The 71,589-nt window shown below is 45.8% G+C and overlaps 1 protein-coding gene across 2 annotated transcripts; it reads left to right on the top strand.

Moving 5' to 3' along the window:
• The first annotated feature begins 31,620 nt into the window (after positions 1-31,620).
• On the top strand, positions 31,621-67,852 carry LRFN2 (leucine rich repeat and fibronectin type III domain containing 2). Of its 2 annotated transcripts, XR_013176106.1 has the most exons (3): positions 31,621-33,050; positions 57,208-57,314; positions 64,869-64,977. XR_013176106.1 is itself a non-coding variant. In XM_077161719.1 (2 exons), the coding sequence occupies exons 1-2, from the start codon at positions 31,639-31,641 to the stop codon at positions 65,842-65,844; spliced, it is 2,388 nt and encodes a 795-aa protein (XP_077017834.1). In that variant the 5' UTR covers positions 31,621-31,638; the 3' UTR covers positions 65,845-67,852. The 2 variants fall into 2 exon arrangements, 1 of the variants encoding a protein (XP_077017834.1); XM_077161719.1 differs by lacking the exon at positions 57,208-57,314 and having other exon boundaries at positions 64,869-67,852.
• Positions 67,853-71,589: the final 3,737 nt, after the last annotated feature.

Here is a 71,589-nt window from a genome sequence, read left to right as displayed (position 1 = left end):
GGAGAGCAGAGGGCCTGAGACTCTGTGTGAGGCCCTTTCTGAGTCTGTGGTTCATGTTATAGCACCCCAACATCTTGCAGGCTAATTAATGCCCACATTTACACAGGGAAAACTGAGGCATAGGGTGGGAATATGCCTTGCTTGAGATTAATCAGAAGGTCAGTGTGGTCTTTTTCTCTTGCACAGAAGAAATAGAAGTATAGTAGAAATAAAGAGATACCAGTCTGACAGGAGACACAGCCCCTGCCTCAGGGACCCCCAGTCCGAGGGAGTTAGCAGGTCACATTTTGCTTCCATCATCTGTACCCCATCCTGCCCACCTATCTCTCCCTCAGGAAAAGGATAATTGTGTCTTCCCTCTGTGCAGGCTCTCTCTGTCTTGTCTTTAATAGATTGCAGTCTTCCAGAGGACAGACTCTGTATGAAACCCAGGGCAGCAGGCACTCAATAAATATTTATAGCCGCTAACGATTTAGCACAATTAATACACATAACCTAAATGACAGAAGCTAATGTGCACAATGCATAGCAGCTATGCCAGCTGGACCCTTGCGGGTAAGGTAGGTGCTGGGATACCTGTCATGATCGGAGGGGAGGGTGTCCCACGTCAGGTGGCCAGAGAGCACCCCAGCAGGGCCCCATTATGACTTTAACTGGCTCAAGGCACTTCTGTCTTTGTGGGCCCCTCCCTTCATGAAAACAATAATATTAATAATAATTATTATTATGTTTTCAATTGCATTGATATAAAGACAACTATAACCCAGGCTGCATTTTATTCATGTTTTTTCTTCTAATTTACCATGCCTCCAGTGGCTAGGGGGCAAGTTAGCTGTGCCAGAGGAAGGAGCTCCTATCTCCACCTCCAGCCACCTGTCCCCTGGGCTGGAGGTAGCCCCAGCAAACCCCACCCAAAACCACCCTGGAAGCTGGAGCTGCCAGGTTGGAGGAAGTTTCAGTTATTGCTCCCCACCCTAGCTTTGCCTGTAGTAACTGCTACCCATAAAACCTACAATAACATAATTTATTTTAACTAGTGGCTGAGGTCCCGTGGGGGACCTGAGTTCTACGAATGTGTTTTACATTTTAGCTTTTTATTTCAGTGGCAATCTAAAATCTCCTCTTTACCAGAGTTTCTCTTTGAGAACAGCCATTTGCAATTTTATGACAGTCCCTAGAATAAGAATCACAATGGGTAGCATAGTTTTGGGATTATGCCCTGCCCTGCTTAAGTGTTTTATACATGTTGATTCAATTAATCCTCACAAATCTATGAGTTTGTTCAATTTTACTGATAAGAAAAGAACTTATTGAGAGGCCAAGAACTTGCCCAAGGTCACACAGCTAGTAAGAGGCCAGGCAGTATTCACGTTTCAAATCGGCGCATTCTGAAGGGTCCATGAAAGGTGTTTTCCTTTAAAAGGTTTCCGCAGTCGCACAGCTCGATTACATTACTTGCAAGTTTCCCCTTCTATCCAACTACAATATCTGGAATCTTTTTCTTCCTTCTAGAAATCTTCTATCATTTCAAAGCCACAATCAGCACAATTTCCTCCTTTAAGTGTTCAATTGTCCAGTTGTGAGCGAGGGAAGGGGTCTTCTGCAGAATTCCCATAGCATTTTGTCACTTTCTTATATCTTACCTCAAGAATGGTGTCATCTGTGATGAAGCAGGACATACCTAGGCTGGGATTCCAGGTTTGCCTTTTGCCACAAGCCCTTGAGTAGGTGTTATAATTTTCCTGAGCCTCAGTTTTTCCACCAGTGAAATGGGCAAATGGTATTACATTATCCAATGGTTTAAATTAAGATAATATGTGTAACATGCCAGGCCCAGCATAGACAGTTCCCTCCTCTGCTGTAATCCAGTTCTCCTAGCGGATGTTTGTGAGTGTCCCTGAGAAGAGCGGTGTCACATCCAGCTCTGTCTCTCAGCCACCACATCCTGTATCATGGCCATTTGGGGCAGGTACTCGTGGGAACCTGTGTGAATGACTCATGGCTGGCTGAGTAAAGCATGTCCATGTGTTTGTGTGGGTGAGGTGAAGGGGGCCCAGGAAGGGAGGGATTGGCTGCAATGTTCTAGATATTGGCTCCAGACAAAGTCCCCAAGGAGGAGGCCAAAGGAGAAACAGAGAAAAGGATGAAAGAGGCAGAGATAAATGGACAAGGACGAAAGATTATGGAAAGGAAGAGGGACTGCAGGGGTGGGAGGGTATATGGAGATGAACATAAAGGGAAGAGAGAGATGAGGCAGCAAACTGAGATAAAGGGAGAAAAGAAGCCCTGTGAGGTTCAGACTTGGGGGTCCAGGTTTTCCAGGCTTGGGTGATGGGTCAGGGTGGATCAGAGAGCTAGGGTGGTCTGAATCTTCATTGTTCCCCACCCAAATCACATCAAACCAAAGCTGGGAATGGACTTGAATTGATGATATGCCCCCGTCCACCTGAACTGCCCAGATGAGGAAACCGAGGCAGCAAGAGGAGAAGTAGCTTGCTGAGGTCCAAGGCAGGGCCAGGATGGGGACCCGGGACTCAGAACCCCTGTACTATCCTCTTCCTGCTGGCTCAGGCTGTAGCAGGAGCTCAGGATGTTCACGCTTCAATATGAAGAAAGACAATTTCAGGAATGCAGAGAACAAATCCCAGGGTAATGGAGCCTGGTGTTTGCAATAAAAATTTAAATGCGCTATCCTGGTGGCAACAGCAGCTTTTATCTGTTCAGCCTGTCAGTGTATAAGAAAGCTGGGTTCTGTAAATGGCAAAACCAAATTGAATTCATATTTATTGCCCTTGAATCTGTGAGGTTCATTGTTTCCAAAGGATTCATCTTCCTTCTCCTTCTCCTCTTCCTCCGTTTCCCTTCTCCTTCTCCTTTTCCTCCTTTTTCTTATACTTCCAAGTGGTTTTTTTTCCCAACAACTCACTGGGAGAGTTGATAAGCGGGAAGGGCTCTCTGGCCTGGTTCATTTTCTGTTCCTTCCTCCAAATAAGCTCTCATTGTTATCTGCCAATGTTATCCGCTGTATGGACAGTGTCAGGCGAGCGCCCTTGACTTCTGGCTTGGTGTTGGACTTGGCCACCTGGGCAGGAGGCGAGAGGGTGGGGTGAAAGAAAGGCACTTATTCCGAGGCTGAAGTCTGTCAAGGGGTTGTATTCTATTGCTGGCCACTGCTCCTATGAGGCAACTCCTCCTATGGCTGTCATCTGGATTCCTGAAACTGCTCTCTGCCTCTGTCCTTCAGGCCTAAGCGTGAAAGTCTGCCATGCCATCCCTTTTAGTCCCCCTACCCCACCCGTGACCACAGCGCAGTAAATGGCCCCATCATTAAACTTCCTTCAGGCACTCCTTTGCGTCTATCATCTGCTTCCTTCCAGAACGGATAGCCTGTCGCACTGCCCCTTCTCCCAGAATTGGGAAGACACAGGAGAGCAGCAAAGGAGCAGCAAGGGGCATCCTGCTCTATTTGCTCTTTGGGGAGTGAGAGGAAGCAGTGGAGGCTCAGGTTATCCCTGGTCTTTGGGCAGGTTTTTGAAGTATGTGTAGAGAGGACAGGCTTGGGGTGCTGGCCTAGCACCCCCATTCCCCGAAGGACTTGGAATACCTGCCTCATGTCCCCACCTCCCCTTTAACAGCATCTAAAGCTGGCAGGCATGTGAGATAGGGCAGCCTTTGCAAGGTCCACTATTTTGTTTTTTCTGGGCCACTATTGTGTTTTTTTCCCCCATGACTAGGTCTGCCTGAGGAATTTGTGGGGGCTATAAAATGATAAGGGTCACCTGTCATGGTCAGGTTCATGTGTCAACTTGGTCAAGTAGGTGGTACCTGTTTGGTTGGGCAAGTGCTGGCCTCTCTGTTGCTATGAGGACATGTCATAGAATTAAATCATCCACAGCTGTTTCCATTTGTAATCAGCCAAGGGGCGTGTCTTCTGCAATGGGTGATGCTCAATCTAATCACTGGAAGTCTTTTAAGGAAGATTCAGAAGGACAGGCTCTCTTTCTGCTTCAGCTGGCGAGCCTCTCCTGTGGAGTTCGTTCAGACCCTCCATCAGAATCGTCGGCTTCACAGCCTGCCCTGTGGATTTGGTACCAGAGAAGTGGGGTCCTGCTGCTGTTTGTAAATACCAGTCATGTCAGATCAGTTTTTTGGATGGTATGCTTGAATGGTCCTTTTGGATGGTCCTGGAATGCTTGAAGAGACTGTTGGTGTAAACAAAACCACTGCCAATGTGGACACAAAAGGGACAAATTGGAGTTTGCAGAGTGAGAATCCGAGGAAGCTTGGGTCTGAAGCCAAGAAAGCTCAGGCCAGGAGAGTGGACCCACCTATATATATGAAGACGGTGAATTTGCCCTGAAGGCAGAGGATGAGTCTCCCACCTTGTTGCAGTGGAAGATTTGTGCCACCTCAGACCTTGGAAGAGGTACAGCACACTCCTAGGGGACTGGGGAGAGCCTGGCTGCCACCACATGGAGGGGTTGAGCATGTGCCCCAGAAATGGCAGAGAGCCCAGGTGTGGCCCCGATGCTTGGAAAGGGTACAGCTGAGAAACAGGTGGTCTCCTCAATGTCTCCCAAGGGTGACTCAAAAAGAGGTGACCCACTCCATAGACCCTGGAAAGGGTGGGACTGCCACTTTCTCAAGCTGAAGGATAAGTGACTTTCAGACGTTGAAATCCAATGGTATTTGCCCTGCAGGTTTTCAGAACTGTTTGGGTCTTGTGACTTCTGGTTTCCTTCCAGTTTCTCCCTATGGAAATAACCTATATCCTGTGAATGTCCTCCTTTGCATATTTTCACCAGATAACTTGTTTTGCGATTCATAGGTCCACAGCCAAAAGAGAATTTTTGTCACTTTAATATTGTTTAAGGTGATATGTATAGCTGCCAAGTTGACAAGGGGTGGACATGTGGTAGTTAGATTCAGGTGTCAACTTGGCCAGGTGAAGGTGCCTAGTTCCATTGCTGTGGACATGAGCCAATGGCATGTGAACCTCATCAGTTGCTGATTACATCTGCAGTTGGCTAGGAGGCATGACTGCTGCGATGAATGATGTTTGATTTAATTAGCTAGATGCTTAAATGAGAGAGCTCAACGTAGCACAGCCCAAGCAGCTCAGCATACCTCATCACAGCACTTGCAGCCTTTGGAGATGCAGAAGAGAATCACCCTGGGGAAAGTTGTTGGAACCCAGAGGCCTAGAGAGAAGGCCAGCAGGGATTGCCCTACCTTCCCGTGTAAGAAAGAACCTCAGTTGAAAGTTAGCTGCCTTTCCTCTGAAGAACTATATGTTAACTAAATAAATCCCCTTTTACTGAAAGCCAATCCATCTCTGGTGTGTTGCATTCCGGTAGCTAGCAAACTAGAATATCACCCCACTGAATAGTCCTTCTTGCTTTTATGTGTCTTGGTTTCCTTTAAGCTCAGCTGGCCAACAGGTGCAGGTTATGTTCCAAGAAAGCAGCCACATGGAATCCCTTTGCCCACAAATAGTGTTTCCCTTGTAGCAGGCCCTCTCTGCTGCCTGCAAACAGGCAAAATGAAATGAGCAAATAAACTCCCATCAAGAAGCAAATTTGATTTTCTAAATTCTTATGGTTTTAATAATGAGAGGTGTTATTAGAGGCCCAAGATTAAAAATGCTAGGCTTGGTAACATACCAAATGTACAATAATAGGGCCAGGTAATAACCACAGGTAATGAGACTGTGTCCTCAGTGCAGCCTGTGAGCTGTAATAAAACTCAGCCTGGGGCTGCTGGCCCTGCTGAGGCCTGGCTGCAGACTCAAAGAGAAAGCTATTTCAAGGAGTTCCTGGAGCTCCAGGGTCCCCCAGGAGTGGGGCAGGGAAGGGCTACGAGAAGACACTCTTACTAGCAGAACTTTGTAGGTGATGCTTCAGATATAGAGTAGACATAGCCTTTGGCCTCAGGGAGCCCTGGTCTGAGGGGAGACACAGCCCTGACCTCTAGTGACCTTCAAATGTGATATTGCTTTTATGTCAACCCATAAGCATATGCCTTAGTCATAGTGAACTTTTACACTATGCCAGCCTTTTGCCTACTCTCTAGCCTGGGTGGCTTGAAAAAAGAAAAGCCAATGTTAATTTTAGCCTGAACCAAACATAACAAGGAGAGTAAATTATAGTGTGACCATTCCCCAGCCTAATGAAATGAGTTTAGGATCATCGGCAGCTTTGACTTGCCCACCCCACTGCTCCCTCCATGAGCCCCGCCCGAGGGAGGACGGGCGCCAGGGTGCCTCACTGGAGTCTGGGCACCAGCCAAGGCTATGGGCAGAGTGTGCCCGCATGTCGGTGACCCGGCAGGGTGCTGGGAATAAGAGGTGGGGGAGGAGCTAAGGGGTGGAGATGGCAAGTTCCTCCTGAATGTGAATCTGCTAGCAAAGACCTGGGTGCAGGAGAAAGGACTGGAAAGGCCCAAGTGAGCCGGGGATGCATCCTGGGGTGTCAGAGGTAAGAAGGAAATATTCCATCACCCAGGATCCCATGAGCTGGGTTCCTGCTTGAGGCTCCAGGTGGCCGAATCCTAACAATGCTTGAAATAGGGGCTGGTAGATTGTAGAGACTCTTACACATCATAACTGAATTAAAGCAGACATCTCGCTGTATGACACGAGAGTACCCACACAATCATACCCCAGGGCTGGGTGGAGGCTGACAGGGGACAAGCAGGAAGGCTGAGAGCTGCCAGCCTGTGGGCTGCCTGTGTCCCCAAAGCAGGGGCAGGTTGCACGCAGCCATGGAGACGAACGCCTCTCAAATCGGAAACACGGCAGCAAAATAGCATTTGTTTCCATCGAAGCTGAGCCAACACAAAACGCTCGCCCTGCCCTCCCCACACACACCCACTGCAAGCACAGCCTCGCTCACTCCTGGCCCTCCTTCACCTGCACAGCCCTCCATTCACAGCCGCGCCCCACGCACTCACGCACGCACCTCCATTCATGCGACACCCCCTCATTCCCACACAGAGGCATCTGCGGTCATGCCTGCAGCCCACACGCCCGTGTTCGCTCATCTACACACAGACACACGCCCCCCTCCATTCACCTTCCAGCTTCCCTGTTCACACCACAAACACCCGCATACATGGGCCTCCCTCCATTTGTGCACAGTCATTCACACACGGGCTCACACGTGTCCAGGGTAAAAGGCGGCTAGTGTTCCACGGCCCCAGTCGTACATACATTGGATGGAAGATATTTCCATTAGACTGTCACTACCAATCGTTCGTAGGTAAACCAAGGACTCCTCCCTCCAGTAAGTTACTAGTGTCCATTAGTCATCGATTGTAATGTGCATTGTTTTCATACCATTTTGTCCCACCCGTCGTACATTTCCACAGAGGTCCAGGCTCACTTGGCCCCTTATGTAATGTCATATAATTCAGATGTTTGCTTTGGCCTGGCTGCCCCAGAAGTGGATCCTGAAGCAAGGGTTTGAAGGCAGGTAGTTTATCTGGGCAGTGATTGCAGGAAAAGAAAGAGGAGTAGGGAAGGGGAGAGAGGTGGGGAGAGGAAGCTAACAGTGTGTTAAAGAACAGGTGACTTGACAAAACTGGCTCCATTTCCCACTCTATGCTTTTCTTAAAATAGTTCAGTGTTTTATAGTATCCTGGTAGTAAAGCAGGATTGCTTCCTAACCTAAAACGGTTGACTTCATTCTACTTTGAAAAAAATCGTGACTTGAGTGTATATATAATACATGTGAAGGGAGACTTAATGGATTTGTTTTCATAATTTAGTATTTTTTTGTGTTTGCTCACGTAGAATTATTTTTAACAGAAAGTATTATAGAACTGAGGGTGGAATTCTTAGAGCAAAAGTTATTCTTAATAAAAATCACTGCATGCTTGGAAAAAAAAAAGGTCAGGTGACTGCCAAGGGCAAACTGGGGCTCAGGCCCCCTGGAGACCCCTCGGAGACTGTGCAGACCATGTCCGGGAGTTGTCCCACTCAAGGGATGAGGAAGTCGAGGCATTTATCCTCCATCTCCCTCCCCGGCACTGAATGGGGGCTGCTCTCTGGGGACAGTAATTCCCCAGCAGGTCTGGCCACCCCACACAGAATGAGCATGTGCCTGCAGCGAGTGAGAATGCGCACTGTGCCAAGGGTGCCAGAGGGTCTGACTGCTCATGCCAGAGCACTGATTCCTTCCTTCTTTCCTTCCTTCCTTCACTCATTCATTCTCTCACCAAACATGTTCCAGGTACAGAGCCTGCTACTGGAGATTCAGAGCTGAACAAAATACAGTCTCTGCTAAGAAGGGGTTCCCAGGTGAATGGGCTAGAAGGCAGGCAGACACATAAAAATTGCATTGCAACACAATAAAATCATAATAATGCATATCATGAATGCGTTAACACCAAGGCCTAATGCTGTTACTGAGAACACAGAAGAAACAGTTCTGAGCTTCATAAATTACTTATGATAACAACTGCTTATCTTGTACAATACAAATTTAAACCGAGCCTTAAATGCAGTCCTTCCACTCTTACCGTCTTTTAGGTATCATTTCCCCTTTTCTTGCCTGTGGCCTGTGCTTCCAAGGGCGGCTCTTTTAGCCTAGTTTATGAAGTTTGGGGATTGGTGATGCAGCCCGTCTCCATGGTTTTGTTTGGGTCAGCACAGGAAATGTTCTTGCCCATTGCGTGGAGGCATCTTTCTGCAGTTACGAAGCTAGAACCTTCCTTAGGGGCAGGGGGCTCCCTTGAGGATTCTATTCTCACTCTCTTTCCCTTTAAATGGAAGCTGTGGCTGCAGCATCAGAATAGGAGCTCCCTGAGGTCACAGCCTTTCCTTCCCCTGTTAGGCTGGGAGATTTCTGAGGTCAGGGGTGGCTCCTGCAATACACACACCTGGAGCTTGCCCACGCCTCCCCCGCCTCGTCACCCCCATGCAAGGTTCTGTACAGAGCAGCTTGGCCACCGGGGAGGGAGCTTTGGGAAATCAGCTCCCTGCTGCTAAGTCATTTTTCTTACCTTTTAAAGAAATCGGAGCTTCTCGCTTTTTGAGGGTCTGTGGGAACCATTTAAGGAGGTGGATGAACTGGGATAGGGCAGAGATGGGGTGTCACGCTCGAGCCCACACATGGCACCAGCTGCAGTTTCATCTCTTGACCCTTCCTAGACCAGAGAAGCAGCCCCCCCAGCCAGCCTGGGTGCTGCGCTCCCCCCACTCAAGTGCAGGGCCTCATCCCTTTGGCCCAGAGCCAAGCCCTCTGAGGGTGGCCTGGAGTGGTGTGATTTATGGGGAGCAGCATGCAGTCTGGGAGGGAAAGGCTGGAAAGAGGTGAAGGCAGCTCCTCTCCACGGCAGATTGAACCCCTCCCACTCTTATTAATTCACACTTTCCTGGCTGGGAGCACCCTGGAGGGGCCATTTCTTTTTACCTGATGCTGAGACAGGCATCTCACTTGATTTACAGGCTTGAGGGGCGGGAAGCCCTTGGCTGGTTGCTATGGTATCTTTTAAATGGAAATCAGGGTGGAGAGCTCTAACACACAACGTGCCAGCGATCTGCTAAATGTTGCCTCTTCTGCCTAGAACAGCTCAAGGTAGTTCTGCCAGGGTGGCAGGGCCCGGTAGCCAGGGGAAGGGAGGATGGGCTGGAGCGGGAGGCGTGTTTGGGTGTCCTGGATTCAAGGCAAGGAACAGGAACTTTCCCTTTCTGCCGCCATGTTCTTCATTTTTCCGCTGTCTGTCCTCATCCTCCTTTTTCTTTCTGTTTTAAATATAAAATCCCATCTGGAGACTCTGATTACAAACCAGCAGCCTAGTTCCCACAACTCTATCTTCATTGCCAGTATTCACCATGTATGTGTGCGCGTGTGTGCGTGCGTGTGTTGTCACCATCAGGGGTTGACAGGTGAGTCTTTCTGAGCCAAGTGGGGCTCTGCTTCTGAGAACACCGGAGCTCCTTTCAAGCTCGTCCCCAAGCAGGAAGCACAAGTGCTCACATTTTGTTGAACAGCTGGGCTCCACCAGTTACTAAGCAGTCAATAATGGAAGCAGCCATTTCCTCTGTGTACAGCAGGCACAGAGAAAATGGCACCACCCAGAGCAAGACAATCTTTAGTTCAAGTTTTGATCCTTCCCAGGGTAGCTGGGAGGGTTTGGACAAGCCCAAATCTCTTTGGACCTCCCTTCCTAGAATAAAATGGGGACAGCAATAACCAGGGCTGCAAGGTATGGCAGAGCAGGTTGCACACTGAACAAGGTTGCTCAGTTAAGGGATACCGCTTCCTAATTGCACCAGGACACCTTATGGGCTAGTGAGAGGGCTGACATTGCAAAGCTGTTGTGAAGACTTCATGAAAAAAATGCAATCAAGGGAGAGGTTCCTACCCTGGGTAAGCTCCCAGAAACCGGGCAGATTCTCTTGGGCACCTGCAGTTCTAAGGGGTGAGCATTTTTCCTCCTCTTCCTGCTTCTCTGTTTCTGACTCTCCTGGCAACACCCCTATGCCCACCAGGCGTCTGCTCCCTCCGTCCTAGCTCATAGACATTCTGAGCAGACAAGCTCCTGGCTCCCCTGCAGATGGATTCCTCCTGTGGAGGCTGATTCTGACATTTGATACCAGCATCCAGTTCACAGCCTTGCTCCCTATCCTCTTGTCCCTCCCCCAGCTTTGCCCATGAATAATCCTGCAGACCCACTCTCCTACTTGCATTTTTACTTTATTCCTGATACCAGCCCTCTCCTCCTAATCTCCAGCTCTTCTTGCTTTCCTTCACCACCCACACCATCCCCAGATACTTAGAGAGACTTAGACCTGGGATTCCTCTTTGTCCAACATTTCTTCAAATTCCTGCTCAAAACAGAGCGCTTCCCCCCTCCTCCCTGCCACTGTGGATTTGCACTAATTACATGTATCCATGGAGTCTCCACATTGCCCTCCCAACTTGTGGTTTAAGCTGCCTTTTGTTTGGCTGTTAGGGAAATATATTAAGTGACAGTGCTCAGAATATAATTTTAATTAAGATTCAATAGTCACTCTTCTGTCAGTAATCTTCCACGCTGATTACTTAAAATATATTTACCCAGCTCTATTATGTCACAGATTTGAATTCATTAGATGTTTGTTAATCCTTAAGAAACTTTTTTTTTTAATGTGGGTTGTTTAGCATAATTTACAAGGACAAAACTGTCAGAGACATTGGGCCCTATGCCTCTGAGACTCCAGGATGTGCACCCCAAAGTGTCCAGGACTTCCTTGCTGGCTGCCACCCCCCCTCTCCATCAGAAGGCAGGTGACAGGGCTGTGACTGGAAAGGCCCTAAAGGAGACCAAGGACAAGCAGTCCATGGCGCACTGAGGCAGACCACGCGGGCCAGCCTCCCAGGGCACAGAGCCAACTGGGAGAGTCTGTAGACAGGGTCTCAGGGGACAAATGGAAGATATCCAGTGCAGGCCACCTATGCCTTGTCCATAGACACAGGTGTGCCTGACATATTTCCATTTCCTGTGTTTGCCATGATACGAAAATGCTGGGAGTGCTGCCTAGCTTAGGATGTTGAAGCATTTACTGATAAGAGCTCATAAGGAGGACAGCCTTCTCATGGGTTTTTAGAACACACACACACACACACACACACACACACACACACACACAGCCACCTCCAGCTTACCCAGAGAGGGATGCCAGTGGGTGTGGCCATCCCTGTGCCCTTGATGAGGGTGGAAGCATTACTTAACTCTACTTGTTAAGCAGTGGCCAAGTGGCCTTCACTCTCTGACCATGGTGAGTCATAGGCTGATGCAGTGGGAAGTAGAGCCAGATGGCTGGCAGAAGACAGTGCTGATGCTTCTGCTATTACCAAGCCTCTTGGTAAAGATGGTTTGCTCAGCTGAGCAGTCTAATGGACCCTGGGCTGTGTGTGATGCAGAACTCATGACCCCACTACAATGCCAGAAACTCACTCTGCTCCAGCACCACATTTCATTTACTCATTCCTCTATTCATTCATTCAATCATTCCTCAGATATTTAGTGGGCCCTTACTATGAGCCAGGCATACAATTGGATGCTGGAATGCAGCATCTGGACAAGACAGATAAGGCCCCTTTCTTGGAGTTTACAGTCTAGGAAGGCAGACAGGTAAGTAAATAATATTTAAGTGTGATGAGTGATATGGAGAGCAAGTACAGGATAATAAGGGGCAACTAGCAGGGAGGCTTAATCTGAGCTAGGTTTTGGAGGTTTCTTGGGGTAGGTGTTGTTGTAGTTGAGACCTGGAGGCAGAACAGGAGCTTAGGCAGGGAGAGTGGAGGTGGGGAGAAGCCAGGAAGAAGCCCTGAAGGAAGAGTCAGCATGGTATTTAAGGAGGAGAGAGAGGTTTAGTGTGGCTAGATATAACGAGCAAAGGGAGTCAATGTGGGAAAAGATAAGCTGGAGTAGTGGGCAAGACCAGCTCTCGCAAAGATTTGTTCTTGTACTAAAAATAATAGGAAAACGGTCAGTGCAGATGGAGGGGATTCTTTTTTTTTATCAGATCTCAGCTGAGTATGGACTAGATATCCAGAACACGTTTGAACATGGAGAAAGTTGTAGGTGGAAAGTTTCCACATATGGCCACCTCTGGGGTGGATACATCTGGGGGAAACCTGAATCGGGGTGGGCTGGTCCATTTCAGGTAGGAGCTTGGTGACACGGGACTAGACTAAGTGGGGGGCTGCTCTGGAGAGCCCAGAGCAGTGCTATGGGTAATGAGGCACTTTGATAGAAGCTTTCAATAGGTGATGATGATAATGAGAAGATGAAGAGAAAAATATGGATATCCACTAGAACAGAGGTCAGCAAACTTTTTCTATAAAGGGATATAGTTTCTAAGTATTTTAGGCTTTGAGGACCAAGTGGTCTCTGTTGCAACTATTCACCTCTACCCAAGAAGCCATAGACAATACATAAGTGAATGAACATGGCTGTGTTCTAATAAAACTTTATTGACAAAAAAGACAGTGGGCTGGATTTGGTTCATGGATTGTATTTAGCCAATTCCTGTTCCAACAGCACAGTCCAGTGTGGTAGCTGCCAGCCACAAGTGACAAAGAGAGCACCTGACATGTGCTAAAAGTGTGGATTTTTGAACACTTAGTATGAATTAAAGAATATAAAAATCTTAATAATTTTATATTGATTACATTTTAAATAATAATATTTTGGCTATAGTCAATTAAATAAAATATGTTATCAAAATTAATTCCCCTGTTTCTTTTTCCTTTTTAAAATTATTGACCACTAAAAAATTTAAAATGATACACGTGGCTCACATTTGTGGCTTTCATTGTATTTATATTGGGCAGTACTGCTCTCAAACAGTACTCACTCCAGGTGAATGGGGAGTAAGTCTGTGGCTCAGACCAAAGTAAGTCTTTGGTCCCAGAGGGGGCTTACCTTTGAAGAAAACACAATAATGCAATTCAAATCTGCACAATCAAGTCATACCTTATTTAAAAGTTAACATTAGTGTTCTTAGAGCTGAAATCTGTGGAACTCTACTTTTTCATGAAATTCATATGTTACTCAAAAAGGGGGTGTTTTCAGTGAAAGTTAACACAGAATTAAACATTAATCCAATTTCTTTATTGCAGCAGAATTTCTCAACCCTCTAAAATTGCTTATGTGTATGGAGCTTTGGCAACAGTCCTAAAGGCCTTTTTTTTTCTCCCTACAGAATCCTAATTAGCACTTCTAAAAGGCAATTTGAGATATACTGGTCTGTGTGATGCTACACAACCAGTGGGCATGATTTTCCAACAGTCCAATTCAATTGGTTGTTTTTTGGTTTTATGGTTTTTTTCCCCCAATATATATATATATATATATATATATATATATATATATATATATTTAACTTTAACATTTGTTCCCCCTATTATTTATTTATTTTTAATCCATATGTTTTACCCATCTGTCCATACCATAGATAAAAGAATCATCAGATACAAGGTTTTCACAATCACACAGCCACTTGTGAAAGCTATATCATTATACAATCATCTTCAAGAAACATGGCTACTAGAACACAGTTCTACAGTTTTAAGCACTTCCCTTTAGCCTCTTGAATACACCTTAATCTAAAAAGGGGATATCTATAAAATGCTTAAGAATAATCTACAGGATAACCTCTCGACTCTGTTTGAAATCTCTTAGCCACTAACACTTTATTTTGTCTCAATTCTTTCTTTCTTCTTTTGGTCAAGAAGGCTTTCTCAATCCTTTGATGCTGAGTCCCAGCTCATTCTAGGATTTCTGTCCCACATTGCCAGGGAGGTTTACACCCCTGGGAGTCATGCCCCACATAGAGAGAGGGAGGGCAGTGAGTTTGCTTGCCGTGATGGCTGAGAGAGAGATAGGTCACATCTGAGCAACAAAAGAGGTTCTCTGGGGGTGACTCTTAGGCCTAATTTTAAGTAGGCTTAGTCTGTCCTTTGCGGAGGTAAGTTTTACATGAACAAACCCCAAGACTGAGGGTTCCGCCTGTTGATTTAGTTGTCCCACTTCTTGTGAGAATATCAGGAGTTCTCCAAATGGGGAAGTTGAATTTTCCCCCTTTCTCACCATTCCCCCAAGGGGACTTTGCAAATACTTTTTATTCACTGTTCAAATCACTTTGGGATTTATCAGAGCATCACTCTGGGATTTATTGGGGCATCCCTCTGGACAAACCTACAAAATTTCATGCCCTACTCAAGGTTCCATGTACCTATGGTGTTCAATTAAACTGTCCATATAAGTTATATTAGGAAATGCACTAGTCAAAATATAAATTTCGTACCAAATAAACATTTTTTGCTTTAGTCTCACACATAAGTTAAAGTTTTAAAACATGAGTTACTATCTGTTTTCAACACCCTGCAATATTGACATTCCTTTGTTCTTCCTCATGCAAAAACATTTTTTAATTTGTACCTTTAGTCACTATTGTTGTACACTCTAGGCATTCTTAGATTATACCATCTCAGTCTTTATCATCTATCTTTCCTTCTGGTTTTGTTTGTGCCCCCAGCCCACCTCCCTCTATCATTCTCACATTTCATTTGGTGTACTTACATTATTGTGCTACAATTAGGAAGTATTGTGCTATCCACTTCTGAATTTTTACAATCAGTCCTGTTGCACAATCTATACCCCTTCAGCTCCAATTACCCAATATCTTACCCTATTTCTATCTCTTGATGGCCTTTGTTCTTAACTGAAATTCCCCAAGTTTATTCATTTATGTTAGTTCATATCAGTGAGACCATACAGTATTTGTCCTTTTTTTCTGGCTAACTTCACTCAGCATAATGTCCTCAAGGTCCGTTCATGTTGTTATATGCTTCGTGACTTTATTCTGTTTTATAGCTGCATATTATTCCATCGTATGTGTATACCACAGTTTGTTTAGCCACTTGTCTGTTGATGGACATTTGGGCTGATTCCATCTCTTCACAATTGTAAATAATGCTGCAATATATATTGGTGTGCAAATGTCCATTTGTGTCCTTGCTCTCATGACCTCTGAATAGATACCTAGAAATAGTATTGCCAGATCATATGGCAATTCTATACTTAGCTTCCTGAGGAGCCACCAAACTGCCTTCCACAGCAGTTGTACCATTTGACATTCCCACCAACAGTGGATAAGTGTGCCTCTTTCTCCACATCCTCTCCAGCACTTGTCATTTTCTGTTTTATTGATATCGGCCATTCTGGTGGGTGTGAGATGATATCTCATTGGTTTTGATTTGCATTTCCCTAATAGCCAGGGAAGTTAAGCATCTTTTCATATGCCTGTTAGCCATTTGTATTTCCTCTTCTGAGAAGTGTCTCTTCATATCTTTTGCCCATTTTGTAATTGGGTTGTCTGTCTTTTTGTTGTCGAGTTGAACAATCTCTTTATCTCTTCTGGATACTAGACCCTTATCTAATATATTGTTTCCAAATATTGACTCCCATTGTGTAGGCTGTCTTTTTACTTTCTTGACAAAGTTCTTTGATGCACAAAAGTGTTTAATTTTGAGGCATTCCCATTTATCTACTTCTTTCTTCAACACTGTTGTGCTTTGGGTATAAGATCTAGGGAACCGCTTCCTATTGTAAGACTTGTATTTCCCTACATTTTCTTCTAAAAGTTTTATTGTCTTAGATCTAATGTTTAGGCCTTTGATCCATTTTTATTTAATTTTTGTGTAGGGCGTGAGATATGGAGCCTCTTTCATTCTTTTGCATAGGGATATTCAGTTTTCCAAGCACCATTTATTGAAGAGACTGTTCTTTCCCAAGTGAGTTGGCTTGATTGCCTTATCAAAGACCAATTGTCCATAGATGAGAGGATCTATATCTGAACACTCTATTCTATTCCATTGGTCAGTATATCTATCTTTATGCCAGTACCATGCTGTTTTGACCACTGTAGCTTCGTAATATGTCTTGAAATCAGGTAGTGTGATACCTCTGACTTCATTTTTCTTTCTCAGTATATTTTTAGTTATCTGGGGCAACTTGCCCTTCCAGATAAATTTGGTTATTGGTTTTTCTATTTCTGCAAAGTAAGTTTTTGGGATTTTATTGGCATTGCATTGAATCTATAAATCTTTAAGTAGAATTGATATCTTCACTATATTTAGTTTTCTAATACATGAACACGGTATGCCCTTCTATTTACTTAGGTCCTTCTTTGATTTCTTTTAGTAATTTCTTATAGTCTTCTTGTATAGGCCTTTTGTATCCTTAGTTAATTTTAACTTAATTAAAATATTTTATTCCTAAATATTTTTTTTATTAATTAAAAAAAGAATTAACAAAACAATTAGAAATCATTCCAATCTACATGTACAATCAGTAATTCTTAATAACATCACATAGTTGCATATTCATCATTTCTTAGTACATTTGCATCGATTTAGAAAAAGAAATAAAAAGACAACAGAATAAGAATTAAAACAGTAATAGAAAGAAAAAAAAACAAAAAAAAACAAAAACAAAAAACCTATACCTCACATGCAGCTTCATTCAGTGTTTTAACATAATTGCATTACAATTGGGTAGTATTGTGCTGTCCATTTCTGAGTTTTTATATCCAGTCCCGTTGTACAGTCTGTATCCCTTCAGCTCCAATTATCCCTTCTCTTTTTTTTTTTTTAATTAACAGAAAAAAGAAATTAACCCAACATTTAGAGAGCATACCATTCTACATATGCAATCATTAATTCTTAACATCATCACATAGATGCATGATCATCATTTCTTAGTACATATGCATTGGTTTAGAAGAACTAGCAACATAACCGAAAAAGATATAGAATGTTAATATAGAGAAAAAAATAAAAGTAATAATAGTAAAATCAAAACAAAACAAAACAAAACAAAACAAAAACCTAAGCTCAGATGCAGCTTCATTCAGTGTTTTAACATGATTACTTTACAATTAGGTATTATTGTGCTGTCCATTTTTGAGTTTTTGTATCTAGTCCTGTTACACCGTCTGTATCCCTTCAACTCCAATTGCCCATTATCTTACCCTGTTTCTACCTCCTGCTGGACTCTGTTACCAATGACATATTCCAAATTTATTCTCGAATGTCTGTTCACATCAGTGGGACCATACAGTATTTGTCCTTTAGTTTTTGGCTAGACTCACTCAGCATAATGTTCTCTAGGTCCATCCATGTTATTACATGCTTCATAAGTTTATCCTGTCTTAAAGCTGCATAGTATTCCATCGTATGTATATACCACAGTTTGTTTAGCCACTCTTCTCTTGATGGAGATTTCGGCTGTTTCCATCTCTTTGCAATTGTAAATAACGCTGCTATAAACATTGGTGTGCAAATGTCCGTTTGTGTCTTTGCCCTTAAGTCCTTTGAGTATATTCCCAGCAATGGTATTGCTGGGTCGTATGGCAATTCTATATTCAGCTTTTTGAGGAACCGCCAAACTGCCTTCCACAGTGGTTGCACCCTTTGACATTCCCACCAACAGTGGATAAGTGTGCCTCTTTCTCCGCATCCTCTCCAGCACTTGTCATTTTCTGTTTTGTTGATAATGGCCATTCTGGTGGGTGTGAGATGATATCTCATTGTGGTTTTGATTTGCATTTCTCTAATGGCCAGGGACATTGAGCATCTCTTCATGTGCCTCTTGGCCATCCGTATTTCCTCTTCTGAGAGGTGTCTGTTCAAGTCTTTTTCCCATTTTGTAATTGGGTTGGCTGTCTTTTTGTTGTTGAGATGAACAATCTCTTTATAAATTCTGGATACTAGACCTTTATCTGATATATCATTTCCAAATATTGTCTCCCATTGTGTAGGCTGTCTTTCTACTTTCTTGATGAAGTTCTTTGATGCACAAAAGTGTTTAATTTTGAGGAGTTCCCATTTATTTATTTCCTTCTTCAGTGTTCTTGCTTTAGGTTTAAGTTCCATAAAACCGCCTCCAGTTGTAAGATCCATAAGATATCTCCCAACATTTTCCTCTAACTGTTTTATGGTCTTAGACCTAATGTTTAGATCTTTGATCCATTTTGAGTTAACTTTTGTATAGGGTGTGAGAGATGGGTCTTCTTTCATTCTTTTGCATATGGATATCCAGTTCTCTAGGCACCATTTATTGAAGAGACTGTTCTGTCCCAGGTGAGTTGGCTTGACTGCCTTATCAAAGATCAAATGTCCATAGATGAGAGGGTCTATATCTGAGCACTCTATTCGATTCCATTGGTCGATATATCTATCTTTATGCCAATACCATGCTGTTTTGACCACTGTGGCTTCATAATATGCCTTAAAGTCAGGCAGCACGAGACCTCCAGCTTCGTTTTTTTTCCTCAAGATGCTTTTAGCAATTCGGGGCACCCTGCCCTTCCAGATAAATTTGCTTATTGGTTTTTCTATTTCTGAAAAATAAGTTGTTGGGATTTTGATTGGTATTGCATTGAATCTGTAAATCAATTTAGGTAGGATTGACATCTTAACTATATTTAGTCTTCCAATCCATGAACACGGTATGCCCTTCCATCTATTTAGGTCTTCTGTGATTTCTTTTAACAGTTTTTTGTAGTTTTCTTTATATACGTTTTTTGTCTCTTTAGTTAAATTTATTCCTAGGTATTTTATTCTTTTAGTTGCAATTGTAAATGGGATTCGTTTCTTTTTTTTTATTTTTATTTTATTTTTTTTTATTAATTAAAAAAAGAATTAACAAAACAATTAGAAATCATTCCAATCTACATGTACAATCAGTAATTCTTAATAACATCACATAGTTGCATATTCATCATTTCTTAGTACATTTGCATCGATTTAGAAAAAGAAATAAAAAGACAACAGAATAAGAATTAAAACAGTAATAGAAAGAAAAAAAACAAAAAAAAACAAAAACAAAAAACCTATACCTCACATGCAGCTTCATTCAGTGTTTTAACATAATTGCATTACAATTGGGTAGTATTGTGCTGTCCATTTCTGAGTTTTTATATCCAGTCCCGTTGTACAGTCTGTATCCCTTCAGCTCCAATTATCCCTTCTCTTTTTTTTTTTTTAATTAACGGAAAAAAAGAAATTAACCCAACATTTAGAGATCATACCATTCTACACATGCAATCATTAATTCTTAACATCATCACATAGATGCATGATCATCATTTCTTAGTACATTTGCATTGGTTTAGAAGAACTAGCAACATAACCGAAAAAGATATAGAATGTTAATATAGAGAAAAAAATAAAAGTAATAATAGTAAAATCAAAACAAAATAAAACAAAACAAAACAAAAACCTATAGCTCAGATGCAGCTTCATTCAGTGTTTTAACATGATTATTTTACAATTAGGTATTATTGTGCTGTCCATTTTTGAGTTTTTGTATCTAGTCCTGTTGCACAGTCTGTATCCCTTCAGCTTCAATTACCCATTGTCTTACCCTGTTTCTAACTCCTGCTGAACTCTGTTACCAATGACATATTTCAAGTTTATTCTCGAATGTCCGTTCACATCAGTGGGACCATACAGTATTTGTCCTTTAGTTTTTGGCTGGATTCACTCAGCATAATATTCTCTAGGTCCATCCATGTTATTACATGGTTCATAAGTTTATCTTGTCTTAAAGCTGCATAATATTCCATCGTATGTATATACCACAGTTTGTTTAGCCACTCTTCTGTTGATGGAGATTTTGGCTGTTTCCATCTCTTTGCAATTGTAAATAATGCTGCTATAAACATTGGTGTGCAAATGTCCGTTTGTGTCTTTGCCCTTAAGTCCTTTGAGTAGATACCTAGCAATGGTATTGCTGGGTCGTATGGCAATTCTATATTCAGCTTTTTGAGGAACCGCCAAACTGCCTTCCACAGTGGTTGCACCCTTTGACATTCCCACCAACAGTGGATAAGTGTGCCTCTTTCTCCGCATCCTCTCCAGCACTTGTCATTTTCTGTTTTGTTGATAATGGCCATTCTGGTGGGTGTGAGATGATATCTCATTGTGGTTTTGATTTGCATTTCTCTAATGGCCAGGGACATTGAGCATCTCTTCATGTGCCTCTTGGCCATCCGTATTTCCTCTTCTGAGAGGTGTCTGTTCAAGTCTTTTTCCCATTTTGTAATTGGGTTGGCTGTCTTTTTGTTGTTGAGATGAACAATCTCTTTATAAATTCTGGATACTAGACCTTTATCTGATATATCATTTCCAAATATTGTCTCCCATTGTGTAGGCTGTCTTTCTACTTTCTTGATGAAGTTCTTTGATGCACAAAAGTGTTTAATTTTGAGGAGTTCCCATTTATTTATTTCCTTCTTCAGTGCTCTTGCTTTAGGTTTAAGGTCCATAAAACCGCCTCCAGTTGTAAGATCCATAAGATATCTCCCAACATTTTCCTCTAACTGTTTTATGGTCTTAGACCTAATGTTTAGATCTTTGATCCATTTTGAGTTAACTTTTGTATAGGGTGTGAGAGATGGGTCTTCTTTCATTCTTTTGCATATGGATATCCAGTTCTCTAGGCACCATTTATTGAAGAGACTGCTCTGTCCCAGATGAGTTGGCTTGACTGCCTTATCAAAGATCAAATGTCCATAGATGAGAGGGTCTATATCTGAGCACTCTATTCGATTCCATTGGTCGATATATCTATCTTTATGCCAATACCATGCTGTTTTGACCACTGTGGCTTCATAATATGCCTTAAAGTCAGGCAGCGCGAGACCTCCAGCTTCGTTTTTTTTCCTCAAGGTGTTTTTAGCAATTCGGGGCACCCTGCCCTTCCAGATAAATTTGCTTATTGGTTTTTCTATTTCTGAAAAATAAGTTGTTGGGATTTTGATTGGTATTGCATTGAATCTGTAAATCAATTTAGGTAGGATTGACATCTTAACTATATTTAGTCTTCCAATCCATGAACACGGTATGCCCTTCCATCTATTTAGGTCTTCTGTGATTTCTTTTAGCAGTTTTTTGTAGTTTTCTTTATATAGGTTTTTTGTCTCTTTAGTTAAATTTATTCCTAGGTATTTTATTCTTTTAGTTGCAATTGTAAATGGGATTCGTTTCTTGATTTCCCCCTCAGCTTGTTCATTACTAGTGTATAGAAATGCTACAGATTTTTGAATGTTTATCTTGTAACCTGCTACTTTGCTGTACTCATTTATTAGCTCTAGTAGTTTTGTTGTGGATTTTTCCGGGTTTTCGACGAATAGTATCATATCGTCTGCAAACAGTGATAGTTTTACTTCTTCCTTTCCAATTTTGATGCCTTGTATTTCTTTTTCTTGTCTAATTGCTCTGGCTAGAACCTCCAACACGATGTTGAATAATAGTGGTGATAGTGGACATCCTTGTCTTGTTCCTGATCTTAGGGGGAAAGTTTTCAATTTTTCCCCATTGAGGATGATATTAGCTGTGGGTTTTTCATATATTCCCTCTATCATTTTAAGGAAGTTCCCTTGTATTCCTATCTTTTGAAATGTTTTCAACAGGAAAGGATGTTGAATCTTGTCGAATGCCTTCTCTGCATCAATTGAGATGATCATGTGATTTTTCTGCTTTGATTTGTTGATATGGTGTATTACATTAATTGATTTTCTTATGTTGAACCATCCTTGCATACCTGGGATGAATCCTACTTGGTCATGATGTATAATTCTTTTAATGTGTTGTTGGATACGATTTGCTAGAATTTTATTGAGGATTTTTGCATCTGTATTCATTAGAGAGATTGGTCTGTAGTTTTCTTTTTTTGTAATATCTTTGCCTGGTTTTGGTATGAGGGTGATGTTGGCTTCATAGAATGAATTAGGCAGTTTTCCCTCCACTTTGATTTTTTTGAAGAGTTTGAGGAGAATTGGTACTAATTCTTTCTGGAACGTTTGGTAGAATTCACATGTGAAGCCATCTGGTCCTGGACTTTTCTTTTTAGGAAGCTTTTGAATGACTAATTCAATTTCTTTACTTGTGATTGGTTTGTTGAGGTCATCTATGTCTTCTTGAGTCAAAGTTGGTTGTTCATGTCTTTCCAGGAACCCGTCCATTTCATCTAAATTGTTGTATTTATTAGCGTAAAGTTGTTCATAGTATCCTGTTATTACCTCCTTTATTTCTGTGAGGTCAGTAGTTATGTCTCCTCTTCCATTTCTGATCTTATTTATTTGCATCCTCTCTCTTCTTCTTTTTGTCAATCTTGATAGGGGCCCATCAATCTTATTGATTTTCTCATAGAACCAACTTCTGGTCTTATTGATTTTCTCTACTGTTTTCATATTTTCAATTTCATTTATTTCTGCTCTGATCTTTGTTATTTCTTTCCTTTTGCTTGCTTTGGGATTAGTTTGCTGTTCTTTCTCCAGTTCTTCCAAATGAACAGTTAATTCCTGCATTTTTGCCTTTTCTTCTTTTCTGATATAGGCATTTAGGGCAATAAATTTCCCTCTTAGCACTGCCTTTGCTGCATCCCATAAGTTTTGATATGTTGTGTTTTCATTTTCATTTGCCTCGAGGTATTTACTAATTTCTCTTGCAATTTCTTCTTTGACCCACTCGTTGTTTAAGAGTGTGTTGTTGAGCCTCCAGGTATTTGTGAATTTTCTGGCATTCTGCCTATTATTGATTTCCAACTTCATTCCTTTATGATCCGAGAAAGTGTTGTGTATGATTTCAATCTTTTTAAATTTGTTAAGACTTGCTTTGTGACCCAGCATATGGTCTATCTTTGAGAATGATCCATGAGCACTTGAGAAAAAGGTGTATCCTGCTGTTGTGGGATGTAATGTCCTATAAATGTCTGTTAAGTCTAGCTCCTTTATAGTAATATTCAGATTCTCTATTTCTTTATTGATCCTCTGTCTAGATGTTCTGTCCATTGATGAGAGTGGGGAATTGAAGCCTCCAACTATTATGGTATTTGTGTCTATTTCCCTTTTCAGTATTTGCAGTGTATTCCTCACGTATTTTGGGGCATTCTGGTTCGGTGCATAAATATTTATGATTGTTATGTCTTCTTGTTTAATTGTTCCTTTTATTAGTATATAGTGTCCTTCTTTATCTCTTTTAACTGTTTTACATTTGAAGTCTAACTTGTTGGATATTAGTATAGCCACTCCTGCTATTTTCTGGTTGTTATTTGCATGAAATATCTTTTCCCAACCTTTCACTTTCAACCTATGTTTATCTTTGTGTCTAAGATGTGTTTCCTGTAGACAGCATATAGAAGGATCCTGTTTTTTAATCCATTCTACCAATCTATGTCTTTTGATTGGGGAATTCAGTCCATTAACATTTAGTGTTATTACTCTTTGGATAATATTTTCCTCTGCCATTTTGCCTTTTGTATTATATATATCATATCTGACTTTCCTTCTTTCTACACTCTTCTCCATACCTCTCTCTTCTGTCTTTTCGTATCTGACTCTAGTGCTCCCTTTAGTATTTCTTGCAGAGCTGGTCTCTTGGTCACAAATTCTCTCAGTGACTTTTTGTCTGAGAATGTTTTAATTTCTCCCTCATTTTTGAAGGACAATTTTGCTGGATATAGGAGTCTTGGTTGGCAGTTTTTCTCTTTTAGTAATTTAAATATATCATCCCACTGTCTTCTAGCCTCCATGGTTTCTGCTGAGAAATCTACACATAGTCTTATTGGGTTTCCCTTGTATGTGATGGATTGTTTTTCTCTTGCTGCTTTCAAGATCCTCTCTTTCTCTTTGACCTCTGACATTCTAACTAGTAAGTGTCTTGGAGAACGCCTATTTAGGTCTAATCTCTTTGGGGTGCGCTGCACTTCTTGGATCTGTAATTTTAGGTCTTTCATAAGAGTTGGGAAATTTTCAGTGAAAATTTCTTCCATTAGTTTTTCTCCTCCTTTTCCCTTCTCTTCTCCTTCTGGGACACCCGCAACACGTATATTTGTGCGGTTCATATTGTCCTTGAGTTCCCTGATACCCTGTTCAAATTTTTCCATTCTTCTCCCGATAGTTTCTGTTTGTTTTTGGAATTCAGATGTTCCATCCTCCAAATCACTAATTCTATCTTCTGTCTCTTTGAATCTATCATTGTAGGTATCCATTGTTTTTTCTATCTTTTCTACTTTGTCCTTCACTTCCATAAGTTCTGTGATTTGTTTTTTCAGTTTTTCTATTTCTTCTTTATGTTCAGCCCATGTCTTCTTCATGTCCTCCCTCAATTTATCGATTTCGTTTTTGAAGAGGTTTTCCATTTCTGTTCGTATATTTAGCATTAGTTGTCTCAGCTCCTGTATCTCATTTGAACTATTGGTTTGTTCCTTTGACTGGGCCATATTTTCAATTATTTGAGCGTGATCCATTATCTTCTGTTGGCGTCTGCACATTTAGACAGATTTCCCTGGGTATTGGATCCAAAAGTTTGGAAGATTTTCCTGTGAAATCTCTGGGTTCTGTTTTTCTTATCCTGCCCAGTAGGTGGCGCTCGTGGCACACGTTTGTCTGCGGGTCCCACCAGTAAAAGGTGCTGTGGGACCTTAACCTTTGGAAAACTCTTGCCGTCCGGGGGGTTCGCTAGCCAAAGCGGCTTGAGCCGGCCCGGGGTCCGAACGCAGGGAGGGTTGCTGGTCGCCACAGCCCGGGAAAGCGCCCGTCCGAATTTCCTAGTCGGCCCTGGGCGACAAGCGTGGCGGGAGGGCGCCAGCTGCAGCGGCCCGCCCGGGAGAGTGCACGTTCCCCGGGAGTCACGGGTTTGGAAGGGGCCTCCCCCACCTGTCACTGTTCTCCGCGGCCTGGGGGTTTCCGATCCAATTCTCTCAGTTGGTCCAGGGGGCCGCGCGTGGTGTGGGCGCCAGCCGCCTTGGTTTCAGGGGACCACCTCTCCAATTCTCCCAGCCGGCCCGGGAAGGAGGAAGGGAGTAACTCCAGCCGCTTGCCGCCCCGCCTGGTGAAGCCCGCGCGCCTCGGCGATCTCACCCGAGCTGCTTCTCTCAGCCAGCCAGCTGTTCCAGGATGGGGTACGCTGTCTTTTTTATCTCTGTTGTGGCTTTGGGCACTTTCTGTATCGTTTCTACTCCCCTAGTAGCTGTCCTGGAGAAGAAACTAAGATCCACGCGTCTTACTAAGCCGCCATCTTCCAGGAAGTCCTCAATTCCTAAATATTTTATTCTTTTGGTTTCAAATATAAGTGGATTTTTTTTCTTGATTTCCCCCTCAGATTGCTCTTTACTAGTGTATAGAAACACAACAGATTTTTGAGTGTTGACCTTGTATCCTGCCACTTTGCAGTACTCATTTATTAGCTCTAGTAGTTTTGCTGTGGATTTTTGGGAGTTTTCAACTTATAGTATCATATCATCTGCAAACAGTGAGAGTTTTACTTATTCCTTTCCAATTTTAATACCTTGCATTTCTTTTCCTTGTCTAATTGCTCTGGCTAGAACTTCCAACACAATGTTTAATAACAATGGTGATAGTGGACACCCTTGTCTTGTTCCCGATCTTAGGGGGAAATTTTTTAGTTTTTCCCCATACAGGATGATGTTAGCTGTGAGTTTTTCATATATTCCCTTTAGCATGTTGAGGAAGTTCCCTTCTATTTCTATCCTTTGAAGTGTTTTCAACAAGAAAGGATGTTGAATTTTGTCAAATGCCCTTTCTGCATTGATTGAGATGATCATGTGGTTTTTCTGTTTTGATTTGTTGATATGGTGTATTACACTAATTGATTTTCTCATGTCAAACCATCTTTGCATACCTGGGATGAATCCTACTTGGTCATGGCATATAATTTTTTAAATGTGCTGCTTGATTTGATTTGCAGGAATTTTGTTGAGAATGTTTGCATCTATATTCATTAGAGGGATTGGTCTGTAATTTTCTTTTCTTGTAGTATCTTTGCCTGGTTTGGGTATGAGGGTGATGTTCGCTTCATAGAATGAGTTAGGTAGCCTTCCCTCCTCTTCAATTTTTTGACAAGTTCGAACAGAATTGGTACTACTTTCTTGAATGTTTGATAGTATTACATGTGTGAAGCCATCTGGTCCTGGACTTTTCTTTTTTGGGAGCTTCCTAATGACTAATTCAATTTCTTTACTTGTGATTAGTTTGTTGAAGTTGTCTATTTCTTCTTGAGTCAATGTTGGTTGTTCATGCCTTTCTAGGAAGTTGTCCATTTCATCTATATAGCCTAGTTTATTAGCATAAAGTTGTTCATAATATCCTCTCATTACCTCCTTTATTTCTGCTGTGTCAGTGGTTATTTCTCCTCTTCCATTTCTGATTTTATTTATTTGCATCCTCTTTCTTCTTCTTTTTGTTAACCTTGTTAATCAATCTTATTCATTTTCTCATAGAACCAACTTTTGATTTTGTTGATTTTCTCGATTATTTTCATGTTCTCAATTTCATTTATTTCTTCTCTACTCTTTGTTATTTTTTTTCCTTTGCTTGCTTTGGGGTTAGTTTGCTGTTCTTTCACTAGCTCTTCCAAGTGAACAGTTAATTCCTTGATTTTTGCTCTTTCTTCTTTTTTGATATAGACATTTAAGGCAATAAATTTCTCTCTTACCACTGCCTTTGCTGCATCCCATCAATTTTGATATGTTGTGTTTTCATTTTCATTTGCCTCTTGTAATTTCTTCCTCGACCCACTTGTTGCTTAAGAGTGTGTTGTTGAGCCTCCATATATTTGTGAATTTTCTGGCCTTCTGCCTATTATTGATTTCCAACTTCATTTCTTTATGATCTGAGAAAGTGTTTTGTATGATTTCATTCTTTTTAAATCTACTGAGACTTGCTTTGTAACCCAGCACATGGTCCATCCTTGAGAATGATCCATGAGCATTTGAGAAAGAGGTGTATCCTGCTGTTGTGGGGTGTAATGTTCTATAAATGTCTGTTAAGTCTAGTTCATTCATTGTATTATTCAAATTCTCTGTTTCTTTAATAATCCTCTGTCTAGATGTTCTGTCCATTGATGAGTGTGGGGAATTGAAGTCTCCAACTATTATGGTAGATGTATCTATTTCTCTTTTCAGTGTTTGCCTCATGTATTTTGCAGCATTCTGGCTCACTTCATAAATATTTATGTTTGTTATGTCTTGTTGAATTGCTCCTTTTATTAATACATAGTGTCATTCTTTGTCTTTTTAAATTATTTTACATATGAAGTCTAATTTGTTGGATATTAGTATAGGTACTCCTGCTCTTTTCTGATTGTTGTTTGCATAAAATATCTTTTTCCAACCTTTCACTTTCAACCTGTGTTTATCCTTGGGTCTAAAATGCATCTCTTGTACACAGCATATAGATAGGTCCTATTTTTAAATCAATTCTGCCAGTCTATGTTTTTTGATTGAGAAGTTTAATCCATTAACATTTAGTGTTATTACCGTAAGGGCAGTACTTTTTTCTACCATTTTGTCTTTTGGATTTTACATGTCATATCTAATTTTTCTTCTATTTACCGTTACTGATAGTCTTCATTTCTACACTCTTCTCTACACCTCTCTCTCCTGTCTTTTTTCTATCTGTCTCTAGTGCTCCCTTTAGTATTTCTTGCAGAGCTGGTCTCTTGGTCACAAATTCTCTCAGTGATTTTTTGTCTGAAAATGTTTTAATTTCCCCCACATTTTTGAAGGACAGTTTTGCTGGAGATAGAATTCTTGGTTGGCAGTTTTTTTTGTTTTTTTGTTTTTCAAGTATCTTAAATACCACTGTTTTCTCACCACCATGGTTTCTGCTGAGAAGTCTACCCTTAGATTTATTGGGCTTTACTTGTATGTGATGGATTGTTTTTCTCTTGCTGCTTTCAAAATTCTTTCTTTCTCTTTGACATCTGACATTCTAATTAGTGTCTTGGAGTATGTCTATTTGGATCTATTTTGTTTGGGGTATGCTGCACTTCTTGGATCTGAAATTTTAAGACTTTCATAAGAGTTGAGAACTTTTCAGTGATAATTTCCTCCATTGGTTTTTCTCCTCCTTTTCCCTTCTCTTCTCCTTCTGAGACACCCACAACATGTATGTTCGTGCACTTCATATTGTCATTCAATTCCCTGAATCCCTGCTCATATTTTCCCATTCTTTTTCCTTATATATATTTTTGCTTGTTGGATTTCAGATGTCCTATCCTCCACTCTATCCTCCACTTCACTAATCCTATTTTCTGCCTCTTTAAATCTAACATTATAGGTTTCCATTGTTTGTTTTCATCTCTTCCACTGTGCCTTTCATTCCTTAAGTTCTGTGATTTGTTCTTTCAGACTTTCCATTTCTTCTTTTTGTTCATCCCTTGCCTTCTTTATATGCTCCCTCAATTCATTGATTTGATTTTTGATGATATTTTCCATGTCTGTTCAAACATCCTGAATTGATTGTTTCAACTGCTACACCTCATTTGAATTGTTGGTTTCTTCCTTTGACTGGGCCATATCTTTAATTTTTCCTAGTATGATTTGTTATTTTTTGCTGGCATCTAGACATTTAATTTCCTTAATTAGTTTATCCTGGAGATTGTTTTCACTTTTTTACCTAGGATGTTCTTGCTAGATGACTTTGTTGTCTATCTGTTCCTTGACATTCAGTTCAGCTTATTCTAGACCTCTAGCATAGATTTTGTTTAATAGATCAGAATTTTTCAGTTCTTGTTTTCTTGTTTCTTTCTTTTCCTGTATGGTGGTTTTTAAAATTTTCCCTAGGAGGGTCTACTTAGGTATAATAGACCCCAGTCAGATTTTCCCAGACCAGAACGGCCTCCTCTCAGGAAGAAAGAGTCACCTGCATCAGTTTTCCCTGAGGGTGAGACCCAGCAGATTGAAAGACTTTCCTAAGAAGCCTTTAGACTCTGTGTTTTTCCTATTCTGCTAAGTATGTGGCTTTGTTTGCCTGCGGGTCCCACCAGCATAAAATGATGTGGTACCTTTAACCTCAACAGACTCTCCCTGCTGGAGGTGTGATTGAGACAGAGGAGAGGTTATAGGGTGGCTTTAATCGCTTCACTTTTCCAGACCCTGGGGTCTGAATTCCTTGAGGGAGGGATTCCACCTGAGCTGGGCCCCACCCCTTTCCTGGGGGAAGGCATAGATTCCAGGGAATTAATTCCTTTCACCTGACCGGCCTCTTTATCTCTCAGACAAACTTAATTCCTCCCTTGCCTGGGACAATTGGAGCCCGAGAAGCCTTGCAGTTGTATCTAAAGTGTAGTCAAGTGGTAGAAACACAGCCACAAAAAGGAAAGAAAAAGGAGCCCCATACCTCAGGTTTACCAATCAAGAGCTTAAGTTGGTACATTGCTCTGTGTATCTCCAGGTCCTATGTGCCCCCTCCTTTCCTTCAAGGCCCAGACCCTTTCAAGTATTTTGTGCTGTCAGATCCAAAAAACGCTCTGTCCCCTCCCACCCCCAGCCCCACCCCATCAGCCCAGTCCCCTCTGTGCTGGGCCAAAACCCAGCAACTCAGCTTTTACTTGAGGTTCAGATGATCCGGGGGTCTATCTTTACTAGCCAGAATTTGTTAATTAATTCCACAGTTGGAGCTTGGTTGTTCAGTCCCCTGCTGCTGGTTAACTCCCTTTCCTTTCCCGTCTGGGAACCAGCCTGTGGGGGAGCTTGGGAAACTCACAGTTTTGGGTGGGGTTGCAGCTGGTCCAGCTAGTCCAGACTGGGGTACGCTGTGTGTCCAGTCACTGACGTGGCCCCAGCAGTTGTTCTGTACTGTTCCTGGCTATCTAGCAGCTGCTCTGGAGGACGAACTAAATCCCATACCTCGCAAAGCCACCATCTTGGCCAATTGGTTGTTTTTGGTGCTACATAAATAGAGCCATGGTTAGTACAATCTTGACTAGTGAGGTAACTGTGTACTTTGGAGACACAAAGACCAGACCTACGTTTTTATTCTTTCTTTCCCTCACTATTCTTTTATGCATAAGCAACTCTTCCATACATGGCCATGCTTTAGGCTCTGGGTATATAGTAGTGAATAAACATAAATCCATATCACTTGGGGCTTTGCTTGCAGTGCAAAAGACTGCAGTAATAATGATAATAATAAGGAAGACAAATAGATAAAAATATCGAGTAAATTTGATAGTGATAAATTCTAAGGAGAAAATACAAAGCAGGAAAGAGGGATTTGCAGAATGGGGTGGGGAATGGTTAGGGATCTAGATTGGGATTAGAGAAAACCTCTGTGAGAAAGTGACTTTTAAGTGAAGACCCCAAGAGGCTATGAGGCCAGGGACCATTCCTCATCTACATATATGGACAATTCCTTCCCTGGGAGGGGTGTTCCTGTAGCCCAAAAAGTCCTGGCAGAGAACCCTGCACATACTAAGTGCTTAGAAGTGAATTCCTTTGCCTCCCATCCCACCCACTTCTTCGGTTCCTTAAACTCTCAAATATCCATGCACTTTGTGAATTCTCAACAATGAAGAATTTATCCAAAGCCAGTTCCTCATTACCTCTGGGATCTCTCAGGGCCAACTCTCTGTGCATGCATCCTTGTTCTTAAGGATACTGGTCCAATTAATTTCATGCTGAGTCTAAACCAATTAAGAAGTTAAATCTGTGCTTTAAAATATAGCCACAAACTACTTTTCAAATCCAATGATTATTAGATAAACCACTAGTATTGTCTATCCATCTATTCAACAGATGCTTATTAAGCACTTATTATGTGACAGGCACTTTGCTAGATACTTGGGATGTAGAAATTAAAACAAAAGTTCCTGCTGTCATGGAGCTGACATTCTAGTGGGAAGATGGGAAATAATCAACAAATATAATAAATAAGCAAATTAAATAGTGTGTTCGAAGATGGCAAGAACTACGAAAAGAGGGAAAGTAAAACTGGTTTAGAGAGTGATGCAAATGTTCTAAAAAATGGTCATGGTGATGAATATACGTCTATGTGATGATATTGGGAGCCATTGATTGTACACCATGTATGGGCCGTATGTGTGTGAAGATGTGTCAATAAAAAATATATATTTTTAAATAATCGGATTAGAGAGATTGGGAGATGAGATTAGACCTTGCATGAGCATAGGTGAACGGATGCCCATTTCTGCTGCTCCTGAGGCAGAGAGCCTGCGTGCGGGTGGAAGTTCCGGGTGGGGGTGGCAGGCAGTCACCTCCTGCTCTGACCTTGTGCCCCTCCCTTCCAGGCACCGCGGCCTGAGCGACCGGACCATGGAGGCCCTGCTTGGCGGCCTGCTGGCGTTCGGGATGGCGTTTGCCGTGGTCGACGCCTGCCCCAAGTACTGCGTCTGCCAGAACCTGTCTGAGTCCCTGGGGACCCTGTGCCCCTCCAAGGGGTTGCTCTTTGTGCCCCCTGACATCGACCGGCGGACGGTGGAGCTGCGCCTGGGCGGCAACTTCATCATCCACATCGGCCGCCAGGACTTCGCCAACATGACGGGGCTGGTGGACCTGACCCTGTCCCGCAACACCATCAGTCACATCCAGCCCTTCTCCTTCCTGGACCTCGAGAGCCTCCGCTCCCTGCACCTGGACAGCAATCGGCTGCCCAGCCTGGGAGAGGACACGCTCCGGGGCCTGGTCAACCTGCAGCACCTCATCGTGAACAACAACCAGCTGGGCGGCATCGCCGACGAGGCCTTCGAGGACTTCCTGCTGACGCTGGAGGACCTGGACCTGTCCTACAACAACCTGCGCGGGCTGCCCTGGGACGCGGTGCGGCGCATGGCCAACCTGCACCAGCTCAGCCTGGACCACAACCTGCTGGACCACATCGCCGAGGGCACCTTTGCCGACCTGCAGAAACTGGCCCGCCTGGACCTCACCTCCAACCGGCTGCAGAAGCTGCCCCCGGACCCCATCTTCGCCCGCTCCCAGGCCTCTGCCCTGACTGCCACGCCCTTCGCCCCGCCCCTGTCCTTTAGTTTTGGGGGCAACCCGCTACACTGCAATTGTGAGCTCCTCTGGCTGAGGAGGCTGGAGCGGGATGATGACCTGGAGACCTGTGGTTCCCCGGGAGGCCTCAAGGGCCGCTACTTCTGGCACGTGCGCGAGGAGGAGTTCATGTGTGAGCCGCCGCTCATCACCCAGCACACGCACAAGCTGCTGGTTCTGGAGGGCCAGGCGGCCACGCTCAAGTGCAAGGCCATCGGGGACCCCAGCCCCCTCATCCACTGGGTGGCCCCCGACGACCGCCTGGTGGGGAACTCGTCGAGGACCGCGGTGTATGACAACGGCACCCTGGACGTGCTCATCACCACGTCGCAGGACAGCGGGGCCTTCACCTGCATTGCGGCCAATGCCGCCGGCGAGGCCACGGCCACGGTGGAGGTCTCCATCGTCCAGCTGCCCCACCTCAGCAACGGCACCGGCCGCTCGGTGCCCCCCAAGTCGCGCCTCTCGGACATCACCGGCTCTAGCAAGACGGGCCGGGGAGGAGGAGGTGGAGGCGGTGGGGGTGGGGGCGGGGAACCTCCCAAAAGTCCCCCCGAACGGGCTGTGCTTGTGTCTGATGTGACCACCACCTCGGCCCTGGTCAAGTGGTCGGTCAGCAAGTCGGCGCCCCGGGTGAAGATGTACCAGCTGCAGTACAACTGCTCCGACGATGAGGTGCTGATTTACAGGTGAGCAGGGGCTGTGGCAGAAGCAGGGAGGGTGTCTGGCTGGGCAAGGGGGCAGTGATGGGGAGGGGAGGAGGTGTTCCACCTATGCCCCTCCAGAAGGTTCTGGAGGGATCTTGGGGCTATTGTGCCACAGGCCCCCTAGGATTCTGCTGCAGGTAAGAGGAGGTAGAAAGAACACCTCCTGCCAGTTCTGGGAGAAAAGAACTCCCACCTGGGCAGCCCTAGGGGATGTGTATTGGAGAGACCACATTTCCCAGGTAAGGGGGGAGGTGGTTTTGTGTCTGAGCCTGGGAACTTTCTGTCTTGAGAGCTAGAGGGTATACAAGGTCAAAGCGTAGACCACCTGGCTGGAGATGTGACCCCTCCAAGGAGGAATGAATCCGGCCCTCACCTGGACTTGTAGGTTCATAGTGGTTAAAGAAAGAGTGGAATGTAAATCGTGGCTAGTCATTTAATCTCCTAGCCTGTCTCAGTTTCCTCATCTGTAAAATGGGGATAATACATCTTAGTCTGGACACTTGGCTGAGGTAATTGAGGGAAAGGGAGAGAAATAGAGGAAGGAAGGAGGGGAGGGAGGGAAGAAGGGGAAAGAGAGAGAGAGGGTGTGTGAGAGAGAGATAAAGAAAGAGAAAGTAAGAGAAAGAAAGGAAGGAAAGAAGGAAGGGAGGAAGGAAAGGATGGAGGGAGGGACAGAGGAAGGGAGAAAGGAAGGGAGGGAAGGAAGAGAGAGAAAGAGATAGAGATAGAAAGAGAGAGTGAAGATTCATTGGCTCATGCCATTAAAAAGTCAGGGACTTGCTTTAGGCACATGGGGATCAAAGGTCCCCCAAAAGCATCCCATGGTCTCAGAGTCTCTCACCTTCCCTAAGGTCCATTTTCCTCAGGGCTGGTTTCACCCTCAGGCAGCCTCCTTTCTCTGGGCAGCCTGATGGCTTCTCCTAGGAGCCCTGGGGAAAGGAGCGCTTCCCTTCCCCAGCTGGATGAACTCTGCTGCGCTGGCCAGCTGGGGCGGGTGTCCTCCTGCCCAATGCGCTGCCTTTCCTGATTTTCACCTTCTCATCTGGAGGTGGAGGCAATGATGCTGACCTTGGAAAAACTTGTTGTGAGGGTCAAGGGGTCATTTCCTGGGCCTGATGGAACGAAGGTTACGGCTGGAAAGCTGCAGGGGAATCGCATAAGAGGCTCACGGAAAGTAATCTGGTCACAGAGAGATAGAGGCTCCAGGAGCAGGAGGGCTTTCCAGCCTCAGTTTATATTAAACAGGACAAACATGGCCCAGAATCTTACCACCTGATGAGTGCAGGGTTTCCTTTGGAATCCTATGTGTTCTATTTATTCATTCAAAACTATTATTCTAAGAAGGGATGACATAGACTTTTGCCAGACAGCCAAAGGGTCCATGGCGCAAGAGAGGTCAGAGCCCCTAGATCCGTGGCAGTGGATGGAGAATGAGTGTTGGGGCTAGGGGAGGGTAGAGGAGCACAGAAGGAAGGTGTCGTGCACGGATGGGGACGATGTGATGGAAACGGTTGTGGAATGGGTGGGCCATCCCGGGCCACCACCATGGAGCTGGGGAGTGTCCCTTACCTGGCATCTGCTTGGCTTAAATGGAGAGCAGTGACATTTCTCAGGATGGAAAGAAAGCAGCAATGGAACTTAACTAATACCTATACATATGTGTACATGTATATGCACGTATATACTTATATGCCTATATAATTAAACTTATACACATTTATACATACCTTTCTGTTTATAAAAATAATTAACAGTTTCTGAAAAGCCATTTGGAAAATAGAGAAAATTTTAAGGAAGGAAATAAATATTACCTGTAACCAACCCATCATCCAAAGTTAAGCAGAAGCAATTAGAAAGTAACTTTCATTTTTATTTCAAATCAAAATGATATTTATGGTCACTGCCATGTACACTTTTGGATCTTAATTCTTTCCACTCAACGTTATAGCTTGTTTAGTTCCCATGGTATTCGATTTTTTTCACTGGGTGGTACCATAATTTGTTTAACCAGTTCTCTATTGTTGGATATCTAGATTGTTTCCCATTTTTCAATATGAAAATAATTCAGTGATGGATAATTTTGTTCGTAAGTATATTTACCCAACTTCAATAATTTTCTAAATATATTTTCCTAAGTGTTGAATTACTAGTTTAATGAGTACACTACAATCTTTATATGTTACGTATAAATATGTATTTACCTTCTCACCAGTGGGAGGTAACAGGGCTTATTTTGAGCACACTTTTGCCAATATTGTTATAATATTATTTCCACCCAATTCAGCAGGTGAAAAATGAAACTTATTTTAATTTGCATTTCTTTGATAAATTTTCAAAAGCATTGACCTTTTGAAAATAAGTTTATTTCTTCACCTGTATATTTGTCATATGGTCTTGACTTTGATAAAAAGTGTAAAGGCAAAAAGCTACTGGCTCTATGTACAGGCATAGAGTGAAGGGAAATGCAGATTGTGAGAGGGGAAGGAAGACGTTGGGCATCCTGGGGGCAGCACAGTGAAGTTACTGGGAGGGGCAGGGGAAGGGGATAGGGCTGTGCTCCTGCAATCACTCAAGATGGGAATTCAAATTGCTTTCATAGGATGGTAGAGAACCTGGAGACACTTAGTTTATAGATATAGTTTATAGATAAATGAAACAAAAGCTTCAGAAACCTTGGAGTTATAAAATTGTGGGTGACAGGGTTATTTCCTCTAGGGTGTTCATGAGGATTAATAAGAAATAAAAATGGAAAGCTTTCTAAATAGTGTGGGCTTGTAATAAGTGCTCAAGAAATGCAAATTAGTAGAAATAGTAGCGAGAGAAATAGGAGCATTAAGTCAGGACATTATCTTGTCATCCAGGGAAGGAAATGGAAGGGAAGGTCTGATACACCTCTCAACCTTTTTTTTTTTGGTATGTGGTATGGCAGGGTCACATTTCATTATTTTTCCATGTGAGTATCCCGTTAGTGCAGCACTTTTGGTGAATTTTGTTTGTTTGTTTTTTGGAAAGTGATTGGACCGGGAATTGAACCCAGGTCTCCCACATGGCAGGTGAGAATTCTACCACTTGTACCCCTACCTCTCAATCTTTAAGAAGACATGTTTTCAAAACTTTAGAGAAAAAGGTAAGCACGTAGCCCGGTAATAATAATAATAACAGCAGTAGGTAGGCCAGCATTATGACACACTACCATAGCCTGCCCCCACCCATCCCTGTAGAAGGGGACCAGAATCTCTGGGGTGACAAGTACTGTTGAAAATTTCCTAGGAGTTTCCATTGGCTGTGAGTCACTACCATATACTGAGCACACAGGAATTTTATAGGACGTTTGACAAAATCTCACACTGTCTTTTAGGATAAAGTGGAGAAATGTGAACTGGGGAAATGGACTGGTGGCTGGTCGAATAACTATATTGATTAATACATTGACATGAACATGCAAGAAAGTTGCCAGCTTGTGCCCCAGTGTCAGCCCCCATTTCTGCACTGCTCAATATGTTTTCTTATTGACATGGATAAAGACATAGAACACATGCTTGGCCAATTGGTGGATCCACAAAATGAGGAACCCTTGCTTATATAATTGATGACTGAGCAAAGTGTTAAATGATATTGATAAAATAGTACCCTGTAGTGGAATCAACATAATGGATTTTAATGAAATGCATGCACAAGTTCAAGGTGAGGAACACTTGGCTTGAGTGGAATTTTATGGGGCATAGACTCAGAGTTTTAGTTGATTTCAAGGACAGTGTGGCCCCAAAGTGATGGAGCTGCTAAAAGATTCAAATCTTTGGTTGTGTTAAACTGCTCAGGGTGGGCCATGGTGGCCCAGTAGGCAGAGCTCTCACCTGCCGTGCTGGAGACCTGGGTTCGATTCCCAGTGTCTGCCCATGCCAAAAAAAAAAAGTATAGAGCTCAGATCATGGGAGATTATGATTCTACTACATTATTAGAGTTGGTCACAGCAGAGTAGCAATATGTTTAATCCAGGATGGAATAGCTTAAGAGTGCAATGCATCTAGAGGTCAGTTGGTAAGAACAGGACTCTGGAAGCTAATGTGAGATGGCAAGTTCTGGCCCATGAGAGCTAGTCAGTCAGCATTTGGTGAGCAGAACAGAATGGAAATGAACATCAGAGTTGTCCAACAGCAGGATGAGTAAAATCTGTCACAGAGTAGTGAGCTGCCCATACCAGAAGGGTTCAAGCAGATCCTGGCTGGCTCCCTGCTGGGGGTACCGAGGGGCAGCCTGACTTTAGGCAGGAGTGGAAACATTTGACTTAATGGTCCCTTCCTTGAAAGTCCGTGGATCTGCTTTTAAGAATTTCGTATTCCCATGATCAGGTCAGCATGGCTACCATTGTGTCAAATCCAGCTGCTTTTTCTAGCTGAAGCCACTATGGCCTCTGTCTTCCAAGGTCAGGGTGCCCTGCCTTACAGGAGTTTGAATTCCAGGGCCTGAGGTCAGAGGCAGGGACCATGGCAGAGAATTCCACCAAACCTGGACACAGTTCACTAACAGGTGACCATCTACCCACCCTTGGGTGCCGCAGAAGCCCAGGGAAGCTATGAGCACTGTATGAAGAGATGTTTCTAGCCTCCATACCAGAAAGGGGGAGCAGAGACACGGGTTATCCCAAATCATGGGTAACTCCAAAAGGATTTGAATTGGTTGTGGAATACTGTCTTGCTCTTTTATCAGATAATTAGCTCCCTAGTTATCTAATGATTCTGGCAGACCTCCCAAGGCATTTCCTCCCCTCCCCACCAAGTCCACATGGTTCTGCTCTGCAGGTGAGCCCTGGGGCACTCTAAGTGCAGATAGTCCACCAGTGGGGTCTGGCACGAGCTGAACAAACTGACCCTCACATCTCTCAGCCCCCAAGCCTGCTCTTTCAGAAAGGGACTAGCATCCATGGAGACAGAATCAAGGGGGAGAGGAGGAAGCAAGGGGAAGGATGGGGAGAGGGAAGTCAGAAGAGAGAGGGCCCTCCCTTTCCCCTCTTCCCTTCCCCTGGAGGTGGGGAGGGGAGGCAGCAACCCAGCCCAGCCTCATGCCTGGTGTGACATGGGAAGGTAAGTGCCCTGCATGTCATTATCGGTCCAAGTGACATTCACAAACACTTGTCTCCAAGAGTCCTCAAGAACATCTGTCACCAGGTGTGGTGTTAGAACAGTCCCAAGGAGGGCCAGGGGAGCAGCAAGCATGCTTCTAAAGCACAGTGTGGAATTAGATGGAGGCAGTCTTGCCTTCCTGTGGCTTATAGTGCCATCGTCTCTAAGTATGGAGAGGGAGGGCTTATGAGGAGAGAGACCCTGAAGGAGGGAGAAGATAGCAGTGCTAATTCTCCACTCTCTTCTTCTGCAGAGCCCATCCTCATGCCACAGTCTTCCGTGGCCATCATAACTACTCCCTGCCCTGGGGAGGCTCTCCTACTCCATTGAGTTTTGCTGGGTTGGGATAAGAAGGCATCCTCTACTGCCTCTCTATCTCCCATCTGGGGAAAGGACAAAAGGGTAGGTTTAGCCAGTTTACATCCCATCCAGCTCTTACAATAAAAGACCCAATGGATATCTGTAGCTGCCCTGCCCTCTCTCATGAAAACACAGCCGTCTCCTCCCGAGAGTAGAAGAAAACTGACCAATGACCCTAGACTTTCTGGGGGTAGGAGGAGAGGTCAGTTGGGGACAGGTATTCCAAAGGGAAAGGATAGGCCAGGTACAGGATACCACTTATGCAGGAGGGCAGTCCTTAGGCTCAGCTACATCCCCAAACATTCTAGCTTCTGATGAAGGGGTGGGTTGATCCCCCACAGGTAGAGGAAGAAAACTGGAAAATTAGGGTGAAGGGAGAGGAAAGGCAACACACTGGTCAAAGCCAAAATCAGTGTCAGACTGCTTCGGATTGTATATATTTTTAAAATTTCTTTCAGACTTCTTAATTACTAAAATCTGAAATCCACAAGTAGGACTGGATAAGATAGGTATATTATGCCCATTTTATAGATGGCGAAACCGAGGTTCAGATGAGTTGGGTAGATAAGGTTACACAAACAGAGATGAGAAGTGTGGTCTCCCTGATTGTGCCCTTTCCACTGTGCCATGTACCATGTCGAGGGGCACATCTCACTAATGCCACAGGGGTTTCCATTAAGGCTGGAGAGTTGGTGTGTGGTGGGTACCATGCATAGCCAGCTGGGAGCTTGCTGGAATTTTGTCATTCAGCTTTAGTGGCTCCCACACGCCTAAGTTTCAGCAATGTTGGAGCAAAGGAGGAATAGAGGAGCCAGTGAGAATCTTGGTTCCCTCTCAGAAAGAGCCACCTGCAGTCAGCTAGCAGAAAATAAAGGCAAGATAAGGATTTCTGGGTTTACGCCTCACCAGGCAGCTATCATGACATGATAGAGTTGCCGGAAGCATTAAAGAGAAAAGTGAATCTTGAAACAGAAGTCCAGAACAGAAATTAGGATAAACAGAGAAACTCTTAAGGGTTTATATTTTTCTCATGTGAAAGTCCAGGGGTAGAACATTCAGGTCTGGTTTTCTGAGCAGCATGGCTATCAGGAACCAGCTCCATTCTTCTGCTCCATCATCCTGACCACAGTTTCTGAACTTATGGTCACCTTGTGGTCCAAGATGGTTGCTGAAGCTCTAGCTAGTGTATCTCCCTTTTAGGCAGCAGGAAAAATGAAAATTAGAAGGGCAAAAGGTGAGAGGAGGCTCTCTCAGAAGCCCTACATGATGACATCTGCTGACATCTCATTGGCCATGCCTGCCTGCGGGGAAGGCTGGGAGATGGAAATTCTAGCTGGGCACAATGTCCTCCCAGCAATATAGGGACATTGACGACAGCAACTCACAGATTCTTCCATCATCTGGATTTGTGCCCCTGTACCACCATTTATGAGTCAATGGACCATGGGCAAATAAATCACTTCACTGCTCTCAATCTCTATGTTCTTATCCATGAAATGGGAATAGAGATTCCTTCCTGTGCATTTCACAGGATTGTGGTGAGGCCGAATGAGGTGATGTATGTGAAAGAGCATCCTCCACGGGGAACCACCAGGTATTGGCTGCACGTAAGCAGTTACTGTTGTTAGAAACCTGCCAGCTTTCCCGCCTTGGCCCTCTCCTCACGGCCGTGTCCCAGGATGCCTCTTGTGGCTCCACTCTTCAGGAACCTTGATCCGAGAGAACTGTGAACCTGGAAAATGATCTGATGTGGTGTTAAGAGACCAAATTGAGAGATGTACCTCATTTTAGAAATATTAGCAGTTCAATTGGGAGCTCTGAAGTCCCCACAAAAGTGAATCTCTAAGGATGAAATTGCAAACCCGACAGCAGGCTCTACACAGGGGAGACATTTTTTTTACGGTTGCCTTCTAAAAGTATCTGGAATCAAATCACCACCTTCATCCTGCCCCTCTAGCACTGCACAAGAAAGTGACACCACTCCGATTCAAAATCCTTCAGGGCATCTGTTCAGAGGTGACTAATTTCTCGACATGTCATTCTCTCTTCACTCTCAAAAATCTCTGCCTGGAGACATCTCTGAAGATAGAAATAATTAGCAGAAGTAAAGGGATGACACAGTACATCCTGTCTGTGTCATTTCTTTTGAAATGGAACTTTTTCTTTTTCCCTTCTAATAAAAGGGAAGCAGAGAACCAGCCCACCTATTAATTTTGTAGATGTTTGGTTAGATGTGTAGGGGTGGGGTATTGTTTATTTCACATCAGGGAAATACCAAAGAAGGTTTACAGAGAAAAGGGGTGAAGCAAATCCTGTGGTGGTAGGTTTGGTCTCTGAAGTTCGGATGCAGAAAGAAGCCAGGGAGACCTAGGTTCCAATCCCAACTCCACTAAGCATAAGATGTGTGACCTTCAGCAAGTCGTTTCACCTCTCTGAGACTTTGCTTCATCTGCAACATTGGAATAAAAATCTCTTCTGTATAAGGTTATCTTATACGGTGCATGAAAACACTTTGGAAACAAAAGTACCATGTGCATTTTAGCTGCTGGAGTCATTTTTCTTGCCTAGTCTGAGTGATTAATACAAAGAGGATGGGATCAAGGGCCCCAGATGAGGATTCTTGATTTTTCCAGGCCCCTCTCTTTCCCTCTCTGAACCTCAGGTTTCTCATCTGCAGAATGGAAATGATAACTGCCCTTCCTACCTCACAAGGATGTTGTGAGACTGGAAGCAGATGAAAGAGTGAAGGAAAGCATCTTCATAAGTGTAAAGTGCTTCTAGTAGCAGAGATCTGACTACAACGACTTAACCAAATCTTGAGCTTGTTTCTGTCATATAAAAGAATTCCAGAGGGAGGGAGGCAGGGGCTGGTGTGGGAGCTCCATGGACATCAGGGACTGAGGCTTCTTCTGGAGCTCAGGTGTGCTCAGTGTCCTTCCTAGCTTGCTGGCAGGGACTCTCCGCCAGAGGTGCTTTCTCTGGCCCGCTTAGGGCAGGCTGGAAGTGCAGGGGAGTTGAGGTCCCTGGAAGCAGCCTCAGCCTGTGACAGAGGGAGCTCAGGAATTAACAGCCCAGCTCCCCCACCTTTGGGGGAAGAAGGAGGACAACTCTGAGGCTTGTTCTACATGTTCTCCAGAGGTTCCCAGTAGGAGTGAGCAACTGTTACCCAGTAACCTGCTTAATAAGACACCCTATATTCACTTCTTTCCCCATTTACTTACCAGTGCTTCCTGAGCCCACCTTAGGGTCTGCTTTGGGGAACCCACACTAAGGCAAGCACCAACCTCTCAGATAATTTAGCCCTTTTAAAGAGCCTCCCAGAAGTCTCACCCATTGACTTCTGCTTGTATCTCATCATCTTTCCTCCAGTCTGCAACGGAGACTGAGAAAGGTAGTTGTTTGTCCAGGCACATTTCCTCCCCAAATAAAATCAGGGTTCTGCTGGGAAGATAGAAGGAGAAAAAAGGATGTTGGGGAACTCTACAACCATCACCACACTGGACAGGAGAAAGGTATCATTGTCAAGAACATTTTCTGGCACCTGCCCACAGAATCCTAGAACCGAGTAGCCAGTTTGTAACTGAGGCCAGCCTGGGAAGGAAGATGACATGGGCTGCTTTTCTGCCTCCCCGTGAGTGCTCTTTTCTCATTTTTGGAGACGCTGGGACACAGAATGGGGTAAAGATGGATGTCTTAGTTCTTGCCAGTAAGCCTATGAGCCAGCATGTAGGTGACTGACTGGCGGGAATAGGCACCCTGTGGGTGAACGAAGGTTCTGGAATGCTCATCATCTTCAGAATCCCAGAGATCAGGTAAACTCATAAAACCACAGAATGTGATGTCCCAACCCAGGGTAAAAATGGGGCCATGGAGATGTGCAACAGGTAGGAACCAGCTTATTAACTATTTACAGAGGAGAGCTATTTCAGTCTGGGGTGGGCTCAAAGATGGTCTTTGGACTTGTTCTACAGCTGTAGGACTGATGCCGTGGCTGGGAATACGGATCCCGACATGCAAATTAATGTGTACTGTTTAGTAAAGAAGGCAAGTGGCAGAAAAAATAAACATCAAAGAGAGCTAATAAACATTTCACCTTCTTACTAGGTCCTTAGAGTGGTACTAAGTTGAGGAGCTTTTCAGTTAACCTTTGTGTTAGTTAACAAAAAGGTTAAAACACACATGAATTACTTCCTAAATTTTATCCACTTGAACTTTTCATGAATTTACTGAAGTGAATTCACATGTCTAGGCTTGGAGGGCTGCATTCTGGGGAGCAGGTGGAAGTAAGCTGTGTTTTGGAGTACAGGTGGGATGTGGAAGGAAGAGGAGGGATTAGTTGTTTCAAGTAGAAGTAATGAAGAGAGAAGCAGGAATGAGCAGGCCTGGTTAAGGATCTGTGAAGACCCTTTGCGTGTCAACTTTGTCCACTATAATGCTGCATAAAAACATAAAAACACCTTCAAAATCTAGGTGGCTTATAACCACTTATATATACTTGTTTACTCATGACTCTGTAGCCTGGTTGGAGCTCAGCTGGTCTCAGCTGGGCTGGGCTTTGCTTGGCTCTGGGCTCCAGTTCAGGTTTAGGTCTTCACTGTGTGTCTTATTCTAGAGACCAGGTCAAGGGGCAGTGGCCCTCCACGGTACACGCCTCTCGTGGTGACGGAAGTGCGGGAGGGCAAACTCAACTGCAGAAGCAAGTTTCAAGCCTCTGCTGATATTACATCTGCTAAATCCCATTAGCCAAAGCAAGTTACATGACCAAGTCCAAAGTTAAGTGGTAGAGAATACACTCCACCCACCATAGGTTGCGACAAGACTGTGGAACTATCACTTTAGGTCATGGGAATGAAAAAACAGGACCACTTAATTCAATCTACCCCACCTGGCTTATGTATTGCAATGACTAGCTGGAGGGCAGTGGTTCTCAGAATTGAGCATTCATTACAATCCCCTGGAAGGCTTCCTAACCCTCACATATACTCTCCTCCACCCCGCCCCGAGTTTCTGATTCAGTAGGTCTGGAGTGGAGTCTGAGAATGTACATTTCTAACAAGTTCTCACTGCTCCTACTGTTCTGGGAACCACACTTTGGGAACCACTGCTCTAGGGGAATATTAGGAGGCTTTGTTCAGAAAGGTGGGAAGAGGGCAGACTGCAGATGACCTTCAGTGTCACTGTATTAACTGAACCCTCACTGCATTCTAGCTCTGTTCTAAAGATGTCCTGCGTGTCCTTTTATTTGATAACCCTATGAGGGGTGTTCTAGTTTGCTAGCTGCCGGAATGCAACACACCAGAGATGGATTGGTTTTTAATAAAAGGGGATTTATTTTGTTGGTTCTTCAGAGGAAATGCAGCTAACTTTCCACTGAGGTTCTTTCTTACATGGAAGGCACAAGATAGCTCTCTGCTGGTCTTCTCTCCAGGCCCCTGGGTTCCAACAACTTTCCCTGGGGTGACTTCTTTCTGCATCTCCAAAGGCCTGGGCTGAGCTGCTAGTGCTAAGATGAGGAATGCGGAGCTGCTTAGCAGTGCTACGTCGCAATCTCTCATTTAAGCACCAGCCAATTAAGTCAAATGTCACTCATTGCAGCAGACACGCCTCCTAGCTGACTGCAGATGTAATTGGCAACAGATGAGGTTCATGTACCGTTGGCTTATGTCCGCAGCAAAAAGACTAGGTATGCTCACCTGGCCAAGTTGACAACTGAATCTAACTAACACAAGGGATAATCCCTTAGAGTTTTCACAGGTAAGGATCTGAGCCACAAGTTGGTGAAATAACCAACAAGGTCCCACAGCTTGGAGGTGGTAAAGCTGGAGCTTGTTGCCAGTGCTGTGTCCTGATGTCCGGCTTTCCCCTGTTGGCAGTGAGCTTTCAGAATTGAGTTCTAAGCAGGGGAGTGAACTTGGCTGGGTGAAGCTCTGGATTTGGAACTTGATGATCTATTTGCAAACCACACATTGATTTCTGGTGTTTGCTTATTCACTCAATAGAATTCAGTCAACTGGGGTGGGCCACAGTGGCTCAGCAGGCAGAGTTCTTTCCTGCCATGCCTGTGACCTGGGTTCGATTCCTGGTGCCTGCCCAAGCAAAAAAAAGGAAGAAAAAATTCAGTCAACAGATACCTGCTTTGGGACAGACTCTGATTAAGCCCTAGAGTTACCTTCAAGGAGCTTGCACTCTTATGGGAGAGACAGACACAAAATGAATAATATGTACTATGAAGTAGAATAAAGTAGTGTAAGGGAACAGAGACTGGAGGTTTACTTTTTTATATGGGTAGTCAGGGAAGGCATCTTTAAGAAGTGAGGTTGGAGCACAGACTTGCATGGAGTGAGAAAAAGAGCCAGGTAGAGGAAACAGCATGTGCAAAGGGCCTGGGCTGAAAACATGCTTATCTTGTTGGAGAAGCAGTGAGAAAGGGAGAGAGGGGTAGGGTGGCAGTGAATGAGGTTAGAGGCGTGGGCAGGGCCAGGGTTATATAGGGCCTTGTAGACCATGGCAAGGCCTTAAGTTTTATCTTAAATGACATGTGAGCCATCGGAGGGTTGGAGGGAGAAGAGTGGCATGATGTGATTTAGAAAGAAGATTCTGGCTGCTGGGTGGTAGCTGCAGGGGGGCAGGAGTGGAGGGAGGGAGAGCCGTTAAAGGATGGTCTTTAGGCCGTCCTGTTCTTCCATGGCCACAACTGTGAAAGGGAAGAAGGACCCCTTCCATCCCTCCCCTGTAGGCTTGCTATAAGGACGGGACGAGATCAAGGTATTGGTGTGCTTGGGAAGCAGGAAATGCTCAGGACACCCAAGCAGCATTTTTTGATGATTTATTCTGAAAGAATTCTTGGGCCTGCACTTGCCTTGCCCCGGAACCATGCTGAAGGCCTGCCCACAGCCTCCAGTGGAGAGAGTTCCTGATATGCCCTCTCCAGAACAGAGGGCAGGTTCCTGTGTCACTATCCCAGCTCCTCAGTTCTCATCCTCCCATCATCCCTCTCAGCCCACGTCCTCTTTCTATGATAGGGAGTAGTTATTTATGTTCTTCTTTTGTTAGCTCATTAGGCATGTGCCGCAGCGTTTCTGATAATAAATCACTTTCTCTAGTGGCTCTTCAGTGCATCTTTGCTGGGGTCTGGCCATGGCAATGGAAGCGGCAGTTGTGGGGTGTGGGGTGCTGTTATTGGGGGCAGGTGGCCGGCATCCCACCTCCTAGGGCATGTATGGACAGGTAGGGAAGTTGTCGGGATAGGATCTTGGAAGTTGTGATGGCAGCGCCAGCAGCCGACACTGAACACCAGAGATATTCTTATCACCTGTCAAAATGCCCCTGTGTGGGAGCCAGCGCCAAGGGCTGCCTCCCCAGGCTGCTCTGCCCTCCTCCCCTAAAGCCGGCTTTGATTGTTGCTTGGAAGAAGTTCTGAGTAGGACAGGGAGATTTTGAAATGTCCCAGGCTGGCTTGCCTGGTGCTCAGCAGTCCTTTCCCTCATAGGCTGGGAAGAATGTGGGGGCAGGGGAGGGCTGGAAAGAAGCTTCTGTCTTGCAGCCAGAGTGAGTGGGCTGGGGCTGTGGTTCGGACCCCAAACCCCACCTTCCCCCCACACCTGCCTAAAGTGGATCTGGGAGAAGATCCCATCCAAAGCAACGTCCTTCACAGAAGATAAGAGGGCCTGCAGTTCCTCCATTGGGCATACATTTTTTTTTATCTGTCATGGGCAGAAGGCTGGGAGATACTGAAATGGTCCCCCTGGGACTGGCTGACAGGAGATGAGGACGTGATGGAGGGCTGATTGAGGCCCAGGCCGCAGGACGAGGAGGGGGTCAGGAAGGGGCCATAAGGCAACTCTAAGCCCAGTTCCCCTGTTTGGAAAATTTTTCCAAGAGCTTGAGAGAGCTCAGGGAGAGGGAAGGCAAAGCAAGGTCCAGTCCAGGGCTTCATACATTCTAACTCTGTGACTCAGTTCTCCTCTCTACAATAGGCCAAGTTCTCAGTACTCTCCTAGACTGAACCAAGTCCAGAGTGAGAAAGAGACAGTTCCAGGGCATCCAGGCCAGCCCTTTCCTCCATGAATCTGTAAGATGTCCAACACCCCTCCCTCTCATCACCCCTATTCCCACCAGCACCTTCGGATGCTGACTTTCTCCATGAAGAGGTAACTTTCAGGGAACCTGCCCCCCACCCCAATTCTTTTTTAAATGAGCCTACACCACTGTTGGATGCACCTGGTTCAAAAGGTTTTCCTTAGTACAGGTCCTAAAATCCATCTTTCTCCACCTCCTACTCTTAGATTCTCCCTTGGTCCTCATCAGGAATAAAACTGATTCTTCTTCTATAATATGTCCCTTTAGTTTTTTGAGGATATTTCTCATAATTCACCTCATTCTTTTTATACAGACTCAACGTCCTCCCTCCCTGCCCTCCTCCATTCTTGCCTTTCATTTTTAATCATTCAAGAGGTTTCTATTTTATATTTTTGCCGTCAGGTCTGGACCACTCAAGAGGTGAGCAGGCATGAACAGGACCCTCCTGCCTCTGCAGCTCCCATTTCCCAGGCCCAGGGAGACAGACGTTAGACAATACATACTATGAGGCATGCCCCAATCAGTAACTACAGCTGTGATAAATACTGTGCTGGGGTATGTGATAGCAGGTCCTGGGAGACTGACCTAGCCCAAGGAGGTCAAGGAAGACTTCCTGGAGGAGGTGGCCCAAAAAGTCAAGTAGGAACTCAATTAGTGAAAAGACATGGGAGGCACTTCAGGTAAATGAATTGGCACATTTTTCTCTGGAGCAGGAAGGGACATGGGGTGTGTCCTGCGGTACATGTCCTGGCTCCCAGCCTCAGATGTGTGGCAGGTTTGGGATGTCCTTCACATGGGGGGTCCAGTGGTGGGCAGTACACTGGATGAGGCCTGGCCAGAGCTAAGTGGACAGAGGCAGGTCCTTACAGGGATCTGGCCTCCTAGGGAGCCAAGGCCCACACTGAAGGGACGGGCCTAACAAAGCTGTTCCCCTCACACTGGCCTACACCCCTGCCTAGCTTATCCGGAAGTTAAAATGGCCCAGGGCTCTGTGATATCTTTGGGTCTTGCAGAGTTAGAACTAAGTCAGTGTGTGGGTGCCCTAATGAGCCATCGTTGGGTTCAGGGCCTCCAGCTCCAGCCTTCTTACTGATTTTCAATCTGTCATAAAACTTTATAAGTTTTGCTTGTCTGATCACGGGCACGTTTTTATGTTGCAAATCATCTCTTTTCTTTTGCTGGAAGTAAGTGGCTTATAAATCATAAAACCGATTGATGGAAATTAGGTCAAAAGTGCCAAGTAAATGCAGATTGGTTTCTTTTCCAATAATGATGATAATGAAAGCAAAACTCTGAGAAATTATTAGGCACCAGGTACTATTCCAAGTGGTTTCCATTTATGAGCTCATTTAATTCTTACATCTTCTCTATGAAAAATATATCAGTATTATCTTGATTTTACAGATGAGAAAACTGAGGCATGAATTGGTTAAGAAGCTTGCCTGAAGTGACCTGGGTGGGATTTTAACCCAGATAGGCTGACTCTAAGGTCTGAACCTTGACTCCTTGACAACGTGCAGGTAGCATTTGAATGCTTGCTGTATGCTCCCCCCATGCCATGACCACCCAGGGAAGCAGCTGCTAAAGCAGCAGCCTGCTTTATAGATTAGGAAGCTCCCAGATCAGAGAGAGTAAACAACTGCCCAAGGTCTCCCAGCTAGGAAGTGGCAGAGTCACAATTCAAACCCAGGACTGTCATGCTCCAAAGTGCTTCTAACCACTCTTCTTCCTCCTGGGACAGGGAGGAAGTGTGTGTCTTGGGGTCACAGGGGGTATATTCGAAATAGAGGCCAGTGGCCCCATTTCCTTAGTGGACTGTCCCCTTGCCAGCCCCCTAATCAATTAACAAATCCAGAACCATTAGGCTCTTGTCACTCAGAACCACCCTGAGGAAGCAGGGGTCATGCCAAGCAGACCGAAACATCCCCATCCATCTGCAGATAAGGAGTAAACAAGAGAAACCAAGTGGATACAGCAGGAGGGAGTCTCAGTCAGACAAGTGGAAGAACTTCCCATCAGTGCTGGTGATGTCTGACAAAAAAAACCCGCATTTACTTCTAAAGCAGAGGGAGGCCACAGTTATCTAAAGTGCCTGGAGGATTCCATCTGCAGCAGGCAGTCTGATGTGTGCCTTTCACCCCTCCTCCACACCAGGAGAACCGATGGCCATGTCTGGGGCAGTCTAATTTATTACTTGCCATTTGAACCATAGCAGCTTTGCCTCCCCATTGCTGCCTTCTCCCGGGACTGAAATGAAACCCAGGTCATGGTGCAACCCCCGTGATGGGGTGTGCTTAGGAGAGCAGGAGGAGATTTATGGCTCTGTCTCTGTCCTCAATGAGCCATCGTCCCCCAGAGGCAGTGCAGCCACTGCCTCCCAGGCTGAGCAAGGCTCAGGCCCAGCTCTGAAAGCAGGTGGGTGTGCACGGCTGGAGGATGGTGTTGTGAATCTCTGACAGCCAAGGGGCTCCCTGGCTCGCGGACGGCCAGCTGAGGAGCAGCCTATAGATCACAGCTGGGCTGTTGACCTTGAGTCTTAAGCAAAGTGGAGAATAAAAGGTCATATTTATTCCATCAGAGCCGCGGGAGCTGTAAAGAATCAGAGTGTGAATAAAGACAGTGGTAAATCACTCACCGCTCTGGGGAACGTGGCTGATCTGTCATTGGCCCTGTCACCCACTGGGCAAGCCAGTGGTCAGTGTTTGCAGGGATGGAGAAATAGGGGAGATGGGGATCCCAAAAGGTGCTCTCTCTGTCTGAGGCCATCCCAGACCACCCCATATAAAGCTGAGGCTGCCCTCCCTGCCCTCAAACACTTTCTCCTTCCCTTGCAACTTGCTCTACTTTTCCCTTTTTCCATAGCACCTTCCACTTTCTAACATACTAAAGAATTTGCCAGTTATGTTTGTTATTTTCTATCCTCTTCTTATTAGAAGGTCAGCTCCATGAGGCAGGACCAGCACTGTTGTGGTCCCTGCCTTATCCCCTGGCCTAGACCAGTGCTTGGCACATAATAGATGCCCTGTAAACATTTCTTGGCTGAATGAGTGAGCCTGGGAATGACCTAAGCAAAGATCTAATCCCAACCCCTCACCATGCCAGTGAAGATCAGAGACCCAGAGAGTCTTGCCCCTGGCCACACAGCCACTTAGGAGTTGCAGAATTGGGAGTAGGGTCCAGGCATCCGGCTCTGGCCAGCGCCCTGCGTCCTGCACAGTCCCAACTCCTCTTGTACCCAGATGAGAATGTACTTGTCAGTCACATTCTGTTAGCAACATATAGGCCCTGGGGTCTGTGCTGCAGGGGACAGAATACGGTGGAAGGTTGCTCGCTTCCTCCCTTGATTAAAAAAAAACAGAGATAATAAATTTACTGGTAACTAACTTCCTAATCTAAAGGGGACCCAAATATAAGGGTTCCATGACTGGGGGAGGTCAAGGAATTTTCTTTTCTTTTAAAGAGTGGGGTGGGAGTAGAGCAAGAAGCATTTGTTAAGCCCCTCCACCCCCCATGACAGGCCCTCTGCTAGATCCTTCACAGACCAATTCATGTCATTGATTAAGTCTCACCTCCAAGCTGCAAGGGAGTATCATCATAATAGCTCGCATTTGCTCACCTGTGTGCCGAGTCCTGTTATCAGGACCTGATGGGCCTTCATTCACTTAATCTACCCAACATCCTTATGAAGTGCCAGTTTCTGTTCCTGTCTCCATGCCACAAATGAGAAACTGAGTGGTGATGGTTTGAAGCAGTATATACCACAGAAAAGTATGTTCTTAAAGTCAATCCATTCCAACGGATGCGGACCCGTTGTAAGTAGGATCTTTTGGTAAATAGGATCTTAAAAGTGACCCACCTTGGGCGGGCCACAGTGGCTCAGCAGGCAAGAATTCTTGTCTGCCATGCCAGAGGACCCAAGTTCGATTCCTGGTGCCTACCCATGTAAAAATAAAATAAAATAAAAAGACCTACCTTATTCAGTGTGGGTCTTAATCCTTTTACTGGAGTCCTTTATAAGACAATAAAATTTGAATAAGAAGAGAGAAAGTCATGGAAGCAAGAAGCTAAAAGCAACAAAACCCAGAAGAGAAGGAGAGACCAGCAGATGCCGCCATGTGCCTTGTCATGTGACACAAGTCCTGGATCACCAGCAGTCAATTTTCAGGAAGAAGGTATCATCTTGATGATACCTTGATTTGAATATTTTCATGGCCTCAGAACATAAGCTAATAAATTCCCTTTACTAAAAGCCAATCCATTTTATAATATCTGCTTTGAGCAACTTGACAAACTAGAACTTGAGGCATAGGGAGTGTAGGCAGCTTGGCTGCAGCCACTCAGCTAGTGAGGGGCAAAGCCAGGATGTGAGCACTGCTCTGTCAGCACAGGATCCCGTGAGCTGCACCCCATCATATGGTATACATCAAAGGAAGGAGCCCCTCCCCTCCCACCACTCCATCTCCGATGGAAACAGGGACTATTAGGGACATCCCTCAGTTACTTCTAGGCCCCAGCATTTAGCTGTCCAATGGTACCCAAGAGGAGCGGCATTCATTCACTTGACAAATATACCATAAAACAAATGCAACTATCTTAGGTGCTTGGGATACATCAGTGAACAAAATAACTAGAGATACTCATCCTCCTGGGAGAAGCAGGCAACAAGGACAATAAATGAGTAATTATCTAGATGTGAGGAGGCAATGAGTACTTTGCGAAAATGAAAACTAGAGCAGGATAAGTGGGGCTGGGTGCGTGGCGTAGTGCAAAAATTGCAACATTAAATACGTTGGCCAAGGCAGGCCTCCCTGAGAAGGTAAGATCTGAGCAAAGACTTGAAGTAAGTGAGCCAAGCAGCATGCCTGCGGCAAGAGTGTTCCAGGGAGGGAGGGCAGCCACGGCCAAGCCCTGAAGGTTGGAGCATGGCTGAGGGCCAGCGAGGAGGATTCCTCGTAAGGACGTTTGCTCAAATGTTCAGACTCATTCAAACGCTCACTCCTCATTTATGTGCTCGCATACCCTCAACCTCAGAGCAACACCCACCTCTCATCTCTACTCACATGCACTCTCCCTCACCACTCACACCCACACTCACCAATGGGCACACGTACACATGCACACTCATACACACAAACAAGCCAGTGGACACACACTCACATCGCACAACCCCCAGTCAGGGTTCTCCCTCCATCCAAACCTGTGTGGTGAGAGAGAGGCAGAGACTGTTCTCCAGCAGCCTCGCTCCCACCTGCAGCCCAGCATGGCCTCTCCTTAGCTGGACCGGGAGTGGAAGGAGAGCCAGTCAATTCCCCGGGGCCTCCAGCCCATGCAACCCAGTGAGCAGTGCTAGCAAGACTCCCGGAATTGACAGGTGTGAGTAAGTCTGTGATTGACTCACATGATTATTTCCATACTAAACTGATCTCAATCCTCTGGGGATATTGAAGTCCGTTTAGTGGATCTATTCTGTGCTGACTGAGCTCCCAGAGGAGCTGGCTGCCCCCAGGCTTGGGGAGGGATGGGAAATAGAATAGTTCTGCTACTTTTGGTTATCTTCATTCAAAACCAAGAAGGTGCCCCTGTAGGCCAGGCCCATCTCAAAGCTCCTGGCAAATGTATAAATTCCACAGTGAGGTTCACCTCCCCACTCAGCACAGAGGCTCCAACCCCAAGGCTGCTGGTATTCCCAGAGAGCTCGCCTTCTACCACTCCAGGAGGCCCCACTGGCAGATCGATTGATTGGATGGAGTTTAGTATTCTCCATAAATAAATGATTACATAGATACACAATGACACCAATAGTTAGATGATAAATAAGTAGGTTAAGCATTCATTATATACATAATAATGTATTAAGTATATTTTGTATGCCAGTGCTTCAGATTTCTAATCTTCACATGACTGCAAATTTGATGTGCAAACTGCTTTTACAAAGAAGGAAAATGAAGCTTGGAAAAGTTAAGTAACATGGTAAAGGATATACAAGCAGTAAGTTGTGGAGCGTGGATGTGAACCCATAGGATTGTAATGAAAGTTAAACAGAATGTGAGTCTACCTGAACACAGTATGTAAGTGGTAAAGCATTCACGGCTACAAGGCATTTTATAGTGGGGCACTCAGCACCCGTTCTCAAAGGAATGACCAAGGACTGGCATTTCCTTGGGGGCTGGACGCCACCATCGAGTGTGGCCTGCAAGATGTTTGACTTCCTGAGTTGCAGCATCATTCTGCCTGCCGCCACCCTCCCCAACTCTCCCACCCCCACAGAGACATGCTCTCTCCACCCGCTGCTCAGGAGGAGCCCACTCAGCACTTCTCCGGGCCATGTTTCTGCTGATCCTCCCTAGACACTGTCTGCCTCTCACAAGCAAGCTGGCCAGGAAGGGATTCATTAAAGGTGGAGAAAGAAACGACCTCTCAAGTGAGACCTTGGGTGGGCAATGAAGAGGCCACTCTATCCATCCAAATGGGAGGCCATGACACGATCCCAACCCTGGAACCTGGGAGGAGGGTGGGTGGGAGTAGACAGAACTGTCCCCACCCAGTAAATATCCTCAGGTCCATACTGGATGGATGAGGCCCTAAGCCTGGCTCTGTTACAGACTTGCTATGTGACCTTGGGCAAGCCACTTTCCCTCTCTGTGCCTCACTGTCCAATTCTGTCATCACGGCTACTTTTTGTTACAAACCATATCCTAAACACTGTGCTCAGTACAGAACAAATACTATCATATTTAATTTTCACAAAGATACCATATGATCCATATTACTAACCCAATTTGCAGGTGAGGAAACTGAGTGAGGCTCAGAGAGATGTGAAGTGGCTTGCCTAACCTCAAATATGGTCAGCAAGTGACGGAACCCCATACTTTTTTCATGAAAGCAAAAATTCAACCCAGGGTTTGATACAGTTTTTTCTCCAGGGAGCTTCTAATCTGACAGAGGGAGGGGACAATAACTGGTAAGTTCAATATCCATCCTTAAAGTGACTGAGACTTCAGGCAAGATGAATCCTTTTCACCCTGATTTGTTTTATCAAGTGTCTCCATTGATATGTCTTTGTACCAAACCTAGTGTTTACTGTCACTCATTTACTGCCAGGCACCGTGCCAAGTGTTTAACATCCTTTACCTCATTTAATTGTGACACTGATGTCTTCTGAAGTAGGTACCAGCATCCATATTTAACTAGGGCAGAAAGGGTTGAATAAACCGTTCAAGGTCACTCATTGGCAGAGTGAGATTTGAAACCAGGCTCAGCTTATTTCACAGCACAACTATGAGCCTCCACTCCTTATCTTCAGCAGCCTCTTACCATGCATTTGATTCATGCCAGGTTCTTTTCTGAGCCATCTTATTCATCAGGGCATATGTGGAAGGCCAGGAGGCCACTCTTTCTACTTCATATCCCCTCCCCAAATGCTGCCTATTGCCCAGAACTGACAGGAGCAACTAAGCCCATGCATGACAGAATCAAGAAGACCAGGTCAATGGTGACTATCACTCAATTGTGGAACAGCCATGCTGAAGTGACTAGTGTGTTTCCAACAACATTTCCTCTTCCTGCCCATGTGGCAGAAATTGCTCTATGGTAGCATTTATTTTATTTTAATTTTTAAATTTTTTTTTGAAAATATAGCAACAAAAACACAAACATCTTAACTTATGATCATTCCGTTCTACATACATAATCAATAATTCACAATATCATCACATAGTTGCATATTCATCATCATGATCATTTCTTAGAACATTTGCATCAATTCAGAAAAATAAATAAAAAGACAACAGGAAAAAATTCATCATACCATACCCCTTACCCCTCCCTTTCATTGATCACTAGCATTTCAAACTAAATTTGTTTTAACATTTGTTCCCCCTATTATTTATTTTTATTCCATATGTTCTACTTGTCCGCTGACAAGGTAGATAAAACAAGCATCAGACAAAAGGTTTTCACAATCACACAGTTACATTGTGAAAGCTATATCATTATACAATCATCTTCAAGAAACATGGCTACTGGAACACAGCTCTACATTTTCGGGCAGTTCCCTCCAGCCTCTCCACTACATCTTGAACAACAAGGTGATATCTTCTTAATGCGTAAGAATAACCTCCAGGATAACCTCTCAACTCTGTTTGGAATCTCTCAGCCATTGACACTTGATTTTGTCTCTTCACTCTTCCCGGTTTTGGTCGAGAAGGTTTTCTTAATCCCTTGATGTTGAGTCTCAGCTCATTCCAGGATTTCCGTCCCATGTTGCCAGGAAGGTCCACACCCCTGGGCGTCATGTCCCACGTAAACAGGGGGAGAGCAGTGAGTTTGCTTGTTGTGTTGGCTGGAGAGAGAGGCCACATCTGAACAACAAAAGAGGTTCTCTTGGGGGTGACTCTTAGGCCTAATTTTAAGTAGGCTTAGCCTATCCTTTGTGGGGTTAAGTTTCATATGAGCAAACCCCAAGATTGGGGGCTCAGCCTATCGCTTTGGTTGTTCCCACTGCTTGTGAGAATATCAAGAATTCTCCACTTGGGGAAGTTGAATTTTCCCCCTTCCTCACCATTCCCCCAAGCGGACTTTGCAAATACTTTTTTATTCACTGTTCAAATCCTTTGCTTTGGTTGTCCCCACTGCTTGTGAGAATATCAAGAATTCAACTTGAGAAAGTTGAATTTTCCCCCTTTCTCAACTATGGTAGCATTTTTGAGGAGGCTGGTGCTGTGGGTGAATTTGCCCCTGGGTGGCGCCCCCATTAAGTCACAGATCTGCTTTCTGGGGTGAATTCTGCCACCGAGTTCATCTTAAGTGGAGCTGACTTGGCATCTGCCCATCGTTCGAGTGCTGCTCAGATATAGCTGGTGGGGAATCTTCATTTTGTATGCTCCTGAGTTTACAATGAGATATAATTTGTCTGACACCTGCTGCATTTCTTCTGTAAATGATGAATTGTTGTTGAACAAGCTCTTCTCAGCTCCTGCAGAAGATAAATGGCAGCTATCATCATGGTCTTTGTCATCGTCCTACCAGACAGCCCTGGAAGGGAGGGGAGGGTGGCAATCCCTAGTGCACTTAAATCCTCACACTTGCCGCATGAGGTTGACATCACTATCTCCATTTCACATATGAGGAAACTGAGGTACGGAGAGAGGAAAGAAATGGTTTAGGATCATACTACTAGTTAGGGGCAGAGCCAGCATTTAAAAGAGAGATTTCTACCTGATTTTAAATTCCATGCTCTTTCCTCCAAGACACACTAATATAGCCTTTGGGGGCTGGAGACCAAAGACAGTTAAAAACAAGGAAAAGTTCTACTTTCATAGAAACTTGGCTAAGGAGAGATGGAGAGGAGACAGAGAGAGAGGCCTTCCGTGGGCTAGGGAGCCTGGTTGAGCCAGCTCAGCGTGCAAGGATGGGAACACTGGTTAAGGAGAACAGAGTGGGGGCCGTGAGGCTTCATATCAGTCCTGGGGAAAGGTGTTTTCAGTGACAGTCTGGACTGTGTGAGCCTTGGAGGGGATGCGCTTCCACTAAGTCGAACGTACTCTCGGGCGCCTCACGTGAGGTATGGGGTCTGACTGGGGAAAGGTGGGGTCTGATTGTTCTCTGCTGCTCAGACCCCCACACCCCCAAAAGAAGAGAGCCAAAGGCAAAGCAGCATGTGATCACATGGGAGCAAGCCAGGATGCCAGCTAGAAATGCTGTCCCAAGGAAATGGCTGAAAGCAACGGAAATGTTAATTCTGGAGAAGTGAAACTCAAGGTGGGATGAGAGAGCTGCCTCATAATTTGGGAAACACTGGCCTGTGTAAAATACAGAAGGACACGTGCTCTACCTGGCCCCTCGGGATTGAAGTGGAGGCAGCAGGAGGAAGTAGCTGGCTGTCAGAGCACAGTCCACAGAGGGATTCTCAGCCACTCAGAGGTATCCAAAGCTGGAATGTGTGGCATTGCCATGAAGTGAGTCTCTGTCCCTGGGGGTGGATGAGCAGTCAGATGGGCCTGTTATGGAGGGACTGATGAGCTGGGTGACTTTTGGGGCCCCTCTCCATCTGGAGTTTTTCTGGTCTGTGAATGGAGATGGCAGAGAGAGACAGCAGTCACCCTGTTGAGTCAGCAAGAGAGGCTCCTAGACCAGAGGGCAGGCTCAATCCAGTAGCCTAGCAAGACAGATGGTCAGATCTCAGGATAGCTGGTCTCCCTGTGGCCCTGCCTTGCTAGCTGGTACTGTCTGCTCATCTCATCTCATACCTGAATTCATTTCTCTGTCCTCACTGGGACCAGATTACTGCCTCCATAGCGTTAATTAACAAACTGAGCACACAGCATGAACTAGGCATTGTTTAAGTTACAGGGATTGACTCAGTCCCCATGGCAGCCTTGTGAGGCAGGTTCTGCCCCATTTTGCAAAAAGATGAATCTGCTTGCCTGAGGCCACACAGATACTAAGTGATAGAGCTGGTATTTGAACTCCGGTCTGCAGTACCAGCACCCAGGCCTCTGTACCTCCTTGCTCTAACCTCTCCATGCAGCAGCACCATGGAGCAGGGCCCTTCCTGACACTATCATCTCATCTGAACACAGGGCTGGCGACTTTCCCAAACTCTTGCCAAGCAGCTGGATTTGCTGCACTTCCTGAGTCAGGGATCAAAGACAGCGCCTCCTCAGGTGTGATCCCCACCTGTCACCAGGTAAGCCCTTACTCTGGGGAGATGAGTGCATAGATAGCCTGCTGGGGCTTGGCTCACTTTGGCCTTATTTCCAATAATCTCTGCAATCCCTCAGCCAGAGTTGAACTAAAACCATCACCATATGTCTTCTGAAAAAAAAACTTTCCAAGTCACATGTGGAGGAAAAGCACATGAGTGTAGATGTCACAATGGCCTCCTGCCAGTCCAGCCCCAGTCTCCCAGTTTCCAGCTTACACAAGGTTGCAAATCTCTGAGGCCTGGATTTCCACCATCAGGCATATAGTTCTTTTGGTTAGTCATTACCCATCCCATTTTTTTTTTAACTACCCTTCATGTAGAGCTTACTATACAACAGACACTGACTTAAGTTCTTTATGAATCATGATTCATTTTATCTTCCTAACAACCCTACAAGGCAGAGACAATATATGTCCTCTTTTATAGAGACAGGATATTTCAAGGAAACTAAAGCACAGAGAGATTAAGTAGTTTGCCCAAGGTCACACAGCTGGTAAGTGGCAGAACTAGGATTTGAACCCAGGTGGTCTAAATTCTAGAGTCTATGCTCATAACCACTGTGCTCTGCTGCCTGTTCAGGTTTAGTCCCTAATAATAAGTATTTCTGGGAAGGGTGATATTTATAAGTGTTGTTGGATTTATCCAAGATTTTTTCTGAGGAAGTCTAGTGTATCAGAAGTATATGCATCCTTGGAGATGAGAAGCAGAAAACTAGGGACAAGGATATAGAAACGAAGGAAGAGAGGGACCCAAAGTCTCAGTTTGGCCAAAGGCTGTGCTGTCGGCCAGTGAGACTGAGGCAGTATCTGGAGCATAACAGGTGGTCAGTAAATGTTAGCCAACATTGTAAAGTAATATAGAAGGGTTTGGGTATTTTTAAATCGCTCTCAGACAGTTGGCCTACTCTAAGACTTACTTGCTCCTAAAATCTGATTCTACTTGACTCAGTTCAAGTTGATACAGTGGAGGAAAGATCAGGCTAAATGGCCGGACAGAGCTGTCTTGCCAGATGGGCTTAGCCACTTGGCAGCTGTGTGAACTCAGGCAATGTAGCTGCCTGAGCCTCGGTTTCTTCACCTGTAATATGGGGATAAATATTCCTACTTCATAGAGTTTATGTGCAGATTAAAAGACATCCTGCCAAGGGCCAGGCACGTAGTAGGTAGTCAATAAATTGCATACAAGCAAGTACCCACCATGTGTCCTCTACTTCCTTGCAGCGTGCAGGGAAGGAAGCAGTCCCCTGAGGCTTGCAAGGAAGAGGGAGAGGCTGGGAGCCAGGGCTGCTTGCCTCAGTTTAATGAGGCCCTTCCTGTGGTCTGAGATCTCGTGGCTGGCCAGAGAGGTTTGACAGGCTGGGGTTCTATGAGGAGCCAGTAACAAGGACGCAGAACCAGGGATGTGGAAGGGGGAGCTCTAAGTCCTCGCGCTGGATTCAGAGGCCTGCTGTGATGCATCACGGATGGTGGGGAGGAGGGGAGCGCACCTAGTACATGTTGAGGCTGGAGTTGCTGACGGGTGGAGGCTGGAGGAGACCTGCAGTTGAAAGGGGTGGGGTTTGTTGACAATTCCAGGAAAGCAAGGATTTCATTTCTTGTGTAAACATCAGCAGCGGTTTCTTCTCTGACACAAATACACACACACAGCCGCACCTTTTCAGTCACCCCAACACTCACCTTCTCTCTTTCTCACACACACCTCCACCCAGCAAACCCCTCAGGCTCCCTCACCTTATCTGCAGGAGACTATCAGTCCGGGGGCGTGAGCGGACTGCTCCTGCAAATGCCTGTAAAAATAGGGTTTCAGTCAAGGGCAGGTATACCAGGTTCGTCAGCAGAACGTCTTCCTGTGGGGATTTGTGGGCACTGGTATCCACCACCTGCAGCTCTAGGATGGTCACCGCCAGACTCACCACCTGGGCATGCCTAACTGCAAGGGGGGCTGGGCATGCAGTCCAGACCTGAACCCAGGAAAGGGAGAGCAGGTTCTCATAGTCGGCTCACAGGCTTTGCTGCCAGACTAAGGTGGAGTAATTACCTGCTCCTTAGAGACTCCTAGAATCCCACCTGTTCCTGTTCTTGGGCCCCAGATGCCTTTAATGGGGGGCAAAACCACTGGGAAAGGTCGCTCGGAGAGTCGGGGACTGCAGGGAGCCACTGGAAATGGGGTGGGGGGAGGTTCTGGGTTATAAGAGGGATGGGGAGGTGCCTAATTTTGCCTGGAACAAGACGTCTCATACCATAAATATTTGAACACCCACACCCCAAACTCCCTTCCAACCCACGCACATCCTCATAAATAACCATAACGTCCGTTCCCAAGTATTTCTTAGACACACAGACGTGCCCCCGACACGTGCTCACACGCTCACCTACACACTTCCACTCACATGCCCCAACCACATATCTATATTCATATCCATGCAAGGTCTTTGAGGAAGTCCAGGAGGTGAGCGTCAAGGAGCTGGGCAAGTGCCTTTCCAGAGGGAGCTCAACACCAGCCACAGCCTTTGAAAGTCCACCATTAGCCAGCCCTGCATTTAAATAAGAATTCCTCGTATTTGCATAGGCCTTAGTATTTCACCAAGGGCTGTTTCATTTACTGCTCAGTCATAGGGTAAATGTTTACTCAGCATGACTCTAGGCCAGCTATCCTGACTGGCAGTGGAGATACAAAGATGAATAAGACACAGCCCCCTTCTCAGGGGAAACACATGAGTAAACACGAAACCACTACTCCAGAAGATGTCAAACAAGGGAATGAAAGAGAGCTATGGGAGGAGAGCTCCCTGTGGGGTCAGAATGATATTTGAAGCAGTCTTTAAAGGATGAGGCCAGCAGGGTGGAGAAGGAGAGAAGAAGTTTCCAGAAGAGGGGACAGTGTAAGCAAAAGGGGTCAAGGTGGCTTTTGGGGGAGGTGAGGAGTGATTCAGAAAGGGTGGCAAAGCACTTCCTAAAACTGGGGTTCCACCTGGGAAGGCCAAGATGTGCTGCCGCTGATGTGAAGTAATGGCAGCCTTTTCCCAAAGTGCAGGAAAGATAAAGCTAATAGAATATTCTTGTCAAGTTAAAGGTATCTCCTTGTATCAGTTAGGATTCAATTAAAAAAAAATTTTTAAAGAAAAAATATAGAGTGTAAGTCTTTCAAAAAAGGAAATCAAGTGCAGTGATTAGCTTATGCAGATACTAGGACTGCTGAGTGGTCAGTCAGGGGACAGTGATTAGTGGCAGCAGGAAGTCACTGCCCCCCACCCCACCTACTCCAGGGCTGGAGGAACAGGGGGCTGTGGTGTGGCCAGAGCTTAAGACCCAAGGCTGTCTGGGGAAAGGCAGAACTCCAGTGGGGACCGCCCTGTGGGAGCTAAAATCACAGGGGACACAGCTTCTGCCAGACAGACAATACTTTGAAGCACAAAAAGAGAAAGGGACCAGGCTGCTCCCCTCTTCCAGCCCCCCACTCTTCCTCCACCTGGCCCAAGTCCTCCTGGAAGCCCGAGGGCAAAGGAGCCTGGGAAATGTAGTTCCCTTCCATGCGGAGCAGGCAGGATGAAGGTAGAAAACAGATCTGGGAGCAAACTGCAGAATAACTGGTGGGCTCCTACAATTTCTTCCTAAACCTCTGGTATCAGCTGTAGCTTGTTTGCTATGTTAAACAGAATGAACAAATGCCAAAAGAATATTATCGGGGAGTGGGGGGGAAGCACCTCAGAAGCAGCCACTCGTGCTTGTTTTATTTTTCCTGGGTAGGTGCTTGGGGTTGCAGTTTTAAATTGTGTTTTAGAGCTTGTGAGCTTAATTAAATGTAACACATCGGAGCAACTTAAAATAGCAATTTGTGCTTTCTGCTAACAGAGTTGTTGCTAGTTTATTTGATGGAAAGAAATACATCAGGCTTTCAGAATGTCTTCCACAAAGAAAGCTACGACCTGATGACTTTACCAGATGTCATCTTTTGCGTCTCCCCAACCCTGCTCTGTACCCTGGAAGACTGGCCAGTGGATGCCAAAGGCTCGGGCTTTTGGTTGGTTCAGCCATGGGAAACAGCGATAGGAGATTGCTGGGAGGGAAAACATGTGGTAGGGATATTTTTATGTCTGGTTCCCACCCTGTGAGGTTGCCCCTGGATGCTTGTGTTAGGTCTCATTCTCTAGACCAGTATTTCACAATGATGTATGAGGGGGAGGATGATTTTGCCCTCCCAAGAAACATTTGGGAATGGTGCAGACATTTTTAGTTGTCACAACTCAGGTTGGGGGAGTGATCTGATGGCATCTAGTAGGTAGAAGCCAAGGATGCTGACAGACATCCTACAGTGCAAGGACAGCCTCAACAACAAAGAATTATCCTGTCCAAAACATCACCAGTGCCGAGGGTGAGAAATACTGCTCTGGACCAGGGCTGAAGCTTTATTTTGTGAATGGCCAGTTTCATTCCCCCCCAACCCATTTCAGATCAATGCTCTTGTAAAGTATCATAAAAATAATCAGATAAAATGGCCATGCACTTGGATGTCACAACCAATGCCAATTTGCTGTAACACTTTCTGAATGCTTACTCTCAATCTTTGTACTCTCTCATCATGGACCAGGGACAAAGAATTCATGGGCCTGCACTAACCTGTGAGGCACATCTGAGTAACACAGATCTAGATGATTTTCTACCCTTCCTGGGTTCAGGAACTTCCCCTCGGGCCTAGGGATGATAACAGCTTGGCTGCTTGGCTGCTTGTAGCCTTGGGTTATTGCTCTTCCCTAGTGGTCCCCTAGACTCCATCCACCTCTTTGTAGTTAGTTCTTTTATAGATATAATAGTCAGGTGCCTTCTGTCCTGAAGGGCCACTGATTCCAAGGTTTTACTATACTTGGGCAAGTTTTGAAGAATGTGGGCAAATTTAGAGGATGTGTGGGTGGGAAGACCAGAATGTCATGAGAGTCTGGTTTGGGGCTCCATGAAGAGGTGTCTGAGAGCCCCGTGGAGGGGCTTGAGCTGCCTTGCCTAGGTTAGCATCAGCCCTCCAAGGCTGTTTCAGTGGGCACAGGACATAGCCCATGTGTGCTCCTGATGGAGCACTCTGGAGATGGTGCTGCTGGGAACAGCCCTTCAAGGGAGCAAAACCAGAGGCAGAGAGGCCTGCATGGAGTCTGTTGCACTTATCCATACCAGAGATGCGGAGGCCTAAGGAAAAGCATGTGGTGGGGATGGAAGGGAGGGGGAGGTTTAGAAGGTGGAATCTACCAGCCAGAGTGATGTGATGGGGTTAGAAATGAAGAGGGCTCCAGGCCACCCCAGCTCTAGCTTGGAGGATCAATGGATGTTTTGTTATCCTCCCTCTCCCTACCTTGGAGAGTCGCCAAAGGACTAAGGAATTTGGAACAAGGCCTGGCAAACGGTGAACCAAAGTCCTTGCTCCTACATTGTCACTGCTCTAGGCATGCTTGTTCCTGCCTCTCCAATTTACATCATTACCTCCACTCTGTCAGGGGTCCTTAGAGGACCCTCATGTCCCCCACAGCACACAGGGTTCCTTGGGCCCTCCCCAGCGGCTGGACCAGCAGGTCAGGGGTCCTGCTGGTGGAGGCGAGTGACAGGGCCTCCAAGCACTGACCTGGGGAGGGGGGTGGCTGACCTGTCTCTTCAGTGCTATGAGGAAAAGCATCCTGTATCTGTCACCAGGGATGGGACAAGGCAAGCCTGTGGCCCTGGAAGGCTAGTGTTCAGGTCCCAAACACCCCTTCCTTTGGTCCCAGCTTTGCAGTCTCAGGCACATCTCTCAGCCTCCCTGAATGTGAGCTGTTCTTCCTCCAAAATACAAGCAGTGATGTCTGACTTCATGGGGTTGCCGTAATGCCCAGATGAAAGTGTGGCTGTGAATTCTCCCAAGAGATCTGAAGGGCTGGCCTGTATGCTAGCTCGGTCCGCCCCCACCTCCCACACTTGGGCCTCCTCTGCCCCACTTGTGGCCAAGCACTGGGCAGAAGGGGCCTGGGGACTCAGTTTCCTCCAATAGGGCTCCTCCAGCAGCTGCGCAGGCTGGGAGGGTGTGCAGGGAGGCAGCAGCTGCTGGGGCTGCCCAGTGACAGGACGTCAATATCTGCCTGTCAGCTCCAATCCTCAGTGTGGAGTTCCCAGGTGGAAGTTTTCAGCCTCTAGTATTTCATATTTTAAATCTCAATTAAGCTGCCTGGTTCTGGGTTTGAGGAGTTGACAGAGGTGATGGAACCATTTCATTTTCAAGTAGTAGGGAACAGGAGTACAGGGAGCTCTTTGGGAGTGGGGGCTACCAGGGATCCTGCAGAGAGGGACGTGGTACCTTTAGGCCTGGGTGAACATTTCTGCAGAAGCATTTAAGGGGGTGGCACAGGCAGAAGGCAGATAGCTCAACAAGGGACTTAGAGATCAGGGTTTGCTTCCTGAGCAGGTTTGCTTCAGAGATGCCCAGGCTGCAGGGGACAGGCCCAGAGTGAGGGGATAGCTGTCCCATCAGGTAGAGGAACCAGTCAACGCCTCTTCCAGCCCGAGAAACTTTCCCCAGGTTTCTTTGAATGGCTTGGTCCGCTATGACAAAGGGATCGGGGATCATTCCTTTCCACTGGAATGCAGAATTTCCTCAAAATCGCACTGTCTCTTCCAACTCCAAGCAACATGTTTGCTTAGCAAGTGCCTGCCACCCCACCCCAGTCTACCTACAGCAGTAAATCTTTAGAGAGCCCTTTGGAGAGCAGATGGCCCTGAGAAGGGGCCTCAGCAAATGCTGCTGCTGATCCCAAGGAGTGGTGCCTCTGGGGCAGGCTGGATGAGAGACCAGGCCCGAGCAGCCACTGGAGGGGATATTTGCTATAGACATGGTGGTGGGGTGGGGGCGGAGATGGCCCTTTGTTTAATTTCTGCTTCTTCACACCTTTAACCTCTCTGCCTCTCTGTGTCTCTCCCTCTGCCTCCCCCTGTGTCTCCCGCTGCTCACCTCTGCTGGAGTCTCTCCCTTTTCTTCTCTTTACCTCCACCTCCAATGGCTTTCCTTCGTCCCAACTTTTAATTATCCCCTTTCTCCTTGCCTTTATCTTCATACACATATGGCTCTATTTCCACATCCCCTGCGCCATTTTTTCCTTGCCTGATGGCCACTTACGGTGTCTCTGTCTGCCTCTCTCTACCACTTCCACCCCTGAATCTTTCTCTCATTCCGTTCCACCCCAATGTGCTCTCTGTTCTCTGATGTCTCCTCTCTCTTCTCGCATCTCTTTCTGACTCGCATGTTTTCCTGTGCCCTGCTCCTATCCCTTCCTCTCCCCGTTTCTCCCCGCTCCTCTCTGTCTCTTCATCTCTCCCTTTCACGTGTCTTCACCTCTCTGTCTCTGTCCCTGTCTCTCACTGCATCCCGGTGTCTGTCTGTCCATCTTCCTTCCTCTCCCCCTCCCCCCTCCGTGACTCCTTCTTACTGTCCGTCACTTTCTCTGCGTGCTCGTCTCCCCCTGTCCCCCCTCGCCCTGCCTCTCCCTCCCCGCGCCCCTCTCCCTGTGTCTATGCCCCTGCCCCCCAGGATGATCCCAGCCTCCAACAAGGCCTTCGTGGTCAACAACCTGGTGTCAGGGACCAGCTACGACCTGTGCGTGCTGGCCATGTGGGACGACACGGCCACGACCCTCACTGCCACCAACATCGTGGGCTGTGCCCAGTTCTTCACCAAGGCAGACCACCCGCAGTGCCGGTCGGTGCCCAGCCAGCTCCTGGGCGGCACCATGATCCTGGTCATCGGGGGCGTTATCGTGGCCACGCTGCTGGTCTTCGTCGTCATCCTCCTGGTGCGCTACAAGGTCTGCAACCACGACGCCCCCGGCAAGATGGGGGCGGCCGCTGTCAGCAACGTGTGCTCACAGACCAACGGGGCGCCGCCGCCGCCCGGCCCGGGCAGCGGGCCCGCCGGGCAACCCCCGCCGGGGCCGCCCAAGGTGGTGGTGCGGAACGAGCTGGTGGACTTCAGTGCCAGCCTGGCCCGAGCCAGTGACTCCTCCTCCTCCAGCTCCCTGGGCAGCGGGGACGCGGCGGGGCTGGGGCGCGCCCCCTGGAGGCTCCCCGCCCCTGCCGTCCGCCCCAAGCCCAACCTCGACCGCCTGATGGGCGCCTTCGCCTCCATGGACCTCAAGAGTCAGAGAAAGGAGGAGCTGCTGGACTCCAGGACTCCAGCCGGGAGCGGGGCCGGGACATCGGCCAAGGGCCACCACTCGGACAGAGAGCCCCTGCTGGGGCCCCCCGCGGCCCGGGCCAGGAGTCTGCTCCCCTTGCCCCTGGAGGGCAAGACCAAGCGCAGCCACTCCTTCGACATGGGGGATTTTGCCGCTGCGGCAGCGGGAGCGGTGGCCCCGGGGGGCTACAGCCCCCCTCGGAGAGTCTCCAACATCTGGACAAAACGCAGCCTCTCGGTTAACGGCATGCTCTTGCCTTTTGAGGAGAGTGACCTGCTCGGGGCCCGGGGGACTTTGGGCAGCTCGGAGTGGGTGATGGAGAGCACAGTATAGGCGCCAGGGGTGGGCGGGGGTCCTCCCTCCCACCCTTTCAGGGTGGAAAGAGGGGAACGTATCTTTACTGGCAAGCATTTGTGGAGTTTCCATGGCGATGTTTACATCCAGGGACAGCTTCGTCTCCCTGTCAACAGCCTCTTCTCCCCCCCCCCATCACCCGTCCAGGCCCCTCCCCCACCGCCCAGCCAGGGTGTGCTCAGGGAAAATGGACTCGCTAAAATGTGGGACTGAGCCCTGAGTGTTTGGAAAGGCAAAACTGCCTTTCTAATCACAAATGTAGCGTTTAAGCAAGTGGCTTTGGATCGCTTATGGTTCCAGTGTTGTTTTATTTCTTAATTATTTTTTTTTCCATTTCCCAGACTCTGCTTCTTCATTCACATAACTGAGAGTTTGTCTTACGTAGGGAAGTGTGTTTCCAGCAGCCTTCATGGTGGATGAGTATTGCCAGTTGACAGGAGTGATTCTGGTTCTAGTTTGGGGGAGACTTGGGAGGCCCCTGCCCCGGCCCCTTGTGATTCCCAAACCTCCTCTGCACCCCTCCCTGGGAAGGGTGAGGAACTGCCCTGATATCTGAACCAGTTTCCTGTGCCCCTGAAACATAACACCCACACCCAACATCTCAGCACCAAGCAGAAGGATACTGGATGATGCCCAGGACTTCCTATGTGTAGCAGATGGGAGAAGGGCTTGAGAGCCTGTAGGGGCATGAGGGATCTCAGTTTCGGGGGTGCTTTGGGATGTTTGCCTCTTCTTCCAGAAAGGTGGGACAGAAAGTCTCCAGGGGCATGTGCTGGGCCAAGAGGACTTCTCTTAAGGAAAACAGTGTGGTATGGTGGAACGCGTACCGGACTTTGAGTCTAAACCTCTAAGTTTGGGCTTCAGAGCCACCACCAAACAACCAGCTGAATACTTTGGGCAAGACCCTTTTCTCTCTTTGGAACTGTTTTCTAATTTGCAGAATACTGGGGTCATACGAGAAGGTTTCCAATTCCCTTCCAATTCTAAGGACAAATAACCTTTCATAATTCTAAATATCGTGGTTTCCAGCTCAGCAGTACCAGTGGCACAAGCTGGGAGAGGATTCCCTGCCCTATGCTTCTTGGTGGCCATAGGGGGAGAACTGTAGAGGCTTTTAAGGGCAGAAGCTGAATCTTTTGAGAAGCGTAGAGTTTGGAAGTTAGGGGGAGTGTTTGTGATCATGTCATCCTTAACCCTTCCTCCCTCTCCCCACTGCAAGAAAGCATAAGGGACTGGCCCAATGTCCCACGGTAAGTTAGTAACCAGTCAGGGCAGGAGCCAAGGCCACTTACCTCCTGGGGTTAGTTTGGGCTCTGACATCCTGTCTTCACCCTGGTTGGGGCAGCTCTGTGTCAAAAGTCTGTGTCTTGTTCCTTCTGGAAGGAGGTGGCTCAGGGTAGGACACAGGAGATACCACATCTTGGTTCCCTGAAGGAGGATCCTCATCCATGGAAAAGACAGGATGGGAATGGGAGGGGCACATGAGCACCTTTCTAACCAGGGATTAACCCCACATCCCCAGGAAGAGTGTTTTAGATGAGTCTGTGGGACCTGGCCTGCTGTGTCTCCGCCTCTCCTGGTCTCTCCTTCTCTCCTCATCGCCAATACACTACCTCTCCTTCCGTCTCCCTAACTCATTCTTTCCCGTCTCAAATCTCCTCCGTAGATCTCTAGCCTCTCTCTCTTGTTCTTCTCATTCCTTCTTCCAATTGCTAACCATAGTGGGTAAGAAAGCATACACAGGTGAGTCCATTCAGGCTTAAAAGGTGTGACAGGCTCCACTCTGAAGATGAGCCGCAGTTTCCTGGGCCCCCTGGGAACGTGGGAGGAGAGGGCGGGAACTCTCTGCAGGACCGCCTTCTGCTGAGCCTCTGAATCCAAGGCCTTTGTCTTTCTCCACTGTCCTGCCTCCCCTCCCTGCTTCTTTCCTCCCTCCTCACCTTCCCTCCATTCTCCTGTCTCTTTTCTCCTTTTACTTCCTGTGACTCTCTGCCCTCCTCCATCCCTATTGGACCCTGAGAAGGTCATTAACATACCAGGCCAGACTCTTACTGAGGCAATAAATTAATTTTCCAGCCTTCCCTAGCCATAGTGGCACCAACAGAATTGATCAATTTGAAAGGAAAGCTCTCCCACCCTCCATCTTCTCCCTTCCCCTTTTATCCCTTCTCTCCTTTCTCATCCTTCTATCCTTACTCTCTCTGCACCTTTCCCATTCATCCCTTCAAAATGTAGCCATTAAGGGGTGGTGCGACCATGGCCCAGTGGCAGAGTTCTCACCTGCCATACCAGAGACCCAGGTTCGATTCCCAGGGCCTGCCCATGCTAAAAAAAAAAAAAAAAAAAGAAATGTAGCCATTGAGGAAGTGGCCCCAAATACCACCTTTCTGTTTGCCTTTGGTTTCTGACACCCAGGGGGAAAATGTTGGACAGTAGAGGGTACGAATCAATTCACCGTCTATTCTTGTCAGAGGCTCTGAGCTCTGTCGTGACATGAATATGTACTCGCTCTTGTGTTTGTCATGTTTCTGACTTAGAGTTTTGGAAAGCAGCATCCCTGTGGTCAGAATATAAACGCCAATCTTCTCCTTTGCTAAAAAAAATGTACAGTTTAAAAAACAACAACGAACCATCCTTCTTGGGAGGGAGGGAAAAAAAGAACCTTGTCGTGTCTATGAATGTCTGCTGTTCATTTCTCTGGAAACTCTGGGGTTGGTTTTCTAAAGATGCCTTTGATGTGGCATTTTCTCTTGCACGTGTGTTTGTCACTGCCTGGTAGGAGCCTGCTTCTGCATCAGAAACTCATGAGCTAGGTGGGGCGGCCTTCTGGAATGAGAGAGAAGGGGGTCACCCTCCTCAAGTAAAGAATGGTAGAGGAATCTGGAATGAAGCTCCAGGCTGAGAAGAGATTATCCCCAGCTGGCCCCTTGACATCTCAAATCTCTGATGTACCAGCTCTACCACCACAGCCAGCCACTAGGGACACATGGAAATCTTCTCCCCATTTTGGTTTAGCCCTGATTGGCATTTTTCAAAAGGGTCTTTCAGTGGGAAACCGTGGGAGGACAAACCCACACCCAAACCCCAGGTACACAGATAACATGGGCTTCTAGAACACAGCTTCTTCCCATCTTCCCCTAATGTCTAGATCCGCATTGTCCAATAGAAATAAAATGTGAGCCACATTGTCATTTTAAATTTTCTAGTAGCCACAGTAAAACAAGTATGAAGAAACAGGTGAAATTAAAATATATGTTGTTTAACCAAAAATATCCAGAATATCATCACTTCAAATATGAACTTACTATAAAAATTATTAAGAAGACATTTATATTCCTTTATTTACACAAAGTCTTCAAAATCTGGTCTGTATGCTATACACTTTTGGCACCTCTCAATTCAAAGTAGCCACGTTTAAAGAGCTTGAGAGCTGCTTGGGGCCACAACTGATCCCCATATTGGACAGCAGTGGCCCTAGACAGACAGTGATTGACTTGCAAGCATACCTTTCCAGAGAGGGAGGGAACCAACACTTCATGAGCACCTGCAGTCTCCAGGTACTGTGCTTGGTGCACTGAGTCCTCATTACAGCCTCCCCAAGAAGATATTATGCTTGTTTTACAAATGAAGGGACTGAGCCCCAGGGACTGGAGTGAGTAGCCAAAGATTGAAATAAGTCTGGCTGCAAAGACTTAGTTCTTTCTGTGACATCTTACTCCTCCCCTATTCTCTTATCATCCCTCCAACCCATTATAGATAGCATTTTATACCAAAATACTCAAATTCATAGCCTAATGGAAAGTCCTTGATTTGGCTTCAAGGTCTAGTGGAATCCTCTGTTAACTCCAGGCAAGGGCCCCTTGGTTAAGCAATTTCTTCTGAACCTTATACCAGACCTTCTTGGCTTGTAACACATTCCCCCTTCTGGCCTATAAGATTCTCCCAAGTTTCAGATTGCCCTACCCTTCCTCCCACCTTGTGCCCTTTAGGAGGTTTCTTGCTTAATGAACTTTGCACCTCCACCTCCATCTGGATCCTGTCTCCTGACCCCTCTGCCTGGAGAGCCTGCAACTTCTTCCCCTAAGACTTGCTGCCTCACACCGGCACATTCCAGTGACGGAACCACTTTCCTTCTTCTATTCCAAAACCCCTGACCCATCAGGAAAGGAACTTGTCTTCCCTAGGTCCTCTTTCCTGATCTAGGAAACCTTCAACTCTCTGATCATTTGCAGAAGAAACCTGATACGCTGTGACGGGCTCATCAGCCGGGCACTGATGAGTAAGCTTTCTGGTAAACAGTTCAGCCTCCTTTTCTCAAGTTCCTGATAATGACACATCCCTAAGTTCCCTTCAAAGGGGGTAGATGCTTTCCATTTTCCTATTATTACAGTGCTTAAATCCCAAAAGACCTTAGGCACAGTTTTGTTTTGTTTTTTTCTAAAAGATATAATTTCCAGCCCGGTAAGAGGAAGGTCACTGTCTCAGATTTCCCACTTCCAAAATGGAAAGTAGCTTTTATTCCAAAGTCTGTGGGCATTGATTTTTAATAAGCAGAGCCTAAGTACTTTGTCTTCCATGCTCAGCACGTCTGAGGTGAAGGTCTCAAGCTTCAGTAAGCCGGATGGTGCTTCCTCTGTTCTTGCAGGCATTGGGGTTTCTGCAAACTGCTGCTGGAGAAATAGACACATTTATTCAAAAGAAACGACTGCTGGCAGGCAGCAGTCAAAATCTAAACACGCAGTTTTAAATATCACACCTAAATTCCAAAGCCCAGCCATTCCATGTGATATAGCTGGCAGCAGGAGAAGTTTGTGGTGACAAAAAGCCTCCTCACAGGTAAATACCTGAGGTTTCCACCTTTGTATAATAGAATCAGACCCACCCAGGTTGCTCTCCCTTTCACTCTGAAATATATCTATTTGTGCTTTCAGTCCTTAAAGCAAAGATTTTTAGTTGCTCAGCTTCCATAATCCCAATTAATCCTTAATTGTGTCAGTGTTTCTACAAAGGCACATGTGTTTCCCTTCCCTGCAGCCTCTAGCAGTGGGACAAGACATGCTTTCCCACAAACCAAAGAGAGGGGCTTGGCCTTTACCCCCAAAGCCATCCCTAGACCTCCATCACAGCCATCTAGGATCGTCCGGCAGAGCCAATGTTCTTGCCCGGTGTCCTCATTTGGACAACTTTTGGCATCTTTCTTGTGCTCACTGACTCTAGGGAAATGGGCCTGTATTGCAGACTCTTTGCTGATCATTTTTCTATGTTTGTTGGGATAACTGATGCTCTGAGCCCTATAGCCAGCCACCAAATGTGCTCCCAGTCCATGTGAGCCAGCATTCTCCTCCGCCATCTCACGCTGAGGGCTGGGGCAAGAGAGACCTCATTATCTAGTTCCTTTCTGAGATGTCAATGGATCTACAGTTACCCTTCTAGTTCCTACTGATGTGGGAGTAAAGCTGAAATTTCACCCACTCCAACGGGATCCCCAAACCCATCTGGTCCACAGTCAGCCCACTGCCCGGACTCCTACATCCCCAGCCCCCTTCATCCAGGCTGCCATCTGGTTAGGAGATGAGGAACATGCTCCCTCTTCTTCTGCCACCTCTTCTGTAACATGTGCGCGTTGGTGCTCCCTGGCACACGCGGCAGCAACTCCAGCATTTATATTCTTTGTGAGGGTGAATTTTCTTTCCCTTGAATCCCCTATGCTATATTCAAGATATA

This window comes from Tamandua tetradactyla, chromosome 5 (assembly GCF_023851605.1).
Source record: "Tamandua tetradactyla isolate mTamTet1 chromosome 5, mTamTet1.pri, whole genome shotgun sequence".
Taxonomy (NCBI): Eukaryota; Metazoa; Chordata; class Mammalia; order Pilosa; family Myrmecophagidae; genus Tamandua; species Tamandua tetradactyla.
The sequence above is the reverse complement of the archived record's forward strand: the minus strand, read 5'-3'. Positions and strand labels throughout refer to the sequence as shown.

What these genes read in the sequence shown, in the direction of transcription:
- LRFN2 (XM_077161719.1), top strand. Translation starts at nt 31,639, where the DNA reads ATGGAGGCCCTGCTTGGCGGCCTGCTGGCGTTCGGGATGGCGTTTGCC. An exon ending in GATGAGGTGCTGATTTACAG is followed by an intron (nt 33,051 to 64,868) that starts GTGAGCAGGGGC and finishes CCTGCCCCCCAG; the next exon opens with GATGATCCCAGCCTCCAACA.